This window comes from Juglans regia, chromosome 7, assembly GCF_001411555.2.
Source record: "Juglans regia cultivar Chandler chromosome 7, Walnut 2.0, whole genome shotgun sequence".
NCBI classification, from domain to species: domain Eukaryota; kingdom Viridiplantae; phylum Streptophyta; class Magnoliopsida; order Fagales; family Juglandaceae; genus Juglans; species Juglans regia.
In genome coordinates this window covers 46066392-46126424 of record NC_049907.1, presented here as the reverse complement: position 1 = coordinate 46126424, position 60033 = coordinate 46066392, and the positions used below count along the sequence as shown (strand labels likewise).

General features: G+C 34.8%; 5 protein-coding genes across 9 annotated transcripts; all 5 read right to left on the bottom strand.

Moving 5' to 3' along the window:
• Positions 1-7564: 7564 nt before the first annotated feature.
• On the bottom strand, positions 7565-15158 carry LOC108996392 (cytochrome c oxidase subunit 5b-1, mitochondrial-like). Its single transcript, XM_018972274.2, has 6 exons — positions 14848-15158; positions 14655-14740; positions 14335-14385; positions 9779-9845; positions 9369-9448; positions 7565-7955 (listed from the first exon to the last, which is right to left on the bottom strand). The coding sequence occupies exons 1-6, from the start codon at positions 14993-14995 to the stop codon at positions 7893-7895; spliced, it is 495 nt and encodes a 164-aa protein (XP_018827819.1). The 5' UTR covers positions 14996-15158; the 3' UTR covers positions 7565-7892.
• A 1819-nt stretch (positions 15159-16977) lies between these two features.
• LOC108996104 lies at positions 16978-20983 on the bottom strand. The gene is made up of 3 exons (XM_018971879.2): positions 20326-20983; positions 17949-18461; positions 16978-17716 (listed from the first exon to the last, which is right to left on the bottom strand). The coding sequence occupies exons 1-3, from the start codon at positions 20396-20398 to the stop codon at positions 17181-17183; spliced, it is 1122 nt and encodes a 373-aa protein (XP_018827424.1). The 5' UTR covers positions 20399-20983; the 3' UTR covers positions 16978-17180.
• Positions 20984-22825: 1842 nt separating this feature from the next.
• On the bottom strand, positions 22826-23781 carry LOC108996178. Its single transcript, XM_018971948.2, has one exon. The coding sequence runs from the start codon at positions 23468-23470 to the stop codon at positions 23105-23107; it is 366 nt and encodes a 121-aa protein (XP_018827493.1). The 5' UTR covers positions 23471-23781; the 3' UTR covers positions 22826-23104.
• A 2485-nt stretch (positions 23782-26266) lies between these two features.
• Positions 26267-32002, bottom strand: LOC108996065 (boron transporter 4-like). Of its 5 annotated transcripts, none has more exons than XM_018971820.2 (15): positions 31180-32002; positions 30941-31052; positions 30303-30409; positions 30122-30204; positions 29789-29981; positions 29556-29694; positions 29302-29467; positions 29054-29220; positions 28724-28897; positions 28540-28635; positions 28337-28453; positions 27788-28110; positions 27064-27343; positions 26849-26986; positions 26267-26657 (listed from the first exon to the last, which is right to left on the bottom strand). In XM_018971820.2, exons 3-15 carry the CDS (start codon positions 30404-30406, stop codon positions 26634-26636), a joined length of 2004 nt encoding a protein of 667 aa, XP_018827365.1. In that variant the 5' UTR covers positions 30407-30409; positions 30941-31052; positions 31180-32002; the 3' UTR covers positions 26267-26633. The 5 variants fall into 5 exon arrangements, with proteins under 5 accessions (XP_018827365.1, XP_018827362.1, XP_035547648.1 ...); XM_018971817.2 differs by having other exon boundaries at positions 31853-32002; XM_035691755.1 differs by having other exon boundaries at positions 30303-30406; positions 30941-32002.
• Positions 32003-49489: 17487 nt separating this feature from the next.
• Positions 49490-57035, bottom strand: LOC108996369. Its single transcript, XM_018972238.2, has 7 exons — positions 56402-57035; positions 55352-55659; positions 53334-54065; positions 52942-53070; positions 51650-51853; positions 50477-50677; positions 49490-50030 (listed from the first exon to the last, which is right to left on the bottom strand). The coding sequence occupies exons 1-7, from the start codon at positions 56658-56660 to the stop codon at positions 49908-49910; spliced, it is 1956 nt and encodes a 651-aa protein (XP_018827783.1). The 5' UTR covers positions 56661-57035; the 3' UTR covers positions 49490-49907.
• Between the last annotated feature and the right edge of the window lie 2998 nt (positions 57036-60033).

Genomic DNA, 60033 nt, shown 5'->3' with positions numbered 1-60033 from the left:
TAATATTCTAATAAATATTTTATTTAACATTTAATTTTTATATAAACTTTTTTCGTATCATTTTACTATTCAAACTGATCCGAAAGAATAATTCTACATATAATACGTATAATCTTTTTAAATAAAAATAAGATTTATTATTAAAAAATTAATTTTTTTATATAAATTTTATATTTTATTTATTTTTTTAAATAATTATATAATTCAGGAATACAAATATCTATCCTATCCGAAATTTCTTAAGATTATATTGGTACGACCAAAATCTCCCTGTAATCTTCGATGCTCTCTCGGCACGGTTATCTGTGGATTTTTAACAATTATGAAACCAGCCGAAATCCCGACCAGGAAAATCTTGAGAAGCATCTTTTTCAAAGTTCTTTATTTTTTTTAATGAGTTGATTTTCTTTATTATGCGCCGAACTTTATTTTTCAAATGCCTTGCCGCAAGAACTATTGTTTCTCTACTTAAAAGTAACCAAAGCTTTTCAAATTCTGTTACCTGCCTTCCTTACACAACTAGGAAATCATCTAATTTCTAATTTCTCAAACCAGCCACAGGAGAGAGAGAGAGAGAGAGAGAGAGTCCACTACACCTGCAACTTTCTTCCACAGCTAAATTATCTGAGCCTTTAAAATTTAGAGCGGGGAACATAATGTCAGATGCATATGGCTGGTAGTCTTGTCTGCATTTCGAATTGAGATACGCTGGTCACTATACGTGTAAACCAGATCAAAGTGGATTTGGCATATATACTCATTTCCTCAACAGGATAAACTTTCATATGCAGACCCAAGAATAAGGAACTCTATACACCATCCACGACGCCAACTGGTTCTAAGCCATCCTCATGCACCGCACTATATTTGGTCTGGCCGTTTATTATATGGAGTTTTCATGCACTAGGCATTAATAGAGAAGAAATCTTTGCTAATTATGTATATATCCTAGTTTTTCTATTTTTTTTTTCAATGGTTGTTGACATGATAATCATGTCATGTCCTGCCCCTACTCTCTAGGTGCTGTGGTTGGTGTGGATATGCTAGTCCTTGTTGATTGGTTGTTTTCTGGATGACGTAGATGTTGCTAGATTTGCCTCTTTGTTTATGCTGGACAGGATGCTTGGGTGCTCTTTCAAGTTTCAGGCGTGACCTTATGCTGTAGAGTAGTCAACAACTCTGCATTTCTGCTGTTTATGATTTAGTGCCCAGTTTGTTGTGCTCTCTACTGTAGACTACTGTTGTCATGGTAAACCTCATATTTAGTGCTGGTCGTGTACTGTGACACTTTGTATATATGTTGAGTAGTAGATTTCATTACTCGTACAGTTTAGATTTTGAGAAATGATATTTACAGTCGTAAAATGTTGTGTAGTCATTTTGAAAAAAATAAATAAATATGAGATTCACATTAAAAGAAATTAATTTTTTAATAATATACCCTATTTTTTTCAAAACAATTGAATGGCATTTGCCGACTGTATGTAGCATTCCTCTTAAGTTTTATATACAATTCATGCAATGCCAATGTAGCAAAAGCAAGATCTATGTTTTACCTGTTGACTAAACACCTGGAAAATCTAATAACATGGGCATGTCACAATTGGTTATTGCAGTAAAATGGTAGCATCCGATTTTCCTTTCTATGTCAATATTATGGCAGTTTCCTCTTAGAGCAATTTCATTAGATTAGTTAAAAGTTAAATTCAATGAGTATTTAGTTATTAAAGAATAAAATATACTCACATTAGATTAGTCAAATTCTAAATATTTAGAATTTAGTTACAGTGACTTTAAATTTTTTTTTCAAATTTGAAGGTTACTATACATACATCAAATACATATTTTATTAATTATTTCTCCATCCATTTCTTTCTATCACATATTTTTATCACAATTAATCTATTAATTTGACTTAGTGATATATTAATTTAATAAGAATATGATTATTAATTAACATATAATAAGTAGAATAGTAAAATATAATAAAATTAAAAAAATTAATAATTAAAAAAATTAAATATTTTTAAAATTATTAGTTATTCATTACTATATAATGAATAAATGTATAATCTAATGTGGAGATTTGATGTGAATAATCAAAACCAAATTTATTTTATATTATTTTATTATTATATAATGAAAAAATAGTTATTCTAATGTAGAGAGTTATGTGAATGAAATAGTCAAAAGTTAAATTTTTCTTATATTCATCAAAACTGTTATTTAATTTTGATTCATCCAATGAGAGTGCTATTAGAGGAGAGAGTGTAAAAGTGGCCTTTTGTTTGTCAAACTCCTACCTTGTCCCACAGCCTTGTAAAGAGGAATCAATGTCGATTATAAAACAGGATTGGATATTAACTTTGTGGGTTTGCTGGAAAGATGACAACATATGCTGTTGGCACTACACTCTTTATTGGAGATTAGAAAAAGGATGATGTGTATTTATTGGTATGTTTTCTTTTTGTTAATTTGCAAAGCTGGCTACCACAGGAAAAGCAGTAGCATCTAGAATAGAAGTCAATGTTTCTAATTTAATGATCATACATAAAGGGTAAGCGTTGCATCCCCTAATTATCCAAGTGCTCATCCATTGTGAAATTATCCAAGAATCTCTGTACATATCATAATATAATGAAAATATCTACTAATTCATTTAACAAATTGATTAATCGTTAATCATGCAATTAAGCAATAACATAAAGTAAATAAAATGCATAACACTAATATTGGTATTGAAGAAAAATACTTTAAAAAATTCTTTAAAGATAAAATCCAATAGGGCAGTCAAATCCAGAAAAATTAGTTTTATTATTAGAAAATCAATTACAAGTAAAACTTAATTACAAAACTTTTGTCAATTGACATACTTACTTGACTAGACAAATTATCTATTTGTCTTCTACTGCAATAGAAGGCAGAACCTCTGACAATCTTTAAATATTGATTTTTCTCCTAGAATTCCAGTGGTTGAAACTCGACCGAATCAATTCTCCAATATGGAGCACGATCACACTCTTTCAGAGAAACAATATGAAAATTCTTCAAAGAATTTTCTTACCAAAATATGCACTAGAAAGTGCTCTAGAAAATATCTACATCTAAATCTCTACATATCCTAACCAATAGGTTCTTTTAAATAAACAATCAGAAAGAAATTTTAGTTTTAGTAGAACTTTGCTGACAGAGCGAATCTGTCGTTGACGGAATGCTAAACATTTCGCAATAAATCTTCTCTTAAGTAACAGATTTCATATCAACATATTCTTTGGATAAGTGCAGATTCCTTGAGACTCGATTTTCACACTTATGATTTATCTAAACAACCTCTAATATCTTCTAGATAAACTTAATATTGTTATAGATAAAGTCAATAAATAATTTATATTCATCCAAAATTACCAACTTAATGATATGATAAACTATATAATTTTAGTCACTTAATCTTATCCAAACTTATCAACTTAGTCACCTAGTTCTACCCAAACTTTTACATCTACAATCTCTCTCCCCTTTGGCGGATTGGTGACAAAATCAACTTGATGAATGTAATATAAACCTGTCAAAAGCACAAACAGTAGACCAAGAAACCGAGTAGAAATTCAAAGCAAATAATCAAGAATAAAAAATACTAACATAGAACAGTGACTAAAATTAGTACTATAAAAATTCACAAGATTTAAAATCCAAATCAAAGTCTAACTATGTTTTAGTCCAACATCAAAATTATGTTCAAAATTTAGTTCTCTCCCTCAATATTATAATTAGTTCTCCCCCTCAATGTTAAACTATCATAAACATATCAAAAAAATCATTCAACTCTCCCTCAACAACACACTTACTCAAACTCCCCCTAAATTTCACAATACCTAAAATAAATCAATTTATTCCTCCAATACTCCTCATTTTGTCACTAATCTGATAAGACTCATAAGATAATAAATACCACTTATGTGAGCAGAGATGAAGACACTAAGAAAAACATGATGAACAACTCTCATGTGTCTCAACTTTTTATGTATTAAATGAACTTGATGTATGAACATGAATGCAAGTAAAATCATGACAAAATGAATGAAGTAATTTGGTTGAGACATAAAAACAAACACTTGGTGGACATTTGATTAAAACCGAGATGTATAAGCACTTAACCCACAAAAATCAAGTCTTTATACATCAATAAATTATATTCATGTAATCCTATGTATAAATGCATACACAACCCAACAACAATCCAAGCCCCAATTTCACGTATCAACTATCAACAACCTAATCTTCATATATATATATATATATATATATATGTATATATATATGTGCTGAATCCTAGAATTTGAGAAAGAGAGAGATTTGATTAAAGTACGTTTACTTTGATACCGAATCGTAGATGAAGATTATCTGGATTTGGTCGAAATCACAAAATAATCGTATGAGATTGGCAGAGAAGTTGTGACCAGGGTTCCATATGAGATGAAGGTGCTGTGAGTGTAAGTGAGAAGTAATGTCCCCGGAGGGGGGAGGGGAGCCTAGGCATGTGTTTGTGTTTGAAAAAATTAACTTGAGTCACTTAAGTGACCAGCGACGTGCACGTGCTTTGTGCCTTAGAATCCCATCGAGACTTATGCCAATAAACCAGAAATCAAGTCCCAGACTTCTACTTCAGAATCACAAATACGCAACATTGACCCATAAAAAAAATCATAAAAATAATATAAAATATAAAATATATTTTCACTATTTTATTTATTTTATATAAAATAAAATCTTTATATATATATTTAAAAAAAATTAAAAATTAAAAAATGAGGCAACTAACATGTCTAGATGCATTTCAGTTCAAGTATAGTGTCACTCACAAATAATATACAATAAAATACACTATCTTATTTGCAACAATTCCATTGGATGTTCATACCTTATAAGATCATCAATGTCAAAGTTCATGTGAGTATGTGTGAGTGAGCAAACTTATATAGAAAAGTAATTCTTTATTTCTTTTTCTCTTTAATATATTTTTGATAATATTATTTATGAGTATTTTCTTCTTATAGATGCTCTCAAGAGATTGTCACTCATCTCAAAAGTCAAACTTTATGCTAGGGCCTAGATACATGAATATCTCCTCCAAACATTAGTTCGCACAACCATATTTTTTATGTCCATTTTTGTTGCTAATCTTTTTTCACAATGATTTAAGTAGCGATTATTTTTATAAGGATTTAAGGGACAGATCTGTGTAGGGTGTTTGTCTTTTTTCGCAATGATTTAATACCAATTTTTTCTATATGGATCAACCATTTGTGTTTGGTAATGGGAGATCTCTTTATTATTGTATTAAGTTCAACTAGTATTAGTCATTTCAAGGCATAGACTCCCTTTATGGTAAACTTAATATTATTATAGATAAAGTCAATAAATAATTTACATTCATTTAAAACTATCAACTTGATGATAGGATAAACTCTATCATTTTACTCACCTAATCCTATCCAAACTTATAAATCAGCTATTCCTAACCAAATTTTTACATCTACACGTTGACTAAGCATTTGAGAACTATCCAAAGAAAAGGAAATATCTTGACGGCGTTCATTTAATTAAAGGGCATTGTCTTACATGCTTGAATTAGTTTCGAATGCCTCTCCTCGGCTAGTTTTGAAAATTATAAAAAATCGTAATACAATCTAATATATTACATAAAATTATGTAATTTTATAAATTTATTTCTATCTAATTTTTTAATACTTGTAGCACTTCTATGTAGTTTAATTTGATTTTTGATAATTTTTTATAATTCCTTAGCATTTCCTATTTGCAATTGAATGAAAGCCGTATGATTAATTGTTTTATTTTTATTCGCGCTAGTGAGAGCCAGACATTATTATTGAACTCCAAGGCGCCCTTGGAATTTTTATGAGATTTTTCAAAAGTTAAAGGTGGTGAGATTATTATTATTTTTTAAATAATGCTTTACGTCGCATCAAGTAAAAGGTCATCCACTTTCAGAAAAGTTACAAAAAAAATGAAAAATAAAATAAAGACACTAACTTTGGCATTTCGGTTAAAATTTTCAATTTTTTGTTTCTAGTAGCTCCAGTGGAATCATATTCACTATTTTTCTTCTCTTTTCTCTTGACAGCAATTATGGGCATAATAGATGGAACCTTTTAGAACTACAAGGTTCTTTTTTTTTTCCTGGAGATTGCAAGAATTTTCAATGTTCCGTGTAATACCCAAAGGCAAAAAGTGAATTGATGAAAATGTGATATTGGGTGAAAGGTGGGATTCTCATGGAAGTGAAGAGAAAAATGGGGATTCATGCAGAAGAGGAAGAGGAAGAGGAAGAGGAAGAGGAAGGAGAGAATAATGGGTGGGTTGCTGCTAAATGTCGATATCGTTGTCGATCCGTGCATGCATCTGTCTCTTTCTTCATCATTTCAATGAAATTATAGAAAAGTGGAATCATGTTATTCCTTTGTCGTCATTCATTGTAGATTGTGATGGAAGCAGCTTTGAATCAATTCCATTTCGATTCCCATCAGAGCTTGACATTCTTGATCAGTACTGTACGTAATTCATTTCATTTTACTGCTTTATTTTTTTTTTTTTTTATGTTATTACCTTTTGGGGCGGGGGGAAGCAAAAATACTTTATGGGAATTTCATATATGCCTTGCTAATAATAGACAATTCTTATATGTATATTGCCAAACTTCTGGCTTATTCAGCTTAGCCCAAAAAAAAAAAAAAAAAAATAGAGAGAGAATTTTATTAAAAATTTAAAAAAGGTGCTACATCTTTATTAAAAATAAAAAATGCCCTAAAATTTTAGGTATCAAATAGAAGTTAAATTACATTAAATACTTATTTAATTAGTTAAATTCTTTATTTGTAGAATATTAACATAGAAAACAAGTACGGATTGGCCTAAAATATGGAGGAACATTGGGCACACTCAGATAAGACCTAATTGGGATACACATATAAGATGGAAATTGAATAAAATATTATTAAAATATAATTTTTTAATATAATTCTTTATTTGAAATTTTAAAAAAATTAAATTATTTTTTATATTTTATTTTAAAATTTAAAAAAATTATAATAATTAGATGAGATGAGATGAGAAAACAAACCACGCCTAAGTGGACTTGCCTTGATTCTTTTCTGTTGGAGTCTTACTAAGCAGATTTATATCCCAACTTCCTCTTCAAAGTTTTACAAATAGAATTGGACCACACACACCCACTTTTATCGGGCGCATCCGTCAACCAGTATTTTGTACTTGTTTTATTTTTATTTTTAAAATTTGTATTGCAATTAGCGGTAATGTTTCGAAAAGTACAGACTTTGCAATTAGCATTACAATGTCAATGATTATGAGCCATAATTGAATAAACACGGTTGATTGCATAATTCGCTAAACCAATGCAACTCAGACTCAGACTCCGACTTCAGCTCAAACTGCAACCTTGCACCTTGGGTAAATGTAAGTGCAGTAATACTTTATCATCGGAGACATGTTGGATGAAAAATGGAGTTGATGAGTGAACATTTTGGAGTGCAAACGGGATTTAACAACACTTTATTTGACGATGCGAGCCTTTAGTAAGGGAAATACAGGTTCTACGACTCCAAACCAAGGGATTGAAAAAAATTGAATCAAGTAGTAGCCATCCATTATTTGGCAATTCACAACAGATATCCTACCAAGATCCATAGTTCCAACAGATCTGTACTACGACAGCAAATATTCTAATTTAAAACTGTGTAAAAGCAACAGTCAGAAGACCAGAATACCAAGAAAAAACAAACAAAACTCGGAGGCTTTTGAATTCTGAAAGCTGCGTATACCAGAAATTGTCTCGTCGCCGCATTGAATGGCTGCAATTAGTGATGATGATCATCGTCACCATGTCCATCCGGAGGTCCTCCAGGTCCAACCACTTCCAGCTGTGAAACATCAAATGGAATAATTAGAGAAATGCTGCAATGCCCAAACCAACCGAACATTGTTCGGTACAAAATAACTATTAAGTAAACTGCGAAAAGCAAATTGGTCTATTCAATCCATTTTCTGGTGCATTTCACTCTTGAGTTCTAAAACAACCCCCAAAAAAAAAAATAAAATAAAAATATCATAGGTTATAAGTAAAAGAGGACTGCTACATCTACAAATGAATTATACAAAAATAATATTACAAACTGATGTAGTTTCATCTGATCCGTTAGATCTACTTTATAATAAAAACAACTTTACAATCTGACGAATCACATCAAACCATGTCAGTTTGTGTGATTGCTTTTGTGTAATTACTTTGTGGTTAGAGTATTTATATATAAGTAACAACTAATTTAAATCCTTGCTCAAATAAGAATCATAAGTTTAGTTGTTTACTATGGGTCAACCTAGGTCATATAAACATATAATTTAAATTGACCATGCCCAGTTCAGAAAGTGTATGGTGAAGGGGAAAATGCTAGGGAGCCCGATTTGGGCTCCTGTTTGCTTTTTCCCATCTGACGTGGGAAGGCCAGCTGGCCTTTCCGTACTGAGTTTTATTTTTTTTTATTTTTATTTTTTTCTCCCTCACATTTCTCCCCTTCCCCGTGTTACCCTTCCCATTTCCCTCACCCATATCTCTCTCACTGCGTCTAGCCTGCCCAGCCAAACTCACTTGATGTCTCCATCTCCATCTCTCTCACTCGGCATCTCCATCTCCCCTCCCTCGCGTCTTCGTCTCCATCTCCACTGCCCAGTGAACCTGTCTCCCCTGCCCTCTGATCACTACCCAGTTCTTCTCCAAGGTAAGATGCTGATGCCGATGCCGATTTTTATTTATTTTTAGTTGTTTCTGGTTTTCTGCGTCTCCACTTTGCCCAGTTCACTGAGTTTTGTTGTACCAATTTCATTGTTGGGTTTTTTTTTGGGACTCAGCTTTGAGTTTTTTGGTGGGTTCGGCTATGGCAGTTTGGTGGGGAAAAAAAATAAAACTCAGTACGGAAAGGCCAACTGGCCTTCCCACGTCAGACGGGGAAAAAGCAAACGGGAGCCCAAATCGGGCTCCCTAGCATTTTCCATGGTGAAGGTAACTACACAATAGTTTATGACCAACAACCAGTGTTATAATGATCCTATGGAGCCTGGCTTGTTGGATAATCTGCTATGTCCATTAAAGTAAAAGGTCAGCTGGTGTGGCCTGAATCTGTGTGCATGAGAGTTTAACATGTCTGTGTGTATCATCTATTTGCATCTGGATCCACATTTAGATATACAACTTCATATTTAAATCCCGGATCGCCTCAGTTCACTCCAGACAAAGTCCTAGCAACGAACAGTCAGTCCAAAGCTGACAATCCACTTACCTCAAAATACTGTGAGCACACTGGACATTCATGTGGTTTACCTTTCTCCAGCCAAAACCAGACAACATCATGTTCATCCTCTGCAATTTAAAAGCACGGAAGTCATGCAAGAGGGACCTTAATGAAATGAAATACTGTATTCATGTATCCAAGGGAGAAGAATATATTTTTTTTTTTATAATTATAAGAGTTTTTTTACCATAAATAGGCATAGCCCAAGTACACAGGAAGCATACAAGAGAAAATACCTATGTACAGCAACTAGAAAAATTCCAACACTTCATCACTATTCATTACAAAGGCCTTAGCCCATAGACAGTGTGTTTCAAGGGAGAAGAATATGCACCCACAAGAAGAAAAAAGAAAAAAACAGGAGAGAGAGAGAGAGAGAGAGAGAGAGAGGCACCCACCCCCTTCACCTCCTGGGCATCCAACTATTCTCTTGTCATAATAGGACTTGATAATTGAAGGAGCTTCCTACAGGCCAAAAGCCAGAAAGAAAAAAAAAATATTAAACAGATAAATCCTGCTACAAAATAACCATTACAGATCTAGGCAAATACCAAATATATATTTTTTGATATGTTAAATTATATTAATAATCAAAGGCAATGTTGCCAAAGTACACCTGGCGTGTATATGAAATACGCCTAACCTTAAAAAGTAATTAGAGCAAAACAAATCCTTGACACTAGAAATAGAAAAATATATAAATGAGCCAAAATCCAACAGACCAAAGGTAAAGGGTATCAGAAAAGAAAGCTTTGAGTTCCTCCTCTCTACTTGTCCCCAAAACTTCAGTTGTTTCTCTCTCAGTATACACCACAATCGACAAGATGGGTCCATCTTCCACATTGCTTCACTTTGGAAACAAGTGAACCTTCATTTCCAACACTATTAGAGATCTATCATGAGATGAGGCATGACCCAAGCTAACCCAAACAACCCAAGAACATTCCATGTCACTGAAGCTGCCTCACAATGCAGAAAAAGATGATCAATTGACTCTCCATTCCTTTTATACATGCAGCACGAATCCATCACAATAATCTTTCTATTCCTTAAACTATCTAAGGAATACAAACAAAAAAGGACACTCTCAAAGGGGCCTTATTACACCAAATTCTCTTCCAAAGGAATGGGTTGCTACAATAGGAGGATAACGTTACATCTCAGTGTAGGATCCGCTATCACCCTAGAGGTGAAAGGACTTGCTGTCGCCCCAGAATCTCCAATGGGGACCCTGATACCATTGTAGAGAACCAATGGAGTTGCTGGAGAACCAATGGGTTTGGCCTTGGTGCCTTGTGTAGAGGAATGTCTAGAGTCGGGAGTGTAGTTGGGATACTGTGTTTGGGGATAATGTTGCTCCCCTGGTCTCTTTTCCTCCAATAGCAGACTGGATTCTGCCTAAAGTTAACGAGATTCAACAGTTTGTGGGAATTTCACACGGAGGATGTGAAGACCAATTTAAAGAACTAATCACTGTGATAGAGGCAAGCCACGCGCTTGAAACCAAATCAAGTTTCAAGAAAAGCAGGAAGTTACAACGTCTTTATTGGGCAATCAACTATAACGCCAAGGGTGGTTGCTCAACTAGAGGGAATTCTAAAGGGAGGGCATTGTGAAGATGGGAAATCAAGGAGTTGGGTTGGGTGTTCGGGTAGAGTTTTAGTTCTACAGGAAATAAGGGGTTGGGGTTGGGGTTGGGTCTGGTGTTTTCTGGGCTTTTTGGGTCATTTTGGATGGACAAGGTGTTTTCTTGTAAACATTTAGTGTACTTGGTTTCTCCTTTTGATATATATAAAATTTTTTACTTATAAAAAAAAAAACGTTACATCTCAGTTCAAACACCCCACGCTTTGAAGGAGCCCAACATAGCTTATCCACACCTTTGGTTGAATTGAAAACCAAAGATAAATTGCAGAAAAGACATCAACTAGCAAAAGAAAATATGCCTCACAAGAAAGGCATTATAATAATAGCTTCAGAGAGACATTAAATTAGTAGTCTCAATCCGCATCCGAAAAAAGTGTGGGTTGTGTATAAAAATAAGGGTTTCTTTTGTTGCCCCATAAAGATTGATCATATAGTTGAAAGTCCCATAGGACTTGGGACTTAAAAGTTGAAATCATAAATCAATCAAACTTCAATACAAGAAAAAGCGTTTCATTATATATCCCATTTACATGGAGTTTTATCAACTTATTGTGTTTCAATAATAGATCAGTTCTTCTATAGACAACTGGCAGTTGCAACGGCACTTGACATGTCAGTAAATATATTAAAAAATAAAAAACAAAACAGAGTTAAAAAAATAAAAAACAAAACAGAGGAAAGGGGAAGAAAGGGGTCTCGAGTCTGGAAGATAAAGTATTGGCCACATCCAGCATCATTTTGCCTGTATCTTCCCAGCAATGGTTGTCCTTTGGAGTGTTATTTCCAATATTGGCCACACCTGCAATATCATTTTTCCTGTAACTGGCCAACAATGGCCGTCCTTTGGAAAGTCATTTCCTTTTCTCTCCCTTTCACCATTTCTTGAATTTCTTTGCCACCTCTTACTAGTACGATAACGTGGGCTTTCTTTGTCTTTCTGCTCGATCTCTTTCCTTGACCCTATCACACCCAAGTTGGCTTGGGTTTTCATCTGATATATACTAGTTAATTACATAGAATAGGGCGCTGAATTTTGACCATTTCTTGTTGCTCTATCTGAAAGTTCCTTTGAATGTTGGCGTCCAGAAATCAACCATGGCCTCGTAAGTGAAAGGAAATGGGGGAAACGTCGTATTTTTGCAGCCCAAACCCATAAGGAAGAAGACCACCTGACTGAAAAATGCCCAATCCCATTTCAACTGCAGAGCATTTAGATTGAAAGGAAGAAGCTAACCATTGTCCTCCTCCTTCCTCTTCCAATCCCATGTGGTACCTCAACCACTTGTGCTTCGACAAGGAACCCAATTGATGCTGAAAACGCCATGAATTTTTCTAGATTTTTATTCCTTTTTTTTTTTTCTTCCATTCGCGAATTTCTTCTCTAATTTTTGGGTATGAGCTGTTGTCCACTCTTTGACCTTATCACACCCAAGTTGGCTTGGGTTTTCATCTGATATATACTAGTTAATTACAGAGAATAGGGCGCTGAATTTTGACCATTTCTTGTTGCTCTATCCGAAAGTTCCTTTGAATGTTGGCATCCAAAAATCAACCATGGCCTCGTAAGTGACAGGAAATGGGGGGAAACGTCGTATTTTTGCCGCCCAAACCCATAAGAAGACCACCTGACTGAAAAATGCCCAATCCCATTTCAACTGCAGAGCATTTAGATTGAAAGGAAGAAGCTGACCATTGTCCTCCTCCTTCCTCTTCCAATCCCATGTGGTACCTCAACCACTTGTGCTTCGACAAGGAACCCACTTGATGCCGAAAATGCCATGAATTTTTCTAGATTTTTATTCCTTTTTTTTTTCCCCTTCCATTCGCGAATTTCTTCTCTAATTTTTGGGTATGAGCTGTTGTCCGCTTTGTGGGTTTTGGAGAACGAAAGAGCTCTATTGTTTCGTGCTACTACTCGGACTTGAAGCTCTCTATCGAATGTTCAGGTTGCCCAACGACGTAATCGAGGAGTCCCTTTCCGGCCTTGTCGTCACCGTGGACGTCAGTGCCCTTTACGAAAGTCCGGCTGAAGAAGATCACGGCAAAGAGGAAGAGTGCGGAGCAGAGAAAGAGGGGCTAGAAGTAAGCCAAGATGGTGACGAAACTGGGTGCTATGAGGACGATGGAAACAACGGTGAGAGAGAGAGAGAACGAGAGCAAAGATGATGGGGAACTTGTACCTGAGAAGCTTTTTCAGGATCTCCATGGCTTCTTGGGTTTGGCAGAGAGAGCAAGAGAAAGAGAAGGAGAGGTGTGCTGGAGTGGAGAAGACAAAGGGAAGGGAAGGGATTGGCTTTGTGGAGAAGCCCGGTGCGTGCGTTTTGAGTCATCAAATGAAACGGGATGTTTCATCTCCACGTGGGCAACAGTTCCCCAAAGGTTCCCCAAGGCGGTTGTCTATAACATTTTTCATAATAGATACCTACTTCTTCAAAGAAAGAAGCATCAAGATTGATATTTACTTATTTACATCAGGAAAAATGTAATTACTTGATATATTAAAGCTAAAAAGGAAAATACTTAAAAAAGGCAACAAAGTAAACCAAGAAATCTCCAATAAAGTTGGCCATATACTTACATAATTAAGCCAATAATTCTTGCCTTGCAAGATTATTAATTTATGAAAGTGTTTGTCTCCATCATATATATTCAAATGATAACTAAAATCTGTTTTCTTTTCTGGTAAAACAAGAATTTTATTGATGAGAATAATAGGCATAGAACAAGTACATGGAACACATACAAGAGTAACATCTAGCCATGATTATCTAGTGATACTAAAATCTATGCCTTAACAACTAATGTCAACTCAAGAGCTCTCTAATATATTGATTTATAATGTGAAGTGGTACATGTAAGATGTTCTTGCAGGGGAAAAAAGATCTGTCACATCTGTGCCACAGAGAAAAAGGAGAAAAGGAATTACCAATTATGTTAACATAACAAGAAGAATGAATTGCTTCTATATGGTAAGATGGTTATATAACATAACCGGTTGCTTCTAGATGGTAAAGAACCAGTAACACCATTTAGAAAGATTAATTGCTTCAATATAGTAAGATGGTAATGAAATTACCAATTATATATTAACATAACAAACAAATTAAAAGGACCATCATTGAACAAAAGTTACCGGAGATAGTAAGATGGTAATGTTTATATAAATACTGAATACGTTAAGAGATACAACAACTGCTTATAGGAACACTAGGGATGAAATTACCAATTATATTAAAATAAAAAGAATTTAATGCAAATCAACTTAAGCATGAATCACAAAATTGTCAAAAAAAAAATTAAAACTAACCTTTGTGCCGAAAGGACCAACTGGATGGTCAATATCAAGAACTTTCCTTCCCTACACAAACGAAACCGATCGAACTCAGAATCTTCTCAAAAGCCAAGAATATAACAAGCATTTAAGCGATATCAAAAATCAATAAATATAAACGTCTAGTAAATAAAATCAAGAAACCTGTTCCTTGAGCCTGATATAAAAATTCATTTAGCAGTATGTGAGTTTTTTATTTCTTTCCCTCTAATTTTCTTAGCAACCAAACAGATCGTGAAATACATTGATTTTGCCTACATAATCAAATGATTGGATTAATTCAAAGTAATTAACACCTGAAGCTCAGCTTCAAGCTCCTCACGCTCGTGCCCGGTCGCTATCGGCATTACATCTTCAACTTTCTTCTTCACAGCACCCTCCGCTACCAAAACCAAACAAATTCACATCAAAGAAAAATATACACGGCTACATACACACATAGATATGTAAGTGGATCTGAGTGGGGGGAGATTAGGGTTCAGTGAGTACCGGAGTCGACGCTGAAGAAGCGGAGACTGAAGTGGGAGGCGGATGGAGAAATGATGGATCGGGCGGGTAAAGCAGTGGATCGGGCCGAGGCGGAGGCGGTGGAAGTGGCAAGGGTTTTTAGGTGGGAAGAAAGAAGTCTCCGCCACATGCTGGTGAGACTGCGTTAGGCTCTGTTCGGAGTTTTGAGTTCTCAGGTCACGCCCCCCGACTCACAGCTCTCTGTGCCTCTCTCGTCTCTAAATGAGAGACACGGCGAAGCCGCCAAGGGGGGTTGTGAGGGGCTGCGCATGCGCTGACCTTGACACGTGGATATGCACTCGCACGTGCGAAGAAGAACAATTTTATGAGTCTCACTCACCGATAACGAACTTTTTTTTTTTAATACTCTTAAATATTTTTAATAAAAAAAATTTACAATATTATTAAAAATTATTTTCTTTATTATTAAATAAAAAAATAAAATAAATTGATAGCCACCTAGGTTGCGTTTGTCGGTGGATAAAGTATTATCCAAATTTTATTTATAACTTCAATCAAATTTTACGATTTGAATAGCGTGAACTGTATATTCTATACATCAATTTAATAATAGAATAATTTGAATAATAAAATTTGAAGGTAAATACTTTATTTTCAAATAAATCTCGTAAATTCATGTGATTTATTGTGATACATCATATCTATTTTACAATATATAAATTTATTTTTATAAAAATCTTGTATAAATCTAGTAGTACTTCTCAAATTTAAGATATGTTTAATCCATTGATCTTAATAAAATTACAAATTAACGTCACTTTACTCTAGTACATCATCTTGTAACATTCTTTTTACTATAAAATAAGGGAAATGCTATATCTCCGGAGCTCCCGTTGGAGATTAGTATATTTTTTATGTATTTTTTATAAATTATTTTTTATATAGATTTTTTTAATAATTTTAAATATTTTTAAAAAATAAAAAAATTTAAAATATTATTAAAAAATACTTTCTTAATCACGAAGTAAAATAAAAAATCATAAAAAAATATTTTTTTATTTTACTTCGTGATTAAGAAAGTATATTTTAATGAATTTTTTTTTTACTTTCTAATTAAGAAAGTATTTTTAATGATGTTCTAAATTTATTTTATTTTTTTAAAAATATTTTTTATAATTTTTTATTTTACTTCATGATTAAGAAAGTATTTTTTAATATATATTTTTTTACTTTCTGATTAAGAAAATATTTTCTGAATAATGTTTTAAATTTATTTTATTTTTTAAAAATATTTTAAAATAATAAAAGATCTATATAAAAAATTACTTAAATAAAATACATGTAAAATAACACTACACCCCCAGCGGGAGCTTCCAGCGGGAGCCCCCAGCGGGGGCTGTAGCATCACCCATAAAATAAATTGGACGTATCATATTTAATTATATTAATTTATATTTTTTTATTTTTTATAATATCTTTGTGTGACTAACATAATTTCTTAGTGCTAGAAGTGGGAGATGATAATTTTTATTTTAAAAAATGATAGAGATACCATTTGTATATAATTATTACAAAATATTGAAGTGCATGAACAACACATATTTGCCCCCGGTTTTTCTAATTGAATATCCAATTAAGGAAAAAAATAATAATAATAATTTTGTACACCCAGACCAAGACGGATATGATAGATATTACAACACACAAAAAAGGCCACTAGGCTCATTGCATCCCGGCCACTCTTCATGGACTATATTGTTTGTGATTCAAATATTAAGGTTTCGTTTGGATCATCAACTACTTTCAATTCATCTCAACTCATTATTACAATTTTTTCAAATCCCAATACAAAATATAATAAACAATTCAACTTTTTCAAATTTTAAAATAATAATAATATTTTTTCATCTCAACTCAACTCAACTCACTTCAACATCCAATCTCACTCTAAGCATTATTGAAATATTGACCCTTGGATTTGATAGCCCCTACTCACTTTGCTCACTTCTTTCCTCTGCCCAAAACTTTTTGGAGAAACAAAACGAGTAATCTCTATGTTTTCCTTTGAGTGTTTCGATTTCTTTTTGTTATGGTCTGGAATGTTGAGGCTAACTTGCAAATTAAATAGGAAAGGAAGGAGAGAAAATATTATTACCAAATCTTCTAATCCAAGAACCTTATTTACTTGATGATAGAGAATGATATTTAGTACACAAACGGAACGTCATTCCAAAATCCACATCCAACCGGCCTCTTCCTTTCTCCTACGGAAATCTATGGTGTATAATAAGATAAATGGATCATCGATCTCAAGCACAAATTAATGCCTTTTGCATAAAAAGCATGCAATGCGATCAAGCACTTCGTGGCTGCCGAACACTAAGCAACTTCACATCATCTAGTACTGGTCCACATAAAGAGCCTGAATTGTCATTTTTCATGGTGTAAAAAGAGCTCAAGAACACGATGCGTGTGCGTGTCGACACGGCCGTGAATCTAAGCGTGCCGCGCTTGAGCCCTCCTTTGCCCTTAGATTCATACGAAACCTTGACAGTTTCCTTCCCCGCAAATGCCTCTACCTCCATGGGACCTTCGCATGAATTGCTAGCATCACCCACAGCAAATGTCAGGACGTAAACTTTTCCAGGCTTTGTGTACACCACTTGTGCAAGGGCGCTTTCTTTTCCGGCCACGAGTTCAACCGCTCTCTTTCCCTCAGGAACGGCAAAGTGATCTGAATCTATGTACTTGACAGCCTTGAGGGACTCAATTATCCAGCCCGGTAAAGGGCTATGATCGTCCTCTATGTTGGGTGGGATTAAGACCCCCGATGATGTTTTGGGAAACACGTATGGGCCCTCTTCAAAATTTCCATTTTTCAGTAGGTTCGCTGCAATGTGCAGACAAACATATTAATGATCACGTGGAATATACCTAAGAGGATTGAAATTATCGGCATATAGTTAATGCTCTGCATTAATATAAGATTAATAATTTAGGCCACCATCTAATCTAATTATTCAATCCTATATTCGGGCCGAAAGACAAAACCCGTTTTATTATGATGAATCATTAAAAAAAATTCTATAATTTGATTCGTAAAAAATTTAATTTTCATTTACCTTTGGTACGTTTAGAAGGGTAGAGAAGCTTTAATGCAACCGAATCGATAAGTGGGCCACAAGCCGGATCCTCCTCTACACCCGGGTTGTGGATCGCAATCTCCACTTGCGGGTTGTCCGCTTGGAAACCCCATGCATAGGAATCCCAGCCGTTGCTACTGTACATGGTCTGCATCGGCAACATTCCCCAGTCGTTTTTCTCGATGGTGGGATTCACGGAGACGTTGAGGCGCTCCTCCTGCGCGCACGTTCGAGCTGCGTTGAATGTCAAAGAGTAAAACATGCCTTTAATCACTCTCACACTTTGCTTAATGGAAGCCTCATTGCCGAGCCTCACAGCATAGTCACCCTCGGGGACTATTAGCAACATGTCACCTTGTTTCTGCCCTGATTTTATGTACTCCACGTTGCCTGATATTTCCCAAAAGGGAATGCCACGGTGGCTCGTCACTAAAGTGCCTTTCAGATGTGATGCCCTTGGCCCATATTCGAAGTTGCCATTTGGCAATAAACCTGAAAAATCAAATATTAATTACGTGTCAGTCTTTTGATGTAGAAAACAGGGAAGAATTACAGGTAGGGACTAGGGAGTCTATATATTAGGTTAAAATTTGAAGGGCTAAAAAGTGATTTCAGTCAATCTTAGGAATGATCTAAATCCATAGCAGAGTAGAGTGGCGGATAATAGATATTTAATGTGCCCAATTTCCAGAGTGGCCGGGTTGCAGTCCAACACATGATGTGCCAGCTGTGCCAAATATAATATTTAGTCATGATAATATTTTTTTGTTGTCGGACTCCATGAAATTAATATATTAATTATTTCAATGTTACTATTTTGGATATTAAAATGTAGATCTCAAAAAGTCGAGATGCCAGTTGCCAATTAGGATTCCGGACAGCGCAATCTGATCAGGTTTTCACGTGGATGCAAATTTACATGCAACGGATCTGTTGGGCCTCATTTTCCTAATTTCCAGCTCGGTTCAAAGTTCGTTCATTCAGTGAGAAAAAGAAAAAAAAACTTTCTAATTCTAATTACTAAATAATAAATCTTCTCGTTAACTATTATTTATTATTCTATACCTTATATTCTATATGGCAAACCAAGTTTATTAATAAGGGAACCGGTTCTTATCCCAATTCCTCCATTTCAATCTTACTCGAAAGAAATACGATGAGAGAGAGATGAGTTGAAGGTAATGAATTTGATATATTAAAAAAAAAAATTTTAATGTACAGTATGAGATAAATAGTAATTAATATATAGCAAAACTCATTACTAAATATTGCCACGAGTATAGCATTAAAATAAATACGAGAAAACTTTGAAGTTGTTTTCGGAAATGAATCATTAAAAAAAAAATATGGGTTTTATTATTATGTCCAGAATTACTCTTTACGTGCATATAAATCTACAAAATATGTCCAGTTAAGTATCCTTGGAAAAGAGTCACGAAACTGGAATCGTAGTAAATATGAGAGAAATAAAATTAATTAGGAACATTCTAGCAATTAGCTACTGGCATTCCAATAATTCTTTCATAGTCCATTTAATGAAAAGCGATCTATTTATTGCTCTCGGAGCAGAAAAGCACGAAGAATTAAAAACAACTTTTTCATTTAAGATAGATGGCAGAGATCATAAAACAAAAGCTGATGAATTCAGTACTACTGGAGGAGTAAATGCATGCCGTCGTCCTTCATAAAGGGGTTGCCTTACATATACATGCATAATTGAGGTCACGAATATATATATATATATATATATTTTTTTTAGAGAGATAGACAGATCAATTTTATTATAATCAATGTTATGAATGCAGTGAGGCTCATATAATAATTTATCTACTTCTTTTCTAGTTGTGAAATCTACTTGGATAAAAAAAGCACTGAGCGTCATTTCTACATAGACTAGAAATGATTCGACCCTCTGAATTTTCTGTTTAAGGGTCGTCTAATATTCAAGAGTCCAAGAGATCATTAGAAGTGGAAGCTGATTAATGACCAAAAACCATAAGAATCTTCGGGCACTTTCGAATGAAAACAAGATCTTGACGAGTAGATCAGAACCTAATATATATGCCCCTAAAGCTACCTGTTTATAACTTTACAAGAACTAGAAAATGTGCAACGTGTATATTTCAGATTATGTAAGCTAGCTTCAATGTAGCTGGAGATAATTTGATCGAGACGAAAACGTCTTTCGCAGCGACAAGATTTATGCTATATATAAGAAAAGAAGTCGCAGAAGTGAAATGTCACTGATCACAACATGTTCCTATTCCTAAGCATACTCTCAATAATAAACCACCACTTAGATAATAGATATGCATAACCCATCTCTGTAACAGGAAAGATCAGTAAGCAAGCTTACCGTCAATGACGGAAGAGACAGTGTGCAAGGTGGCACAAAGTAACACTAACAGCACGCTGAGCCTGTGCCTCATGGTAGAGAGAGAGAGAGAGAGAGAGAGAGAGAGAGATTTGTGTCGATATCAGAAGAGGGAGATGAGGATGGGGTTTTATGGGTCACATTCCATGCTAAAGCCCCTGAATTTGGAGAGAAACCACATGGATGCCACTGGAACTATCCTTTTAGAGGTGGAGGGAATTCATCATTTCTGCCTTTTCTGGGGAAGGTTGAGGACTAGTTATTGTAATACAAGACCACATGGAAATTTAGGCGAGCTGTCGGCTGGAGGGCAGCTTTGTCCATCTAAAAAATACGTGCTACTCTCATTTATGTCTCTTTGTCAATCTTATTGCGACAAAAATATATCTTCGACCTTAGTTTAACTCGTAAGTAATGAATGCAAAAATATGTCTCTTTGTCAAAATGACATTGAATTTGTAGAATGCACAGCACAGTGCACATGGCTTTAATAATTTGATGCTTTGTTTAATTTGGATCTTCTTCAGACAACGTGATTGGGGGAGGTCCAAGATCCGGTTTTCTGATCAATACACAAGGGTTCCTGCTGATCAACACAAGAACATCAGAATCAAAATCTGCAAAATCCAAACAAAGAATTGTTTAAAAAAAAAGTGATCAAGGACCAGCTTGATGAGTGATCTTATAATGGGTAACCCATGTGCGTGCTAGGGAGCTTTTGATTGAGTGTTGCCTTCAATTCCTTAATTGGCATGGTTAACCAGCCATGCAAAATGGGGTATTTTATCATTTTCTTTTTGCTTCTGTTCCTTTTTGGTCGGCAATCATTCTATTGTTTATGAAGAGCGGTGAGTCATTGAATATTGGAAATGGGAAGAGGGCAAAGCTAGCTTAGGAATCAATTGCAGCTAGATCATATGTACGTGTCGGTATTTGGGAACAGTCAACATGGATGCACGTGTGGTTGAGTGCGCTGAAATCAGATGCAGCTTGTTGAAGCTACTGTGCGTGATGAACATTGTTTTGAACTTGAGCAACTCGATCTGCCAGTTTGTTCCATCACTATCGAGAATGATCAAAGTTATACCTACATGAGGGACCTAATGATCAATGGTCAAGGTCCTAAGGAGATCCATTGAAATGGCTCTCCCATTTGGGAACCATATTATATATATATATATGTGTGTGTGTGTGTGTGTGTGTGTGTGTGTGTGTATGTATATATGTAAGTATGATGAGAAGTTTTGATCCGTAATATGGCTCAAATTTAAAGCAATACGAGAGATGATGAAGGGCTCCAACCCTCAATGAGAATTATGTAACAATGAAAGCACTCAGCACTCATTTTGTTGGTAGGTAGAGAGTCTTGCATCAAGAAGGCAGAGTGCATATGTCAGGTTGATACACATATAATTCAAGGTTGTCCAGCTCGAGTAGCTTCTATCCTTGCTAATTACACCATTAATAGAACATCTACTCCCAAGCAATTTATCAAGACTTATTCTAGACTTATAAACCGATGTTTATAGCATATCATCCATTTAAATCATTTAAATGGTAAAATTTAACTTGTAAAATATAAAATATAAAATTTATCTTCTAAATTAAATTATGTCATATAAATATTTTATTAAATATATTTTACATACCAACTTGATAATAGAATTTTTCTTTTTATCAAAGCAGTGCCGCATGGTTTTAGGAGATGGCTAGCAAATGGACCAGGGGACCCAAGTCCATACGTTTGGGCATCATTATCAACTCACATATAAAACATTGACTGTGTCGGTTCAAAGGAATAAAGCATAACAATGCACTCTAGAAAGCCCACAGGATAACCACCTATTCCAAACAATGGACTGCCTAAACATAACCATAGTTTAAATTAAAAGGTTATCCTGTGTGTGGGCCTGTTTTCAAAACCTTATCATGTGTTATCTCCTTTGGTTTCAAAACCTTATTATATGCCTGATCTCATCCAAAGTTTAATATCTAAAGCTACATCGGTTTGAGCGCTTGTACATTTTGGGACCAGATCTAAACTCTGAACCCAACCCATCTCCAGTTCTCCTCCGCATGCAGGCATTCTGATTAATCTATTTTTGAAAATTAAAAAAAGGTGTAACCTTAAGCTTCAGCATTAACATCCAGTGTCAGTAACGTGGTTTTCTTATTCTCCATACCAAAATGATTTCTTTGGAGGCTCCCCTCCCTTCCCCTTCCCCTTCCCTCTCTTTTTGACGGTGGTACAAAGAAAAAGATCAATAATACTTCAGAACTGTGAAAGTTGAAGGCAGGGTTTAACATGATGTAGAATTTACTAACTTGCTTACAGATCAGATTCATGAAGCACGGGTCCGGACTAAAACCAATCAGATCATCGACTTCAATCTGCTATGGTTTAATCAGATCTCTCTCTCTCTCTCTCATGTTTTCTACTAATTTCTTAATCCACTAATTACTTAAGCAAACAGAGAGGAAAAAAATAAAGTGGCCAATAAAAGATCCACTGTCCCAAAATCCAAAGTACGCTGCAAAATAGTACATTGTCCTCCTCACGACATCCAAACAATAATATTTCCAACAACCAAAAATAAAAATAGTTCCTTTTTTTTTTTCCCCCTTCTTATCATTTCGACAAATTGCAAGCCAAATATGGCAAATAACATGCACCTTGACGACTAGGACCTCATAACCCGAACCGTGCGAGATGGGGGGGAGGGGGGGGGGGGGGCACTTACCGGATCTTCACCGATACCTACTACTTCTCGGACGAGTCAGAAATGTCGGAGGCGAGCCGGGACGCTATTGACGAGTGGTACATTATATCGTGGAAAGCCGAGCTTTCCATGGTCTTCCTCCGAAGCTGCTTCGCCTTTTCTTCCGTGAAGCACCCCAGAGCAAATCTGGACCTAAGTTGGCCGGATTCCGTGTCCGAGACACCTGTCTCGTTAGTTGAAGGACCCCCGGCGGTGGGGTCTATGTAGTCCGCATCGGAGGACCAGCCGAAGAGCGGAGCCCACCAGTTGGCCGATGCGGGTTTCCGGACATTCTGGTCGGGTTTGTTAGAGGAAGAAGTGGAGGCCCGGACCACTGCCGGCCGGAAAGAAGTGAGTGCGGAAGCCATTGGGAAGAGACAAATGCAGAAACAAAAACTGAAGAAGATAACTCAGGAGAGAGAAACTGTGACTTGGAAGAATGGCAGAGAAGAGGGGGAAGAGCTTTGAACTTTGAAAGGTAGTAAGAGGTGAGGGATTGTATTCAGTGTAGTCGAGAACTCAAAGCATCCATACAAGCTCTCGTTTTCAAGTGTTGTTTGTTGGGGACTTAAAAGGATTTTGGATGAGTTTAAAGGGTAATTTGGGCTAGGAGTACAATCCGAAATAGCAGGAGAGAAGGAGTACAAGGAAAAGAAATGCAGGTGATAAGGGAGGTAAGTGGATAAGGTTAAGGAAGCAGACTGGGAGGGAGGGAGGGTGCGGAGTGACGAGGCGTCTATCCGTGGGGGCCTTTGTTTAGCTTTTTTTATTGCTTTTCAATGACTTTGACTGATTTTTGTGCTTTGAGTCCGGCTATACCGCCCACAGTATTTAAATACTTAAATATATTAAAAAAATAAAAAATCAAAATCAAAATCAAAAAATTAAAAAAATTAAAATCACTTTTTTAATTATTAAATAAAATAATAATAATTATCAAATTGAACAATAAATTTAAGAGATAAAGTTATTTTTTTCTAAAATGCTTTATTTCTCCTAAACTTTTTTTTAACGTTGTCAGGTACTACAAAGAATGTACATTTAATTCATCATCTATTTTATTATTATTTTATCATCAAGTGACATAAATAATATTTACAAATAAATAATTTTTAATTCATATAATGAAATAATAAAAAAATAAATGATGAATAATATCACTCTTAAGAGATTTCATTACTATTAATAAATTTTATTATTATTTATAAATTATCTTAACTTTTTTTTTTTCCTCAAAATTCAAACGAGTCCTAAAGAGAGAGTTTAATCTATACACTATAACAATTTATTTAAATAATTTTTACTCAATTTAAAGATGTGAACTTATCACCCAGCAAGTTGGCGGGATGGAGAAGTAATTAATTTTTCTTGAAGTCAAAGGAAAGATTAGATTCCTAACCTGTGAAGTAATTATTCTACACTCATGAATCATGACGATGAGAGAGACATTGCGCACTAAAAGCCTGTAAGTTTCTAATAACAAAAAGTCTACTTACACCCGGAACACTTCGCGTATCCGGATGCCAAATCATCATTATTTAAACGGTGTGTATGTACCATTTGTTAAACGCACCGTTTAATCTATTTGGTCTTCTTCTTAAAATCAACCCGGATATTAATTCATATCCAGATGATTTAGGCCTGAAGAGCGATTCACGATTCACCCACCCATGAAAGACTACTTCGATGTCCATGATGCGCGGATCCTTGATCACAAAAATTTTGTAGTTAAAATAAAAACCCATAAAAACCAGAGATTGAGAAGAATATCCAAGTAGTTGTCTCTCATAATTTCCCAAAAATGATCGATGCAAGGGACAAAATCACGGGGAACATGAATCACACAAATCTCTGACTTTTCACTGGGGATACATGGTATTCAAGCCAGATTCACTTGCAAGATCTTCCCCGAACACTCGGGGAACACTCGAATCCGATATAGAAGCGACACAAATATATTAACAGGTAGCAGTAAAACAAACGGAAATAAAAGAATGTAAAGCAAATTTAATCTAAATGTGAGAAACACTTGACTTTATTGGACAGCTTTATATTTTGGTAATGAACTTCAGCAAACAGAGCATCAATTTATACCAAAACAAGCACTTAATCAGAACCCAGAAAGCAAAACGACCCAAACCTTGAAGTTTTTCTTCTCTGATCAATGAAGTTGACTGAAATTCAGAAAAAACTAAGCAAAACTCTAGAAATCAAAGATATGGGTGGGCTCGGAGAGCAGAATAGGGAGTCTGGACCCACGTACCAACCACCACTTAGAGCGCAAAATGTTTCTTCTTGCTCTCAAATCTCTTTCGCGCCTAGCTCTGAAATCGGGTCTCATGTTTCCGTCTTTTTTTTTTTTTTTTAAAATATTTTAATAAAGCTGACGTTCCGCAACGGGTACCCGAGGGCGGGTACCTGTAACAGAATTGTTCTAATAAAGGCCCATTGATGTACTAAAAACCCATTTCTAACTCACTTTACTTCGCGACAAACCTTTGACTTGTCGAGTTGGATTTGATTCAAAATACTCGAATTTAAATTTTTTATTTATTCATTATTCGAGCTAGATTCAATTTGAATTTGAACTTATTTTTGAGTTTGACTCAAATTATTTATTTTTTGAATAAAATCTAATAATTAATAAATTACATTTTAAAAAATTTAATATTAAATTTGTACAACTAAGTAGAATCTTTATTAAATTATAAGATTTTAAAAATTTATAAATAATTAATATCTAATTAGTTGATATTCATCCATAATAACAATATATTATATATCTACATAAATTATTAATACATACACATAATATGATAGCATATATCTATTTCATATATTATATGTTCCCACATACTAATATATGAAATTATTAAAACTTATCAATTAATTATTGTACAAATTATAAAATATAGCTATAAAATATATTCAATATATAAACATAAATAATTAGGTTACATATTATATATTTAATTATAAAAGTGTTATGCTTATATTATTAACTAATACACATATATATGTATATATACATAAGTGTATGTATATATTTATCAATAAGTGAATGAGTTTTAATCGAGTCGAGTCGAGCTTAAACGAGTAGGCCTTAACGAGCATTTCGAGTCGAGTTTTGTTAAGTATATGTCATTTACTAATCGAGCAGATATCTGCTTTCACGAGCGAGCTTTTTTTTTCACAAGTCAAGTTCAATTCGAGTTTAACCGGATCAGTATCGAGGGAGCTATTGAATACATTGGTTCATTTAAAGCCCTATTCCCAACAATGAATGCACACACACTGGCAGTGACACACATAGATACATGTATGCATATACTGTGGACATCATTTTACTAGGAGAATGAAAGTGCGGGTGTTAACTCTCTAACTCCCTTTTTCTTTGCTTTTTATATGTCCCTCTTCGGGTTGTTTTACTTATATAGGGACTTGCTACCATGGAGAGAGTTCAACCTTATGTATTCTCAGAATACCTCATTAGGCTTTCCCATTTCGATGGCAATCGAACTCATCTTTCACTCAACTGTGATCCCCTGGATGAACCTGCAAAAGCATAATATACAAGAGTGTGATCAATATTGAATATCCAGTCTCCCATGCACACGGTTGAATGCAGATTTATGTACTTAAAAACATGTTTAATCAAACCCCCACGAAAATGCATTATTGTGTGTGACATGATAGAGAAGTTTTTACTAGATAGAGATAGTGAAAGAGAAGCAGTGATATCTTACCTGGCCACATTTCTCTTCACTGAAGCTAAAATTTCTAACCTTCAATTCCCACCTGCTTGTTGTCAGTTCATCTAATATCTCAGCATCACAAATTTCCACTCCACTATCTCCATTTCCAAGATGCTGTGCTTCCCTTTCCTAAGATAATATATTAAGAATTTGTAGGGTTAATAAAAAAAAATATCATCAACAGTGAGAAAACAGGTGAGACATACATTAAACGATAGGCTGATGGAAACTCTTGGGGCACCGGTGACTTCCTCATATTCAGCTGCATCCAGTTCCCGCAAATGATGTGGTTGAAACAGCTTGGGAAGAATATGCTGTCTTATGCTTAAAAGAACGAAGAATGGCAAGGGGAACAAGATTCCAGCAATAGGAATCCATGTTATACCAAAACAGACCAGGAAATATATAATCTGGAAGATCGTAAATATGGCCATGTACTTAAAAGGTACCGACTCCACAAATGATGCATGAACCCCTTCCAAGACCCTGCGCCAACAGAGATCCCATCCGCATAACAGGAATTAATAAATATTATAGGCTACCATTTGTATATAGAACTTTGTGAGAAAGATAAAGTGCATCTCCAGTAAAGGAATTCAATATTTCAGTCACAGCAGGAATATAATTGGCCGCTAAATTTTGTGCTTATTTGCCAAAATAATGATGTGATCTTTGCTACATTTGAATATCATCAGGCTTATTGTGTTCAATTAGGATGCGGTTGAGATGAAATTATCATAAGTAATGCCTATTTCCTTGAATCTTCATGCCATTCAACAACTCCATACCTTCCAGAGAACAAAGCCATTATGTGTGTTCTCAAATGCTGAAAACAAAATTATATTGGTTCGAATTTACTGAAGCTAAATTTTCTAATCTATGTTAAAAATGTAATGGATTCTCATCTACTTGAAAATTATTATAACTTACTTGTAACGCCGGCCAGGCGTTATGAAGAGAAATGAAATCCTTTCCCAAAACTGGTTCCCAGGAAGACTATCAATGGCCATGTATGCAAAGTATCCCCAAAGCACTGAAGTGGGTATCTTCTTTATTAGAGGCATAGCACCAACTGATGCTGCCACAAGGAGTGACTGTAAGAGATTGCTCACTCTCTGCTCATTAACTCGGACAGGCAGGTATGCATCAATGTGCTTCTCAGGTTCAAATGATCCCTTTGCACTTTCACTGCTATTTTCACCTTTCATTACTGCTTCCTTCAAGTCTTCCAGCTCTTTAACCACTAAAGTAGACTGCAACACAAATTGTTCAGGATTAAGCAACCACTTGCATATAGAATTTTGTAAGCAGATGGGTTCTGGGGGGAAGGGGTGGGGGGATGTATTGAGAAAACGTGAACAACTTGATAGTACAGAAATGACCAGTTCAAAGTTAATAAATTATATCAACTTCGAATTTTCAGAGAAATATGGGCATGAAGAAAATTTTAAAGATTTTGGTAGTAACTAGAGGACGTACTGCTGCACTGCCATCCATTTCTATGAACACAGCTTGCATCTTGCCATAGATTTCGGAGTTGCTAGCTTGCTGCTTTATGCTTTCCTTGGCACTTTCCACCATCTTCCTTCGCATCAACTGCAACCCATGGATCAATTCAATTACTCCTCTAGTCCAGTTGATTACCAACTATACCAAGTTCTTATGGTTGTCTAAAAACTCACCTGCCTTTTGAGAACGGCAAGGCTCTTGGTGTGCATGGGGGACTGCGGCAGGACACCATTTGAAGGAGGTAGCCCCATCAATCCACAAAGCAGAGTCTGAGACAAAGTTTTCCAAATATAAACGCAAGACTTGATAACTGTAAAATGGAAATAACCAGCAACACAAACTAGTATGGATACATACCATAAATCCAAGCAGTAATATATCGTAATGATAAGCAGAAGGGTTCTTAAGATTGAACTCCTTTTGTTGTGCCATCTGTGAAGCAACACTGTGGTCGAAAAAGTAAAGCCCCGCAATCATCACAGCAGGAATAAAAGCTGCAAAGATGTATGCTGGAGAAACCTTGCCCATGTCCTACAGAAGAGATGCATCAATATGTTTTGAACACATACAGAAGCATATGCCTATCTTATAACTTCTTCGAGAGTATGACACATTTGTTTGAACTAAGACATGAAACTTTCTGGACAAAAGCTCATGGTGGAGAAGAAGATAAAAATCTGAGTTTACCTGTACTACAGACCAATGGTGTAAAGATGCAGATTCCCAGGCAAGAGGGCTGTAGAGCCTTCTCGGAACACCAGATGGAACTTTGCTTGGTACACTGAATGACAGTGCTGTCCACACTACAACCATTAAAGGAACCCCATAGTCTGCCACAAAACTTCTAAACCACCCTATAGAACAAAGTAAAATATTTGAGAATCAACTTGTATCTTATTTTACTGACAACACAACTCAAATCTCGCTTGACAAACCTGTGCCATACCACCATGACCTCGCCTTTCTGCTCTTTAGGGCAGTGTAGAGAAGACCAAAAGTAAATATGATCCCCAGTAATCCATTTGTGTAAATCCATGGAAATTGATACTTCTCTGACTTTGGATCCCCAGCTTTGGGAATTTCAAACTCATCAATCATACCCTGCAGTTTGAAGAAACCAGTTACATTTCTCAAACAGCTTTGTAACAATGTTCTACAAATATTTTTTCGCTATCTTGACTGGTCTTACCTTGATGGCCTCTTGAATAAAGAGAATAGCAATCAACATGCCAAAAAGCTCGCCCGCAATCCTCGTAAACCTACTGATGACAGTGCAGGCATTGAATATTGCAAGAAGAAACAGCAAGAGAGCTGTCCAAACACAAACCCTGCAGAAGTTATATCAATATCGTCAAAGTTTCGTCAAAATCCTGAAGCAGACATTTTTTAAAACCAAAGGAAAGGAAGGTTCATTCCTCTTACCATCCAGCCCAAGCCAAGAAGAGTTCGCTTCCCAAATCATCCCTCCCTTTGGCGAAGTTGTACAAATAGGTGTACATGATAACAGTTGGTTCTGCAACTCCCAATATTAGAAGGGGTTGTCCTCCAAAAATTGCGTGTATTATACCGCAAATAGCAGTAGAAGCTAGAGTTTCCACGGTGCTCAAGCTTCCATCTGAATGCAGTATACATTTGTATTACTTTCGAGTTCACCAAATAAAAAATATAAAGCCTTAATATCTGGTTTTCGTTTTCCTTCCCACTACCTTCTCAGCGATTGAACAATACACTGAAGAAGTAGCATAGATTACTAACCAGTATCTCTGCTTAGTTGCTCGCCAAAGGCAATCACCGGAAGAGCAGAAGCAAAGAAGATATAAGTAGTTGGGGCTAGTATCCTATAACAAAATAGAAGGAAACTGAAGTAAAAATGCAAATCCTGGTGATGAAATTGTGCATTTCCAACTGTGGCTATAAAATAGACGCTAAAATTTACCCAATTCCTCCACGAAGTCCTCCAATCCAATCTTGCTTATAACACCGTGCTCTTCCTCTGACATCATTTGCAATTCCTCTGAAAGGAGCTTTGAAGTTCTCCATCTGCTAAAATATGAAAAGAAAAAAAATCCCACAATTAAACTTCGAAGAAAGTATGATCGGATTATTTTTAAATACGAAAGGCGTATAAAAAAAATGGCGAAAGATCAAATGCAAGTGAAACAGAGGGTATGAGAAATAAATTACCAAAGCACGAAAAAAAAAACTCTCCGAATCATTGAGAAAACAAATCAACGAAACAGACAATAACTGCAAAACATGGCATCTCTAAAAAATGACATTGAGAAGAGAAAAAGAGAGGGAAAAAAAAAAAAAAAAGAACCGCGCAACTCGAAAGTTCTGAAAGATGTGACTTGAGAGATCTCAAATTGATAAAATCCTGGCCTGGAACGATTAAAATAAATAAACCAGAAACTCCGCAACAAAGTGAAAAAATTAAACATTCTAAATGAGAATGCGAGAACAATTGGAAAACAGCTAAGAAATTAAAATGATATGTAAAATTTAATGAAAAAAATAATGCCATGCAAAGAGTTTATCAAACAGAGAACGCTTTTCTTGTGTATTAAAAGTCACCCTTTCACTCCTCCAAGAAATTTGACTGGAATATTTTCCTCATAATAGTCTGTTTGTCAGATGAGAGGAGAGTAAAAGACAGAAAAAGAGACTCTTTTTCTTCTCTGTATATCTGCATCCCAAACAACAAAAGGACTCATCAAAACGTATATCTGCATCCCAAACAACAAAAGGACTCATCAAAACGAAGAGCGACAACTAGTTCTATTAGGCTCAGAGGAGGTCATCTGTCCGCTTACCTCGCTTCTTGCAATAAAAACAGGAAGAAACTTGAGTTCTTATTTCCATCGCCTTTCTTTTGAAACATTTTCTCGGTAACCAAACATGTCAATCATTAAACACATTTCCCTTTTCCCATTAAATAAAACAATCCAACCAAACCCTTCCATTTCATTTTCATCGAATAACCGAGATTCGACTGACCATATAACACAACATTGAGAATAATGCTCTAAATCTGATTGACCTCGGGTTGACCGAATCACGAACTCTATATGAGAGTGAGTCCTTGTTGTCCTGTGTAATCTTTACAAGTATTATTATCAATACACGCCTCTAACTCCTGAAGATTATGAACGAGGAAAACAGTATATTCATTCTCTGTTTCCATATTACTCTAAAGAGAAGAGTCCAGATTAAGAAGAGAGGAGAGGTGATGGCGCCGTCAGAAGCAGTAGCACTAACAAATTGAGAATGGTAGGGTTTCATCTGATCCTTCCAGAGCAAGAAGTTCTCCTTGGTCAGTTTAATAGAAATCACACGAAGGGGAGAAACTTGGTACGTTGGGTAGAAAGCACAACCATGCACACTATAAAAATATCATGACTTTATAAAAAATAATAATGATAACAAAAGACACGGATAGCAGATTTCGATGAAGCACAAAAAAAAAGTGAACCGAGGAGAGTTTACGTTGCCGGATGGATGGCCGAAAGACTCGCCGGAAACTCAAAAGGTGCGTGCTTCAGTCTCCACTGGGCGGCCTTAGGTTGGAAGGTGAAGCAGAGGCAAATGTCTCGACGTCTTTTATGAAAGACCCGCGAAGGTCCAACTGGGACCATTCCGTGGTGGGCGGCGGGTGATCGTTTTCCTCGCAAATTTTCTTTGTTGTGCCCGCCTTAGATTACTCTTGGATTAACTAAAATTAAATGAAATTTTTTTATAAATATAAGAAAAATTTAACTTTTAATTATTTCATTCACATAAATTTTTACATTAAAATAGTTATTTTTTTATTATATAATAATAAAATAATATAAGATAAATTTAATTTTAATTATTCACATCAAATCTCCATATTAGATTATATATTTATTTATTATATAGTAATAAATAACTAATAATTTCAAAATATTAAAATTTTTAATTATTAATTTATTTTATTTTATCATATTTTACTATTCTATCTATTATATATTAATTAATAATCATATTCTTATTAAATTAATATATCACTAACTTAAATTAATATATCAATTTCAAAAATATTTTAATTTTTTTAATTATAAAATTATTTTATTTTATCATATTTTTAACTAATCTAATGAGAATGCTCTTAATCAACCGTATGCTAAAAAACATTACATTAAAATTCATTTTATTGGGGTATTATTTTTTTAAAAAAAAATGTTGAAAATTCCTCCATTTATAGCTGGAAGGTGGACTCCCTCAAAGCGCATAACCACTTATCAATGGATTTCGGGTCTCAGCTCAACTAAAGTAGAAATTTCAGTACTTATAATATTGCAAACATTTTAAGTTGAGACTTTTTTAAATTATCTGATAAAATCAGATTATCTGACATAGATATACATGCCATATTAAAATATGAGAAGTGTTACATACATAAATAAATTATATAAAAATAAATTTATAAAATAACGTAATTTCATATGATTCGTTAGATTTATATTACAATAAAAATAATTTTACAATCTAACGTATTATATGAAGTCATATCACTTTATGAATTTACTTTTATATAATATTTCTCTTAAAATATTTGTGTGAGGATACTATTTAAAAATTTTAATCAGACATCATTAAATATTAAAATAAATCTTTATCCGCAGAGACACTCGTCAACCTTTCGTTTGAGTGTATATATTTGGCAACTCAATTTCCTCTTTGAATTTGAAGGCAAAAAAGATTTTATATATATTAAGAACTTACCTTATCTTTTCTTACCTAAAAGATCTCAATTTCAATTAATACGGTGGTTTTCACTTATGTGTATGGTGGCTAAATATAGTATCTAATTAAATAGAAGTTGAAGTCATGACAACTATACAAGTTGTCAAATTTAAAACAATAGTAAGCTCTAACTCAATCATAAAATGTACAAGCATCGCGTATTTATTTTTTCATGTAAATATAAGATTCATATAAAAAAATTAATTTTATAATAATAAACTATATCTTTTAAAAAAAATATATATATAATACTTATATAATTCATAATTACATCTAATATTACTCATAAATTATTAAAATACGTGTTCAAACTAATACTTTAAAACGCACGTATAATGTGGTTATCAAATCATTGCATTCCAATATGATATCTGGGTGCTTCTATATTTATTGATCTCGATAAATGGAATTTATATATAAAAATATTATATAAAACAAATCTATAAATTAATATAATTTTATAAGATTTTTTAAATATATTTTATAATAAAATTAATTTTATAATCTGACTTATCATATCAATTCATGTTAATTTATATATTTTTTTATATATATATATTTTTATATATTAAATATTTTTCCTCTAGAAATCGTACATTTCATTATTTATTAGTTTTTTCAGTTAAGCACTTGAAATGAAAGCTGACAAAGATATCCTTAATAAGGTAGATCGAAGCTGACTCCTAAAATCATATAATTATATAATTAATCTGTCATATCAACTAAGTTGTCAGAATATTTAGCCAGCGTCTCCAACACCACTTTTCCAAATGATTATCATAAATAATTTCTTAAGTTACTATCGATCATCCTAATTATTTTTTCCAAATTTGTTTGGCAGGAGATCAGGCCGGAGAGGTTAAACCAATTCTTATGAGGAAGAGGACCATACTTTTGTTGCCGCCCTTAATTTATTTATTTTTTATTTGAAGTTACGTAATTCCCTTAATTTTATTTCTGAGGATAAATATCATATTTTTTCACGCACGTACGTGAGATTGTCTGTAAAAGAAAAAGAAAAAGAAAAAAAAGACTCCGATTAAAGTTTAAGAGAATAATAATTACGATTTTGATACAAGAATGATCTCAACTCATCTCTTTTAATTATTATAATTTTTTTAAAATTTTACATAAGATATAATAAATAATTTAATTTTTTTTTAATTTTAAAATAATAATAATATTAAAAAATAATATTTTATTAACACTTTTAACTTTTATCTCAACTCATCTTATCTCAACTCACTATTCAAATTGCAGCAAACTCTCTAGTTACGAGTTTAATTATCTGTTTGGATGGTGGATCAGAACAATACTATACTAGTATTATTTACTATTTTATCATTACTTTTTAATTATTTATTATTATTATTTTATTATTATTCACAAAATATTTAAAATCATTTCGTTACTCAAACGCAATCTAAGAGAGTGTTTTTCTTACAGTGATTACGCCATTTACTCAAGTTTGTTGCAAAAGGAAATTAATTAACCTATCGAGGGCTCTCCCCCGTACGTACGTACGTGCATGTTACATGCGCACGAGACCAATATATATTGAAGAATAATGCTACTTCTCTCTATGATGGGTCCGTTCAGATAATTTTTTATTTTATTTAGTGATTAGCTAGGAAATTATTTTTTTAATAATATTGTAATTTTTTAAAAATATTTAAGAATATAAAAAAAATATACGAAAATAAATTTAAAAAAAGATATTAATAAATTTTCTCTGAATAATTTGTCAAGCTAGACGCTTATAAATGAGTGTAGCACGACTGATATATTGAATGGAATGTTATAATTCGCCAGTTACAGTACGTACATTGGACTTACTCCAATAATATATATGGATGACTATTTTATTTGGTTTAGGTTATAGTTAATTAGCAGCTTAATTAATTATTTAGTACGTCTGTGGGAAAGTGACGTGAGAGAAAAAGTACTTAATCCTACTTATAACTAAGTAGAGTCAAATAATACTGCTTGTATTTTAGCAATTCAAAATTGCATGCATGCATTATACGTACAATCCCTAATTTAGAGATCGTCATGTACTAATGTAACCACTTGCTACAGTTATTAATAATTTTGATTCCCAAACAGTTTTTCCAACCTAGCTATATATATATATATATATATATATATATATATATAAAGATGATATGATCCTTTTTTAATCATCATCCTTTTCTATTTTTTGTTGTGATATTAAATTATTAAAATATTACATGCTATTTGTTCTTTATATATCTCAATCATTTAATATTTTATGAGAATATGATCATATATAAAAAATAATCAAAAGTGTGACATAATATTTTTTTATTTAAAAATAGAGTACTGTTTAGTAAAAAAAAATTATTCATCATCTTTCTAGTTATTATCGACTCATCATTCTATAATATATTTATCTATATATATATATATATGTGTGTGTGTGTGATATTAAATAATAGAGATACTATTTTTTATCTATAATTATCCTCCAGTTATTTCATACCACATCATTTAGCATAAGGCTAAGTTCTGTTTGATACTTAGAATATCTCAATATATCTTTGAATAATAGTAAAATATTTAGAGTTACGATATTTTATTGAGTTTTATCACGAATTAAAGTTATTCTTTTAATTGTTTTATTCATCTTTATATCACATGTTAGTCACATGTATTTTTATTTCTTCATGTACTACTATAAATACCGGTCACTGTACAAAGATGTAAATAACAATTCATTTTCAGCCTTTTATTTCTTATTTTTCCAAAAGCTTCTCTGTCTCGACTTTTGCTCTACCAGAGTTTCATCCCTTGCCGTGCTATGCTTTCGCCCCTTTGTATTTTGCTAGGGTTTACATTTTATATGGTATCAAATATCCTTTTTTTGTTGCTTCCGTGGTGCAGTGTCACAAATCCATCTCTGAGGATGCCGTTTCTCCTTATTTTCTTCAACTTAGTGATAGTCCTAGTGTTCTTTTGGTCATGCAACCTCTTATCGGTGAGAACTACTATGCTTGGTCCCATTCGATATCTATGACCCTCTCAACGAAGAACAAGCTTGGATTCGTTGATGGATCTATTCCTAAACTTTCGGATCCAACGTATTCTTTCATTTCTCCATGGCTCTGATGTAACAATATAGAGATATCTTGGATTTTAAATTTTGTTTCTCCTGAAATTTCTTCTAGTATCTTATATATTATAACTGCTTGTGAGATCTGGTCAGATCTTAAGGAACGATTTTCTCAAAAAAATAGACCTCGCATTTTTCAGTTGCAGAAATTGATTTCCTCTCTTTCTCAGGGTTCTTTTTCGGTGAGTAATTATTTTACTCATCTTAAGGGCCTTTGTGATGAACTTACTAATTACAAGCTTGTTCTTGTGGAGATATACAAATGTTGAACTCCTATGTTTAATGGAAGTGTTTTACAATTTTTAATGGGATTGAATGAATCCTTTGCAAATGGTCGTGCACAGATTCTACTTATGAAGCATTTGCCTTCTCTTAATAAAAAATATTTTCTCTTGTTTTACAAGAGGAACAACAACAAAAAATCTCTTCTATTTCTTTGCCCCTATTGATTCACATGTTTTTGTTTCTCAAAATGATGGAGCCAGATCTGTTAAATCATTTTATAAGAAGGATGGACCAGTTTATAAACACTGTGGAATTATTAGTCATGTGATTGAAAGATGTTACAAGTTGCATGCATGGCTTTCCCCCAGGCTACAAACCGAAACAAAGGCAACAGTCTATGGCTAATAATGTTGTCCTCAGTGATAGCAATTCTTTGGTTGTTTCTCCTTTTTCCTTAATTGAGGCTCAGTATCAGCAACTTCTAAATCTTCGTCATCCTTCTAAATTTGCTGATGACGTTCATTTTGTTGTCAATGCAATTGTTTCAAATAATTTTCTGGTATTATTTTTCCTTGAAATAGTACTCATTCTGTTTTTTCTATTGCTCAATCTGCTACATTTAATTCAAATTCTTGGATTCTTGATACTGGAGCCACTGATCATATAGTTCATTCTATTGATTGTTTTACTTCTATTACCAGTTCTGTTAATGCTTCTGTGAGGCTTCCTAATGGTCAATATGTGTCTATTACACATATTGACTCTCTTTCTATTTCTGAACATCTTATTTTACATGATGTTATATGTGTTCTAACCTTTAAATTTAAATTGATTTCCATTAGCAAGTTAACACAATTACAAACTTGTTGCTTTCTGTTTTCCTCTGACACTTGTCTAATTACAAGACCCGATTCGTTGGAGGCTGATTGGAGTGGGTAGATTGCAAGGAGGTTTTTATATGCTGCAACAGTCAGGCCTTTCTATTTCTAAACCTACTATTTTTTCTAGCACATATGCTACTTGTTTACCTAAAACAATATCCTCACATGTTTGCTCAATTTCTTCCAAATGGTCTAATTATGAGTTTTGGCATAATATACTTGGTCATCCTTCTAATTTCAGGATACTGTTTGTGAATAATTTTGTTCCTAAATTGACTGCTCCATACAATCCTTAGATGGTTTTTCCTTTAGCTAAACAAAAGAAATTTCATTTTCCTAATAATGTTCATTTGTTTCTTACTCCTTTTGATCTTGTTCATTATGATATTTGGGAATCATATTTTGTACCTACTGTTGAAGGTTACAAATATTTTTTGACTATTATTAATGATTCAACTCGTCCTACATGGCTTTATCTTCTTAAGCACAAATATGAAGTTTCACATATTTTTAGATTTTTTTATAAAATAGTTAAAACACAATTTCATTTAAAAATAAAATCATTTCGCACTAATCATGACACTGAATTTTCATTTGCTCCTTTTTTGCATTCTAAATGCATCATACATCAGCATAATTGTGTTGAGACTCCTCAATAAAACTCTGTTGTAGAGAGAAAATATCAGCACATTCTTAATATAGCTAGAACAATGATGATTCAGTCTCATCTGCCTATTAATTTTTGGGGTGATATTGTTTTAGCAGGAACTTACCTCATTAATAGGCTTCATACTCCTCTTTTCAAACAGAAATCTCCTTTTGAGCTTTTGTTCAAAACTTCTCCCTCTTATGCTCATTTAATAACTTTTGGTTGTCTTTGTTTTGCTTTAACTCTACAAAGATCTCAAACCAAATTTGGTCTTAAAGCTCGAACTTGTATTTTTTTTTTTTTGGTTATTCTTTTGGCATAAAATGTTATAAACTTCTTGATTTAAAAACTAATCAATCTTTTATCTCAAGAAATCTTATTTTTCATAAACATATTTTTCTTTTTGCTTCTCAAAACACCACTGACTTTTTTCTTCGATTATGCCTTCTATTTTTCTAGTTGAATGTTCAATTTTAGATTCTTTCACTATGCCTTTAACAACACCTTCTGCTGGTTCATTTCTTAACTCCTCTTCACCTTTTCATTTAAATGATTCTTCTGTTCAATCTTCTTCTCCAATTTCTGTCACTGTACCATTGCCTTCCGATCTTCTAGAAGATCTTCTAGAATCAGAAAGGTACCTGGTTATTTGCAGAATTTTCATTGCAATTTTTCTTCTGCACACTCCACATCAGATCCTTCAACAATTTTTAATTCATCAAGTTTTTATTCCCCTTTGTCTTCATCTTCTAAATATGATATTTTCAATTTTCAATTTTATGCTAATATTTCTCCTTCACATAAATCCTTTGTCATGTCCATTTCTATCGATACTGAACCTGAATTCTATCATTAAGCTGTTAAGCACTCTCATTGGAGAGATGCCATGTCAGCTGAGATTGCAGCCTTCGAAATTAATAATACATGGACTGTAATTCTTTACCTCCTGATAAGAAGCCTATAGGCCGCAAATGAGTTTATAAGATTAAGTATCGTGCCGATAGTTCAATTGAAAGATATAAGACAAGGTTGGTTGCTAAGAGTTATACCTAAACTGAAAGATTGGATTATTCTGAAACTTTTCCACATGTTGCTAAAATGGCTACTATTATAACTTTTTTGGCCATTACTGCTTTGAAAGGCTGGCATATTATACAACTTGATGTAAATAATATTATTCTGCATGAGGACTTATCTAAAGAAGTGGATATGGTTTTACCTCATGGCTTTCATGTTAAATGGGGGTCCCAAGTTTACAAATTGAATAAATCACTCTATAGTTTGAAACATGCCTCACAACAGTAGTTCTCCAAGTTTTCAACTTTTATACTCAGTATGAGTTTTCAACAATCTAAAGCAGATTATTATCTTTTTACTAAGACTGATGGTTCATCTTTTATTGCCTTCTTATCTATGTTGATGATATTTTCATTGTTAGTAATGATATGAAATCTGTCGAGCTTTTGAAGTCCTTGTTTGATGAGAAGTTTAAGCTTCAGGACCTTGGTAAGCTCAAATATTACCTTGGTTTGGAAGTGGCTCGGTCTCCAACTGGTATTTTTTTGTGTCAAAGAAGATATTCTTTGGAGATTCTTCAAGATGTTAGTTTACTTATTTCTAAACCCGTTGTCTTTCCAATGGAACAAAATATTAAGTTGAGTAAGAATGTGGGAGACTTGTTACCTGACCCTACAGTTTATAGAAGACTTGTAGGTCGACTTCTTTACGTCACATTAACTTGGCCAGACTTATGTTATTCTGTCAATAATACATGGCTTAGCCTAGATAGCCCCATTTACGGGCAACCTATAAAATTTTACAATATATCAAAGGCACTTTTGGTCATGGTCTTTTCTTCCTAGTTACCAATACATTATCTCTCAAACCTTTTGCTAATTCTGATTGGGCCTCTTGTCCTAACAGTAGAAGATCTATAAGTGGATATTGTGTGTCTTTTTGAAATTCTTTTGTTTCCTGGAAGATAAAGAAACAAACCATTGTTTTAGATCTTCTCCAGAGGTTGAGTATATATCAATGACTTCTACCACTTGTGAAATCATTTGGTTTCTCACTCTCTTATTTGATTTTGTTATTTTTCGTACTCAATAGTGCTAAATTTTTGTGTGATGGTCAAGTTGCTTTACACATTGCTGTCAATTTAATCTTCTATGAAAGAACAAAACACATTAAGCTGGATTGTCACTTTATTCCAGAAAAAATTCAAGTTGGAGTTATCAAGACTTTTCACTTAGCTTATAGTCATCAACTTGCTGAAGTGTTAATCAAACCTCTTGATTTTCAACAATTTCATCACTAAGTTTCAAACTTTATTCCGGAAAAAATCCAACCTCTTGGTGTTAACCAAGCTTCTAGTCATCGCTCGTGGAGTATTGGGCACCGCAGCTTCCTGTGAGGTCAGCCTATTCCTAGTTTAATTTTCTACCACTACGGTCAGTACCGCGTACTTGGAATTCTAAATTAGAATTGTCTCTCTCTTGGATAATATTGTTCAAAGCATGGTCACATACATCAACAATTTACAGAGAAAGGAAACGCTTTCTAGGTTGGTTGGGATATTAAAATATTATTTCAAATCATCTATAAATAATAATAAAATAATTTATAAATAGTTTACTTATGAGTAATAATAAAGTAGTCTACAAATAATTATGTTCCCAAATGATAAACTCAAGATTTCGTTTGGATAAATATTTCAGATAATCTGTAAATAACAGTGAAAATATAATTTATAAATAATAATAAAATAATCTAAAAATATACAAAAACATGAGTTGTATTCTTTCGCTAAAGAGAAAATTGGATACCGTACACTATTTTGAAAAAAACAAAATACCATTCAAGCATACGTCCACAATTGAGCTAAGCACGAAGGCCAACTTGACGAATAGCCGATGATTTGCCGTGTGCAACTTTGCACGCACACATGCATTGAAAATTGAAAGAAAACAATTAATTGGAGTTTAGAGTAATTTCCTTCAACTTGGCCGTCCCTGCTGCAGCCGTCGAAAATTCATGCACGTTTACTACACCTCTGATCGATCTGAAGAATTAACGCACATTTTTTGCAATTTAATTCGTTGGGGAATCCATATATAATATGCGTTCTCAGTGATCCTCAACCAACTAGAGATAATAATATTATTATGTCATCTCAATTTATTTCTTCATTTTGATCGTTTATATATTTAATTTTTTTTGATTAAAAAAATAATTATTAAGATATTTATATATTTTTTAAATATTTAAATATATTTAAAAAAATATATTAAAAAATGTAATGATGGCAGACAGAATGGACGCACGCAGCGGCGTATATAGTACCACTTCAATAATATACGGATGACTGGCTGATCTGTGAGTACGCGGCATATATAGTACCACTTAAATAATATACGGATGACTGGCTGATCTCCAAGTACACGGTAGCTATACGTTGCAATTTGGCAAGATATTTAATTAGATTTTGTCTTTGGTTGCATGATGCATTGACGAGAAAACGATTTTTAATTAATTTCTGGTAATTAAGAATATAAGACTTAGAATAAAAACATCAAAACTATTTTCGTGCTAATATAAGTGTCTTAATTTGCAATAATATGATATAAATTGGAACAATATATACATATAAGATTAGTATTAATTAAGAACAAAATTAACATACTGTTTTTGAAAAAAGCAAAAAAATTACTTCGAATCGTTATTTTTAAAGCTTGATAGAAAAAAAAAAAAAAAAAAAGGTTGAAGAAGGAAGACTATCCAATTTTAACAAGGTTACAAGTACTATTTCGACTTTTAGAAAAATAAACTAAAACGAAAATAAAAAATACGATGAAAATCCAAGCACGATGGGAGGAATTTAAAATTGAGCAATCGACAGACAGACAAAGAAACAATTAGGATCAAGTGAATCGTCGTTTGATCTATGAAAACGACTGAACAAATATGCATTTGGTTTCCTTGGTCAATGGTACTTTGGATCGATGCTTATAAGTTTCGAAGAAAAAGGCAACTAGGCAAGAGAAGCTAATGACCAAGAATATTAAAAAAAAAAATAATAATAATAACGTAAGAAAACAAAAGGCATAAAATGGGGAGTACTCTGTAGTCTGTACTCCACTTCAAATTATGCAATGGCTATTGGATGGACACCACATGCACAATTTAAGTATGGTTCTGACATATTTACAAGTTTATAAAAGAATCTGAACAAAAAAAGAGGTTCTCCTAGAGACAAGATAAAATAATAATAATAATAAAAAATAGATGGAACCCATCAGTTCTACAAGCTAGCGAATAAAATATTACTATAAAACAAGTTATTTTCTATTTTCAAAACATGATATAATTGATAGAACTTAATTTTAATACCATGCCAATGCCGTGATTGAAGTTTGTCAAAGAGTTAGCTGGAACTAGCCTCCCAAATCGAATTATATCACAGAGTTATTGTAGATAACCACTCAAATAACGCCTAAGCTGCCGCTGCGATGGAAATAATAGTTTTCTCTCTGGAAAAGGGGTGGAGTGGGACGTAGAATAAAGCAGTTATAACAGTCTTAGTGGTGGTCCCCGGGGGAAAACACGTCCGAAGACGAAAACTGATGCTGGAGAAGAGGAAAATAGTGGTGGCTCACTACAGAGCACGGTGGAAGGAGTGGAAGGAATGGAGGAAATGGAAAAGAAGTTGGCGAAGCTGCACCTTACAGAGGAAGAAGACCTTGAGGTTGTGGTGGATGATAACATTCTAGATGAGTTGAGTGATAAAGGGGAAAGGAGTCTGGTGGGAAGGGTGACGACATAAAGAAACATAGGGAAGGGAGTGATTGAAACAACCATGGCAAAAGTTTGGAGAATATCAAGACCTGCTTCCTTTCGGGAGGTAAGATCTAATGTGTTTGTGATAACTTTTGCAACACTGGCCGACAAACAGAGGGTGTGGGAAGGGAAATCTTGGCTATTTGATAACTGCTTGATCGTGCTTAAACTGTATGATGGATTGACTCAACCAGATGCTTTAGCCTTTGATGTAGAGAGGTTCTGAGTTCAACTCCATGACCTCCCTTTGGCATGCATGAACAAAGACTGCAGAATGCAAATTGGTAGAGGGATAGGGAAGATAATCGATGTTGATACTAATGTGGATGGGTGTGGATGGGGTAAGTACTTAAGGATCCGGGTAGAACTGGACGTGTTAAAGGTCTTGGCAAGGGGGAAAATGGTTCTGGTAAAGGGGTAGAGTATTTGGATACCTTTTAAGTATGAAAACGAGAATATGTTTTTAGTGTGGGAGAATCTTTCACAAAGGGGGAGTGTGTCCAAATAGAATTGATGGGACCATGAAGACACAAGGGGGAGAGGGGTAGTATGGCCCTTGGCTAAGGGCAGATCTAGCTGAGATGAGGTTTTTTGGGCCTAAAATTAATGTTAAAAAGGGCCCTGTTGAGGAGTCATGTACTGATCAATTAAAGAATCCTGCAGTAGGAGAGATGGGGTCTGAAACCAATCAAGTTCTTGAGGAGTCTAGTAGAGAGGAGGTTAGGAGCATGGAGAATGGAAGGGAGCAGGGAATCGAGGTGATGAACAGAATGGGAGAACTAGGAAAGTCATTGGGTGTGGTTGATAAGGATATTAACTCAAAGGCTGAACAAAATGGTGATCTTGTTCCTTATGCAGATGACAGAATCAAGAAGGAGGTGGAAAAGGCTAGCATTACTGAAGCTGTTGAGCTATGCTCTGAGCTAGTAGCTAATCCTATCATATTAGTGTTAGTACTAAAGGTGGAGGGAGATGGAAGAGAAGGACAAGGGAGAACAGAGAGGGTTCTGAAGCTTGTATGACACAGCCCTTGTTAAAACGAAGGAGGGAAGGAAGTAAGGGGGAAAACGGGTTGGGTGGAGTGTTGAAAAAAGGAAGGCAAGGGGTTGTGATGGAAGTTTTTGAACTAGTAATGGCGGAGGCTATGGAACAGCCCTACCAATCATCATGAAAATATTAAGTTGGAACTGCCAAGGGCTTGGGAACCCTCGGACAATTCAGGACCTTTGCTTGTTAGTGAAGTAAAAGAGACCCAATGTCGTTTTCTTAATGGAGACAAAGCTGAAAAAAAGGTAAGAATGGGTGGTTGAAGAGGAAGTTGGGTATGGATAATTGTTTTGAAGTAAGTGCTGTTGGCAAGGGGGTGGCTTAATGCTACGTTGGGAGGGGGATTTGTTGGCTGAAATCTACAACTACTCTCAGAGGCACATTAACTGTTGGATAACAGACTCTGTGACAAAAAACAAGTGGTTGTTCACTGGCTTTTATGGCCATCCTGAATTGCATAAAAGGAATGAGGTATGGAAGATCTTAGGGTCTTTTAAACTTGGGTATGGGAAGGGTTGGTATGTAATGGGGGATTTTAATGAAATAACATCTCATGATGAGAAGGGGGGAGGTAGATAGAGGGGGAACATCAAATGGCTCAGTTCAAGGAGGTGCTAGAAGAGAGTGAATTGCATGATGTGGGCTGGCATGGTGATAAATTTACTTGGAGTAATAGGCACGTGGATGAAACTTTTACAAAAGAAATATTGGATAGGGCTGTCACAAATTCCAAATGGTTTGAAGCCTATCCTGACAAGATGCTGGAGGTTCTGCCAGTAAGATGTTCTGACCATAGGTCCATTGTGCTATGGTTTGACAAGCAAGTAGGAAGGGGGAAAAATATTACATATAAAAGAAAATTTAGATATGAGGCAGCTTGGGCTTTGGAAGAGGACTGTGGTAGTGTCATTGGAGCAGAATGTGGAAAAGAGATGGCTGGTCATTCCCACACATCTCTGGTTCAGAGATTGTTGGCAAATTGCAGCAAGGCCTTAACCAATTGGGATTGTAGGAAGGAAAAAGATCGAGGGAAATAAATAAAAAAGAAAATTGCAGCATTAAAAGGTTTACAAGCTGATCAGGGTAGGGAGAATATGAAGGAGATTAAAAGGATTTAAGAGGAAGTGGGGTTGTTACTGGACCAAGAGGACCTTAAGTGGAGACAAAGGGCAAAGAATGACTGGTATAGGCTGGGAGACAGAAATACCATATTCTTTCATGCTTGTGCTAACCAAAGGAGGAGGAAAAACTTGATTTCACAAATCCAAGTTGGCCATGATAGGTTTACCTATGAAATTGATGAGATTGAAAGGGCCTTTAACAGTTATTTTGCAGATATTTTTACTTCTTCTTGCCCTACGATGGAAGCCATTGAGGAGTGTATTCAGAATATGGTTCCCAAAGTCTCTATGGAAATGAATGAGAAGCTGAGCCTACCATTTACAAAAGATGAGGTTGAGATGGCCTTGAAATTAATGGGGCCTCTAAAGTCCCTTGGACCTGATGGCTATAGGGGTTAGTGCAGCAGTGCTGGAATGTTTGAATGGTGGTAATATCCCTCAATCCCTTAACTATACTTATATTGCTTTAATTCCTAAGGTTAATACGCCTTTGTTGGTTAGTGAATATAGGCCAATCAGCCTTTGTAATGTATTGTATAAGTTGTGTTCAAAAGTTATTGCTAATAGGCTTAAGCATATACTGCCTAGTGTCATTTCCCCCAACCAAAGTGCTTTCCTTCCTTGAAGACTTATTTCTGAAAATTTCATGGTAGCTTATGAAGTGTTACACACAATGAAAACAAGGTTGAAAAGTAAGCATGGGAGTATGACACTAAAGTTGGACATATCAAAGGCTTATGACAGAATTGAGTGGAAATTTTTAGAAGCTGTCTTGAGGAAGTTGGGGTTTAATGAGAATTGGGTTTAGCTTGTGATGAGTTGCGTAAGCTCAGTGACTTACTCTATTTTTTTGAATGGTAAACCTGGAGGCAAAGTGATCCCTTCTAGGGGTTGAGGCAAGAAAACCCAATTTCTCCCTATCTTTTTATTTTGTGTGCTGAGGGTTTGAGTAGCTTGCTCAATTTGGCTGGTCAGAGGGGGGAAATTAGGGGGGTTGCAGTGGCTAAAGGAGGTGTGAGAGTCAACCATCTACTTTTTGCAGATGACTGTATTTTGTTTGAAAGAGCAAGAAGAGATGAATGGAGAAGATTGAGCCATATCTTACAAAAATATGAGGTGGCTTCAGGCCAAGTGTTAAACAAGGAAAAATCTTCTTTGTTTTTTAGTTCCAACATTGATGAGACAGAAAAGAAAAGGATCATTTTTGAAGCTGGTGGTGTAGTCTGTAGCAGCTATGAAAAATACTTGGGCCTTCTAGCCATGGTGGGTAGGTCAAAGTACAAAACCTTTAGAGGAGTTAAAGAGAAGGTGTGGAAAAAAATAGAAAATTGGAAAAATAACTTCTTATCACTAGCTGGTAAAGAGGTTCTTATCAAAGCAATCTTACAGGCCATTCCTTCCTATACTATGGGTGTGTTTAAATTGCCATCTTCTTTGTGCAAGGAGTTGAATTCTTTATACTCAAAGTTTTGGTGGGGTCATAAGGAAAACTCCAAGAAAATTCACTGGTGGAGCTGGGAGAGACTGGGAGTGCAGAAAGTAAGTGGGGGGATGGGCTTTAGGGATGTGGAGTGCTTTAATGCAGCTATGTTGGCTAAACAAGGGTGGCGTATGATTAAAAATTCCTCCTCTCTTGTTGTTCAGGTGTATAGGGATAAATACTTCAAGAATTCAGAGTTCTTAAAAGCCAAACTGGGTATAAATCCCTCTTATATATGGAGAAGTGTGCTGTCAGCTAGGTATTTATTAAAGGAAGGCTTACATTGGAGGGTTGGGAATGGGAATACAATTCCGCTACAGGCAGGATACTTTGTGCGGGAGACCTGCACAGGATGCCATGTCAGCGTGTTTTAAAAAAATAAAAAAACAAAATAAAAAAGGAAAAAGCATAGGAAATAATGTAAAAGAAAAACACGAAGAGGGAAAGACGCATTTCTCGTTCTCCATCGTGCGTCTAGCATCTTCGACCCCAACATTTCATCGTCACAGGTCATCGTCGGTGTTATCTCTTGAAGTTTTGAACACTTCATCTCTACCAATCTTCATCATCATCTGTGGTAAGTGCGTTCATTTCTCCCATCTGTTAAAAACAAAATCCTATGTTTCTCTCATTGTAAAAAAAAATCCTCCCATCTGTCTGTCTCTGTTTCTCTCTCCCAACTGGAAATCCTCATGAATTCGAAGTTTCGAACACCTTGATCCTTATAATCCCTCGCCAAACCCCTACCCATCTATGGCTGCCAAGAAAGAGTCCAAACCCCATGAAGGAGAGAGGAAAATCCCGGTGTTCACTGTCCTAAAGAGCAAGAGTTTAAGCCTTTGGAAAACATAGATTCCTCAATTTTGTTCAAGAGGGAGAAGCAACGAATTGGGTGGATGTTGCAAGACTAATGTCTGGAAATTTCATCATGGAGAACTCGTCATTGTCAGTAGAGGAATTTCCTGAAAAGACTATCAATCAACAAGTAAATGAAGAAAACCAGGCCTCACAACCTCTCTACAAGTTGTGATGAAGAGAACCATTTGGTAGCTCAATTGCTTGAAGAAACTGAACACATGAGTGTATCAAGGAAAGACTGGCCACGACATGAGGTAAATCTCAAGCCTTCATTATGTACCTATTGTGACAAAATACATGGGCTCATCTTTGGTTCCTGGGGAGGGTATTGTTACAGTTCTCTCAGAGAGTACATGAAAAGAAAAAATGCAGACTGTATTTGCTGCAGCAGGACTATCTGAAGCAAAACTCTCGGAAAGCTCCTCACTTGGATTGAAAAAACAATGCAGTATTTGGTCAAGAAGAGGTGAACCTGCTAGTGTTAAGATCCAAACAGGTGCAGGTGAGAGTAAAGGTAAGAACGTCAGGGCTGGTATTGATGCTGAAGTGAATCATATAGTCGGGAGGATATAGAAAATAACTCTCTTTCAAAGGCTCTTTTTACTGATTTACATGAGCAAGAATAAATCTTTACCCCTGAGAATGAGAAATTCACCCCCAAACGCTCTTGTGATTTTCTTGAGTAAGAAGGGTAGGCTTGAAGAAACTAAGAACTCTAAGTTAAGCGCATGGAGGAGAGGAGGAGGGAGATGGAGGGGGTTAGGGTTCAGAAACTAGGAAAGGGAAAATTCGGAAAGATGGAGGAGGGAGATGGAGGGGGAGCACGAGATGAGTTTCAGAAACTAGGAACAAAAAAATTCTAAAACGCACCGTATTAATTTCCACATAACTTCTGCGTTTATTCGTGCGCATCCCTACGCCAACTCTCTTGCATACAGAGTTTTTCATGGGAATAACATAAGGATTTGGGGGGAGAAGTGGTTGCCTACCCCTATTTCAAAGTGTGTGCAATCCCCTGTGAAGAGATCCTAGGAAGATATGAAGATGAACAAGCTGATTGTGACAGCTACTAACTCGTGAGATGAAGATCTTATTAGAGGGTTATTTAAACCAGAAGAAGCTGAAGTCATTGCTCGAATTCCTTTAAGCAAAAAGGGTGTTATGATATGAGGTATTGGGGCTATACAAGAGCTGGTATCTTTAGTGTTAGGAGTGCATACTATATGGCAGTGAGTATGAAAAGAAGGGATAGAGGGGAAGCATCAACTGGAGGCAAAGATGAAGCAGTGTGGAAATTTGTATGGGGAATGAAGGTGCCAGCAGTGGTTAAAATGGTTTTGTGGAAAGCTGCCGATAATATCATTCTAACCAAGAGGAATCTGTTTAACAAAAAAATTGGTGAAAATCCAATGTATCCAATATGTGGAAGAGATGAGGAGACTATAATTCATATACTTTGGAGCTGCCCTTCTTCAGTAGATGTGTGGGCAGAGCCTAGTAGTCCAGTACATAAGTGTGCCACAGAGGAAGTGGATTTTCTAAAACAATGGTCTAAGCTGATGAACATATTGCAGAAAGAGGAGATGGAATGGGTTGCTACCATAATGCGCAAAAGTTGGTTGAGAAGAAATAAGGTGGTGTTTGAGAACCAATTTTATAGCCCAAGAAAACTCTTACAAATGGCTGGTGAGGGGCTGGAGGATTATAAAAACTGATAAAGCCAAGAGGGATTTGCCACTACTGTTGTTACTGCTGATCACATAGTAATGCAGAAAAAATGAAAAAAACCAGGTGCTTTTGAGGTGAAGGCCAATTGGGATACTGCTCTTGACATGGAGGCTAAGAGATAATCTACTCACAAGAATTTCTAGAAAGGATATGTTATATGCATCGTATGGAACAAATCAAACCACCACGACAACCTTTGCAATTATTTAATTCTTACCGACGCCACCAAATGTGCCACTTCTCTGTCTCTTTTATGGTCACCACATGCCGCTCCCCTAGTCACTTGATCTTTGACTTCTAGTCATACGGCCGAAGCCATTTTACTAAAATACAAGACTCCATTATGCATTGGAAGGCAAAAATTGTTTACAGGGACTTGTTGAGACAAAACCATGATCAAATGATGAATTTCCCAATCTGATTTATGTACAAATATATGCCATCTTCCACTCCTTTAGTGGAAAATAACCATCTGTTCAAGCAAGCATTCCTGGAATGAAAATTCGTGCAAAAACTAAACTAAAAAAAAAAAAAAAATGAAAAATACAAGTGAGAGAGCTATACAACCCCTGGAGATTATGGGTTAGGGTTAAGCTCCAAACTAGCACATCAAAAATACCCAAAAGAAGAGATTCCATTAGCCTCTTTCTCTTGGGGTAAATTGATCAGAGAGAGAAGAAAAGATCAGAAGTACCAGAAAAAGAAAAAAAAAAAAAACCGAAAGAAAAACAAAAGTAAATAAAGCAAAATGGGAAAAAAAAGAAGGAAAAAAAAGAAAAGAAAAGAAAAAAGCGACCCTATAGTTAAAAAGGTTTCCTATTGTCTTTGCAAGTCGGGTTTATATATGAGTCCGCTAATGAAGGGTGCTACAGCTGCAAGTAATGCCTTGGGGCACTCTTCGTGTGGAAGGTGGCCACATCCAGATATCGCAACCAGTCTCTGCATGGCAATCAATAATGGTAATGATAAGATCCAGTGATTATCGAAGTTTTTTTTTCCCACATTCTATCACTTTTGAAATAATAATGTCTTTGTTAAGGGCATTCTACTGTTTTCTAGGAATCCTAGTTTAACAAGATAGTGTAGTCACTTTTGGGAAGCAGCCATTGAGGGTTGTCAACGTGTGACCAAAAATTCTATTTGCAGTCACTTTTACGTACTCTTTGTGCATCTCACAAATGTGATTGACTACGTCAATTTTTTTTAATATAAAATAATTGATTTAGCCAATCACATCAGTGGAGTATGTAAAAATGACTATATGTAGCAGAACTCGTGTGTGGACACCGAGGGGTACTAAGAGACAGAAATGCTCTCCACTCCCCAAGAAATTATCCAACAAATTTGGTTGATAAGTAATAGAACAAGGAAAGAAAGATACTTACAGAATTTGCTAATTTTGAAGCCATAGCTTGAGAAGATTTAAGAGATACAAGGGCGTCTTCAGCTCCGGCAATAACCAACACCGGCATGTCTTCAACTGCTTTTAGCAACGATTCTGCATTTTGTGGTGAAAGGACTGTCTCAGATGACAGTCTACCAATCTCATGAAGTGCTTCGTCCCAACCTTCTACCCATAGGGGTGCCTGGTAACGTTCCAAGCAATTCAACTTATGATTAACAAACTGAAATTTATAACCAATAGTAGTAAAATCACCAATTTCTGGAGCTGAGCATTCAGCTTAAATCTAAGCTAACCACAGTTCAAGTGCAGCAAGAAAAGGATAGTTTAGGATGAAAAACTGAGATTGTTCTTAACAAAAGATATATTTTTTTTAACAGGATGGCAATGGCACTGTCCTTCACCAGACTGCTTCTGGAATAGTTAGAACGAGGTGGAATCACAGGAAATGAACATCAAGGAAGACCAAACTTTCACTCCTCAAACACATCACACCCACAAGATTGATGAGTTATTGCTTGCCCTCAAATTCATGGAGTAGATGAATTAATCTAGAATGTACTATTTTGCTTTACATTAATACATCAAATACTCAATTTTGTTTACAATCTTGGAGGAAGTCTCTGAAAGTAGTGTTTCCAAATGAGTAAGTTCACATGTCATTTTCACACGGGGAAAAAACTGGATAGCATTATTTAAGGGCGTGCTTTAACGCTTAGTTAACATATCAATGGTTTATATCACCCAAAACCCTTCAGTAATATGTGAGAAAGAAACAAATACAAACAACCTCAATTTCAACATTCAATGAAAAAAATAGTGTCAATGTTCCCTACAATTTGCTTTCATTTCCCATATGGATTGGATTCCCCACACTTAATTCCTAACAGCCAATCAAAAACATCAAAACTACACTTCCAACCTAGAATAGTTAAAGTTAAGCGTGTTCAGGTTTTCTTTGCCAATTCAAGTCCATGAGAAGTCAATATTTCCAGTAATAATAGGATGATAATAATTTGCTGGAAGATGTAATGACCCATAAGTCCATCCACAAAGTATGTAAACTGTCTGCATTGCACTATGCCATTCTACAACTTTAAGACAATAACATGCAAAGAAAACTATCCATGGTGGTTTAAAGAAGGTGCAGACATACCTTGTAGAGATTCAAAATCTCTGTTGTTAGCTTGGAAGCATCATACCATGCACGCCGATTAATCACTTGAGCAATTTCTGCTCGCAGTAAAGGCCGCACCAAATGCTTCTTCCCAAGTGAAGTGTGCAGAAGAATCCTTGCAAAGGATGGAACCACCTCTCTTGTCAAGTTAACACTTAGCAATACCACACCTTGAATCACAACCTGAATGATGCAATGAACGACTAAGAACTTTCCTGGACTTTTGCTTTTAAGTTTTCAGATATTTGCACCAAATCACTCAAACAAAAGGTTCTTGATAATTTCATAACTTCTCCCATCATTAGATGTAATGTTATAATTAGTTTGTTTATATTTTGTTCGCTACTTAATATATACCGTCACAGGCTCACAGCCATGAGGTTTGACCACTGAACTAGAAGACTTAGTGTTATGGGGCATAATCTATGAGGAAGAAGAATTGTGCCATTGCTTGGTGCATCGGAAAAAGAGGAACACAAGCAAGGTGTGGCAGCAAGCTAGGCATGATGGCAAGTGAAGTGTGGAAGGCAGCAAGTTAGCGTAGGCCTCTTGCATGGGACTCCACTTAGCTACTATCTCAATATAGATACAGATATTAGCTATTCGATAATCTGACTAGCTAATTACCTTAACCCAGTTAGTTATTTTTATCAGAGGCTATAAGTTATGAATAAAGTATGCGGTCTTATTCATCCAAACTGTTTGAAAGAGGCCTAGGTTACCTCTAATAACCGACCGTATAATTTTCAACTAACAAAATAAGCAATCAACCCACAACCAGAGCTGTTACACATGCTCGTAATAGTAAGTCCATTCCTAAAGGAAATAGAAATATTAGATGCCACAAAATATTATCTTTTGAACAGTTTTCCTCCAAACTAGGTTGGAGAAAATTTCCTCGAACCCATTTAATTGTCATGTGTCCCTTGAGCATATGAGAAGCACATGTTTTTTAAAATAAAAGGACACAAGACAATTGTTAAACTTAGAATTTTAAGCTTAGTGGACACTCATCATTTTTATAGATAGATTGAAACAAGCATCCTTCAATCCAATTAAAAGGAAAACTCTGTCCTTGTCTTTTTTTCGTTTTTATTTTTTTTTATCGGTAAACAAATTTTTATCAATCAAAAGAGTAGGCCAAAGCCCCTTGTTTTTTTTTTTCTCTGAAAAGGTGACCACGTCTTTTTTGTCCAAAAGGTGAACACAAACCCCCAGCCCAACCTTTAGCGTGTAAAGATATTTAATATGGAAGAAAGGAGATTACTCACATTGAAAGAATTCATTGATGTTTGGACTCTTTGTGCAGCCTTTAAAGCAAGTAGGCCTCCATCATCGTGACCAACAAGAACTACAGACGAAAACCCCATCTCAGAGCAGAAGGAAATGAGCAGATCTACCTGAAACATTAAATAATCCAACATTTAAAATAATATTTTTCTCATAACATGTAGGGTAAAAAGATTATGAACATACAAACTTTGTGGAGAAAAGACCAAGATAGCAGCAACACTACAGGATCACTAGATTTAGTTCCAAAACTCCAAATATGTTAACAAACAAGCATTAAGAAGAGATGTTGAACCCATAATGAACGCGGGACCTAGCCCATGGGATAATATTGGCATGGTTACAACAACAAAGAATAAGAATATATAATTACCTGACTCTCAAGCTGGAAAGGATTAGGCAATTCTTTTTCCTCCCAGCCCTCCCGGCGTGGTCTTGATGTTAATCCCCAACCAGGTCGATCAAAAGCAGCAACTGTGCAACCAACCTGTCGAGCCAGCACCCCCATCACATGCCTCCATGAGAAGACACCACCCCCAAATCCATGCACTAGAACAATACCAAACTGGCCATTTGCCTGCAAACCCCCCTCTAAAGTTGCAGAGCTAAACCTATTAACTTCAACCTCCTCACCAGTGTCATCTAGGCTCAAGACAGGGATTTCTTCAGAAAGAACAGGAATTGTAGAACCATCCAATAGTGGAGCATGTAGTGAAGAGCCATGAAACTGATTGCTGTAGCTCCTGTGAAGTTGAAACTGGCTTTTTGACAACATACTCACTGGATGCCCGTCGAATCTTGGCCTTCCCATGACCATTTTCGGGGAGCTGCAGATAGGATTGGGTTCGAGATAGGTGGTGGAGGATAACGAACGAGGTGGAGAGCCAGGAAAACAGAGCTTGTAATGTAGAGTAAGCCCACGGCATGTTATAAATAAACTGTCAATGTCGGCAAGTAATCTGATAGGGAGTTCCCCTTCATCACGAGGTGACCCTAAAGGCTTTCGCCTCATTTCACTGTCACTTTTAGGAGTCTTGCCTCCAGAGGGAGTGGGAGACCGTGGGACCTTCTGGAAGCCATAAAAACCATTTTTGCATGAAAGGACCTGTTAATTTGATATGAAGAGTAGTCAACAAAATAGTACAGATTTTATGCATCCATATAAGTGCAGTAGCATTGGATTATGGATAATGTCTAGCAAGTACATTTTTAGCCATAAACTACAGAAACACCCCCACATTAGATTATGTAATTTTTTTTTTATTGGCACCAAGTGTCTAAGAACAAAATCCCGACTAATTCCAGGGATACACAGGCTCTATACAAAGAGTTTTTCGTAAGTGCACCTCAGGGCAAGTTCTTAACTTCATCTACAGTATCCAATATTGTGGCTTATGTAAATGAGTATTTTATTATTACATGCTTTAATCACTACAATTTCATGACTTTCTTTTCTTCTTTATCTACCACACTTTAGTTCTTATAATTATTCTACATTTAATGATCAATGCACTGATGCAATGCACTCAAGAACTTCATATAGACCATATAAGAATAAGTACTCCCAAATGAAATTCTAGGGAACGTTTGAAAAAATAAAATGTAAGACAATAAAAAACTATTATTTCTGGAAATTAGTATAATGGGAATTTTGTTATTACATGTGCGCAATCTTTGAAGTTGACTGTTAGAGAAATGCTCCTAAAAAGTTCTAACGTACTTTGGGTTTGCAGAACAAGGAGATGATATTATCGTAATAACTTCTAAAGTCAACCAAAATCAACTTTAGAACATATTCTTCCGTGTTTCAGCACATAAAAATCATCCGTGTTTTATTCACTTCGGTTAAATATAGCATAGTGACATCTCACAATTACAATGTCCGTAAATAAAAACTATCATTAATTAAAAATTACTGTTAAAACAAAAGATTGTAAATAAAAAGACGTTTAGATGGAATAATAAATATGACTGTTGGATTTCAAAATATGACCGTTATATATCTTAAATAAGAAAATAACAAAAAATTATTAACAAACTTAATTCTAATGGTTCAGAAAATTTATACATAATCTAATGTGTGATATATAGGAAGTTTATTACATAAACTAGCCAAGATGACATTTTTAGCTAAATTTTAACTACAAATTTAGAGAATCCAATGCTCTGAACACTCCAATGAAAAAATCTGACAATAATTAGGACAGCATAGTTGCATAAAGTAGTTTTATCGAGGGAAAACGCACCAACTTGAAGGTCTCATGTGAAGGAAGACATAATCATGAAATTGAGAAGAACACATTCAACCACTTAAAAGGAAATATTTACGAGATTTTTCACAAGTATGTTACACCTCGATAAGCAAATACGTTATAGAAATTGCAAGCTTACTGCTTCAGGGTCAACTCTGTGAAACAAGAGCTTTCTCCGTGCTCTGCAGCTTGTTCTGTATGCAACTACGGTATGGCCAAGGGCAAAGACTACGGATGACAGAAACAAGACGGGCATTCCCCACGACTTCTTCAAATGAAGCTTCTGCCTAGAGAGGGAAGACGAGGCTTCGGCCTCAATTTGAGAGTTAACGGTGAAAAGACAAGCCTTAACTGAAAGGAGAAGAATTGAGAGAAATGAACACAGAGTCACAGTTCCAAGGTATGGACCATGCGAGAGAGTAGGGGCATCACACATTGAATAAACACCTGCAGTCACAAGACGCTGGATAAGCATATAAATGGAATGGAAAATAAATTGGCGCTGCCATTTAAATATTGAAAGCGAGAAAAAAAAAAAAAGAAGAAGAAGGTGCGGTTTCCATCACTTTCTTTACGATTCTGTTTATAAAATTCCATAGCATTTGGTCAATGAAACATCTTGGTAAAAACTACACTTAAAAGTTAAAACAAATTGAATAAGGTATCAGAAAAATGAGGCTTCATTCCCCACTTCCGACCATTCGAAAATACAAATAATTTCTATCAGAGCTTCATGTACTTCCGTGAAACCAAACATAAAATTAAAAAGATATCGCTAGTAATATGTACAAAGTGAAATAAGATTTTTCCGTAATAGAAAGAGATAAAAAGGTTAAAAACAGTCGAAGATGAGGTTTTCCTTCTCTTCTTCTGGATCGAAGAAACCAAAAAAGAAAGTAAGTAAAGTTATTTCCGAATGCTTGTTTGTATCTCTCTTTACCCCTATAGTCTCAGCAACCAAACATAGGCTGCAATTTAAAACCAAAAACAAAAACAAAACAAAAAACACAAATTCATAGCCTGAATACACGGAACAAGGAAAAAATATTTTGAAAGAAAAAATAATACATGTAGTTTTGAATTTTGGTCCCTTGCAAAACCGGTAAATTAAATATCAAAATACAATTTAAAATTGAAATAAAAAATGTAAAAGCTGGAAAAGAAAAGCGGAGAACATAGAGAATCATACAGATGATGATAAGAGATCTGACAACGGAGACGAAAGGAATATCGGTCAAGGAGCTCTTGAAAGCGTATCGACGAAAGTGCTCTTTGAAACCGTAGCAACGGAGACAGGTAAAGCTCGAGATCAGAACACAGGGAACGAGCACGTCCCCTAAGGCCACAAGCAAAGGTAGCGACGAGACCAGCAGTGACACCACCATCGCCACCATGAAGAATAGAGTCCGTACGACCCTCCGAAGCCTCTCCAGCCCTCCTTTCGCCATGACAAATCTGACGGTCCTGAATGAAGGTACGGCCTTAAATGTGTAACGGCAACGTTATACGTACAAATCTCGCTAAGTATATGTATATCTCTCTCTCAGTTTGATCGGACGGTTGTGGCTCCTTTATGTGAGACTTCGAGAGCGGGCGGAAACCCCGGCCGATAAAACAAGAGAGTAATCCACCGGCGGAAGATATTGGCCATTTCAGAAATTTTCCCGGCGAGAGAAGGGGACGAATGGTAATTCACGGCTTCGTGGAGGAATTCGAGGGCAGGGTTCCAGAAGCCTCTCACGGAGAGAGGGAGAGAGATTTTGAAGTCAAATTCAGAAGGCCATTGTTGTCAAAAGTTATACTGCTCTCTCTCTCTCTCTCTTCATCTCTCTCTCTGTTGAGTCTGTTTTATGCATTTGTTTCGTCTTTTTGTGTTTTTAAAGTTTTGTATTTGTTTCTTTATTTTTTAATTAACTGTTTACTATAAATTGTTTGGGCTAAAATAATTAGCAGCTTACAAAAAAATAAAAAATAATAATTAGCACTTGGTATTCATCATTAACCAAATGTTCCGTCCGAAAGAGGAAATATTTTATTATAATAATCCAAATTTTAAATTATATTTTTCAAATTAAATTATATTCTATAAGCACTAATTCAAATTTTTTTTATTAATTAAGTACTGTCATCCCCTTCTTTATTTTATTAATTAAGTACTTTTTTGAAAGGAAAATGCTAGAGCTCCCGCTGGGAGCTCCCGCTGGAGCTCTAGTGTATTTTTTTATGTGTATTTTTTAATTTTTTTTTATATAGATGTTTTTAATGATTTTAAATATTTTTAAAAAATAAAAAAATTTATAATATTATTAAATAATACTTGCTTAATCACGAAGTAAAATATAAAATATTTTTATATGATTTTTTATTTTACTTCGTGATTAAGGAAGTATTTTTTAATAATTTTTTTTTTATTTCTTGATTAAGAAAGTGTTTTTAATAATGTTTTAAATTTATTTTATTTTTTAAAAAATATTAAAAAATATTAAAAAAAATTATATAAAAAATAACTTAAAAAAAATACATATAAAAATACACTACAGCCCCAGCGGGAGCCCCCAGCGGGGGCTGTAGCACGATCCTTTTTGAAAATATATCGTTACACAATACCCCTCATCTGGGGATAATAAATTATGTATTTATTTTTCAATACTTTTTAAGTTAGTTATTGGGTATAAAATTTTATTTCCAATCTCATTTGTTTATATACTAAAGAGGCTATTGACGCGCATATTTGCTACAGTAACTAATATAAAAAAATAAAATGGATCTTGTACTTAACAATAGTAACACTACTCATATAAAAATATATTTTTATTTTTATGTTTTACGATTATAATGAATTTATAACAAATAGTGTGTTTATATACAAATTTATAAATAGTATAACTCATTTGATTATATGAATAAGTAATTATTCGATAACACCACAATTTGATATGTATGACTATGGAATACTGATTTTCATAAGATAACAAGGTCGTCTTATAAATTTTTTTGTTCTAAATATATCCATAATTGGAAGAGTTTGATATATAGCATAGATTCTACAATATTTTTATTTATTTATTTCCATAATAAATATAACCCATAAACAATGTGGGTCCAAATAACTTTCTCTCCAAATTGGACAAATTTCTTGGACAAAAGGCTATATGAAATTTTCCAATCTTGGTCAATGACATGAAATTTCATTCATGGTTGAGAATTTTACATTTTCTTTAAAAATTATGATAAAATTTACATATTATATAAAAAATAATAATAGTAATAATAATACAAACTAATTGAGAGAGAGAAAAAAAAAAAAAAAAAGAGCGAGAAACCAAGAACGTGACCGTTAAGCGGTGGAAGGAGATCGTGGTCGGGACCAGAAATCTAAAATAATACCCCCCCATACCATACCATACCGAAACCAACACCCGAGGGTCACGTCACCATCACAACCATCAGTACCTCGATCATAGATCACAGAGCCCAAAGGGGTCCCACCTTTGTCCCTCACCCAAAGCATGTTCTCGTCCGCCCTGAGAGACACGTGTCGACACCGTACAGCCTGTAAAAGATGCAGCTGTTGTGTGGGGCCCAACGGGAGTGGAGGACGCAACGGTCGGATTATTATTATTTTTAAAAAAAGAGAGAATATAGGCGAACTGGCAGAGCAGGGCACAAGCAGACGAAGGAGGTTCGGGGGGTTCGGCCGAGCAAAAAAATAAAAATAAAAATAGTGGGGGCGGTAATGGTACCGTATGTTTGATTCTCGTAAAGGAATGACAAACGGGGGAGGATGGGCCTATTCCTGACCAGGCTTACATAAGCTCTGTCAAATTTACGCACGCAGCTTCCACTTTCCCACTTTTTGTCTCAACCCCTTGCCCCACCCACGGTTTTCTGGGTTTTTTTTTTTTTTTTTCTTCCTTCTTCTCTTCTCTTCTTCTTAAAAATATTTCAGACCATCTTTTAAAATAATAAAATAATCTATAAATAATTTATAAATAATAATAAAATAATATAAAAATATATAGAAATAATTATATTTTCAAACAGATTAATTTTTAAAGACGATAATTCTTGTAACTTGCAAAGAAAATAATAAAAGGCTCAAGGCTTATTTGACTTTTTCCTTCAGTAGCTGATGTAGTTTACAAAAATAACATTTCTTTTGAAGTAATGTTATATAAAATATTATGAAAAGTAACGTATGTTTATTATTTTTCAAAATGAAATCTAGTGTGGAGACAAAAATAACATAAATAAGTCTATCCTTATAACATCACGCCTGAAAGAAAAATGATTCTCTTATAACTCTTCTATATCTATTTTACAAACCAATGTGAAATTGAGGGTAGTTTTGTAAATTTGAAGTTTTTTTTAATGAAGTTGCATGATTGTATTGGTTAAATATAAAATGAGTTGTAAAGTAGTTATAAAAAAGTTGTAGGTGTATCATTACTCAGAGAAGTGCTACAACCAGATTCAATAAAAGTAAATTTCTTTTTCAGATATATTATATATATTTTATAATAAAAATAATTTTACAATCTAACATATGATATCAAATCACGTCAGTTTATAAATTTACTTTTATAAAAGTTCTTTATGGGTAAAGTATTATTATAAAGTATAGACCAGAAAACAATGTAAGGAGATTTTTTCCACTTCACAAGTTCATTGAGCCTCAGCCCGATACCCGGCCTCAAGGTTCAAACTTACCTATGAAACAAAGTGCCTACAAGAAAAAGTAAATAATGATGGTTGATGGGACAGATGGACTTGACGTCGCTCGGTCACACTCCGGTCGTGGGGACTTGTACAGGGCAAAAC

What these genes read in the sequence shown, in the direction of transcription:
- LOC108996392 (XM_018972274.2), bottom strand. Translation starts at nt 14,995, where the DNA reads ATGTGGCGGAGACTTCTTTCTTCCCACCTAAAAACCCTTGCCACTTCC. An exon ending in AGCTTGAAGCTGAGCTTCAG is followed by an intron (nt 14,386 to 14,654) that starts GTGTTAATTACT and finishes TCGTTTGTGTAG; the next exon opens with GGAAGGAAAGTTCTTGATAT. An exon ending in TTGGTCCTTTCGGCACAAAG is followed by an intron (nt 9,846 to 14,334) that starts GTTAGTTTTAAT and finishes TTTGGCCTGTAG; the next exon opens with GAAGCTCCTTCAATTATCAA.
- LOC108996065 (XM_035691755.1), bottom strand. Translation starts at nt 30,406, where the DNA reads ATGGAGAACTTCAAAGCTCCTTTCAGAGGAATTGCAAATGATGTCAGA. An exon ending in TTATTCAAGAGGCCATCAAG is followed by an intron (nt 29,468 to 29,555) that starts GTAAGACCAGTC and finishes TTCAAACTGCAG; the next exon opens with GGTATGATTGATGAGTTTGA. An exon ending in GTGAAGAGAAATGTGGCCAG is followed by an intron (nt 26,658 to 26,848) that starts GTAAGATATCAC and finishes ATGCTTTTGCAG; the next exon opens with GTTCATCCAGGGGATCACAG.
- LOC108996178 (XM_018971948.2), bottom strand. Translation starts at nt 23,470, where the DNA reads ATGGCTTCCGCACTCACTTCTTTCCGGCCGGCAGTGGTCCGGGCCTCC.
- LOC108996104 (XM_018971879.2), bottom strand. Translation starts at nt 20,398, where the DNA reads ATGAGGCACAGGCTCAGCGTGCTGTTAGTGTTACTTTGTGCCACCTTG. An exon ending in TGTCTCTTCCGTCATTGACG is followed by an intron (nt 18,462 to 20,325) that starts GTAAGCTTGCTT and finishes TTGATTTTTCAG; the next exon opens with GTTTATTGCCAAATGGCAAC. An exon ending in CCCTTCTAAACGTACCAAAG is followed by an intron (nt 17,717 to 17,948) that starts GTAAATGAAAAT and finishes TGCACATTGCAG; the next exon opens with CGAACCTACTGAAAAATGGA.
- LOC108996369 (XM_018972238.2), bottom strand. Translation starts at nt 56,660, where the DNA reads ATGGCGAAAGGAGGGCTGGAGAGGCTTCGGAGGGTCGTACGGACTCTA. An exon ending in CTTTCCAGCTTGAGAGTCAG is followed by an intron (nt 53,071 to 53,333) that starts GTAATTATATAT and finishes TTAATGTTTCAG; the next exon opens with GTAGATCTGCTCATTTCCTT. An exon ending in CTTCAAAATTAGCAAATTCT is followed by an intron (nt 50,031 to 50,476) that starts GTAAGTATCTTT and finishes ATTGCCATGCAG; the next exon opens with AGACTGGTTGCGATATCTGG.